Source organism: Camelina sativa, chromosome 20, assembly GCF_030686135.1.
Source record: "Camelina sativa cultivar CO46 ecotype springtype chromosome 20, ASM3068613v1".
NCBI lineage: Eukaryota > Viridiplantae > Streptophyta > Magnoliopsida > Brassicales > Brassicaceae > Camelina > Camelina sativa.
Genome location: NC_141899.1, coordinates 30,249,319 through 30,310,510, shown reverse-complemented (window position 1 = coordinate 30,310,510; position 61,192 = coordinate 30,249,319). Strand labels below are relative to the sequence as shown.

The 61,192-nt window shown below is 37.9% G+C and overlaps 5 protein-coding genes, 1 long non-coding RNA gene, 3 other non-coding genes and 3 pseudogenes across 13 annotated transcripts; 8 read left to right on the top strand and 4 right to left on the bottom strand.

Annotated features, from left to right (window-relative positions):
- Positions 1-3,691: 3,691 nt before the first annotated feature.
- LOC147919638 (uncharacterized) lies at positions 3,692-12,847 on the top strand (annotated as a pseudogene).
- A 1,170-nt stretch (positions 12,848-14,017) lies between these two features.
- Positions 14,018-15,063, top strand: LOC104771588 (dormancy-associated protein homolog 2-like). Its single transcript, XM_010496136.3, has 3 exons — positions 14,018-14,170; positions 14,412-14,601; positions 14,740-15,063. Exons 1-3 carry the CDS (start codon positions 14,053-14,055, stop codon positions 14,774-14,776), a joined length of 345 nt encoding a protein of 114 aa, XP_010494438.2. The 5' UTR covers positions 14,018-14,052; the 3' UTR covers positions 14,777-15,063.
- Positions 15,064-17,503: 2,440 nt separating this feature from the next.
- On the top strand, positions 17,504-21,255 carry LOC104771587 (putative serine/threonine-protein kinase At1g54610). Of its 2 annotated transcripts, none has more exons than XM_010496133.2 (8): positions 17,504-18,205; positions 18,329-18,866; positions 18,980-19,264; positions 19,356-19,673; positions 19,753-19,980; positions 20,079-20,294; positions 20,384-20,707; positions 20,806-21,255. In XM_010496133.2, exons 2-8 carry the CDS (start codon positions 18,435-18,437, stop codon positions 20,941-20,943), a joined length of 1,941 nt encoding a protein of 646 aa, XP_010494435.1. In that variant the 5' UTR covers positions 17,504-18,205; positions 18,329-18,434; the 3' UTR covers positions 20,944-21,255. The 2 variants fall into 2 exon arrangements, with proteins under 2 accessions (XP_010494435.1, XP_010494437.1); XM_010496135.3 differs by having other exon boundaries at positions 17,831-18,041.
- A 131-nt stretch (positions 21,256-21,386) lies between these two features.
- LOC147919637 (small nucleolar RNA snoR31/Z110/Z27) lies at positions 21,387-21,481 on the bottom strand. The gene has a single exon (XR_015594326.1). It is a non-coding gene; the product is annotated as a small nucleolar RNA snoR31/Z110/Z27 (small nucleolar RNA).
- A 113-nt stretch (positions 21,482-21,594) lies between these two features.
- On the bottom strand, positions 21,595-21,695 carry LOC147919636 (small nucleolar RNA R32/R81/Z41). The gene has a single exon (XR_015594333.1). It is a non-coding gene; the product is annotated as a small nucleolar RNA R32/R81/Z41 (small nucleolar RNA).
- A 356-nt stretch (positions 21,696-22,051) lies between these two features.
- TRNAK-UUU (transfer RNA lysine (anticodon UUU)) lies at positions 22,052-22,123 on the top strand. The gene has a single exon. It is a non-coding gene; the product is annotated as a tRNA-Lys (tRNA).
- Positions 22,124-22,367: 244 nt separating this feature from the next.
- LOC104771586 (putative E3 ubiquitin-protein ligase RING1a) lies at positions 22,368-26,100 on the top strand. 3 transcript variants are annotated; one of them, XM_010496131.3, is made up of 11 exons: positions 22,368-23,035; positions 23,158-23,203; positions 23,624-23,682; positions 23,989-24,070; positions 24,240-24,360; positions 24,446-24,487; positions 24,608-24,917; positions 25,011-25,159; positions 25,263-25,370; positions 25,513-25,722; positions 25,824-26,100. In XM_010496131.3, exons 1-11 carry the CDS (start codon positions 22,711-22,713, stop codon positions 25,854-25,856), a joined length of 1,485 nt encoding a protein of 494 aa, XP_010494433.1. In that variant the 5' UTR covers positions 22,368-22,710; the 3' UTR covers positions 25,857-26,100. The 3 variants fall into 3 exon arrangements, with proteins under 3 accessions (XP_010494433.1, XP_010494432.1, XP_087360914.1); XM_010496130.3 differs by having other exon boundaries at positions 24,608-25,159; XM_087504788.1 differs by lacking the exon at positions 22,368-23,035 and having other exon boundaries at positions 23,190-23,447; positions 24,608-25,159.
- On the bottom strand, positions 26,047-27,354 carry LOC147919635 (protein TPX2-like). Its single transcript, XM_087504789.1, has 5 exons — positions 27,199-27,354; positions 26,819-27,088; positions 26,626-26,734; positions 26,487-26,546; positions 26,047-26,380 (listed from the first exon to the last, which is right to left on the bottom strand). Exons 2-5 carry the CDS (start codon positions 26,902-26,904, stop codon positions 26,366-26,368), a joined length of 270 nt encoding a protein of 89 aa, XP_087360915.1. The 5' UTR covers positions 26,905-27,088; positions 27,199-27,354; the 3' UTR covers positions 26,047-26,365.
- Positions 27,355-48,603: 21,249 nt separating this feature from the next.
- LOC104771585 (non-specific lipid-transfer protein 13) lies at positions 48,604-49,542 on the top strand. The gene is made up of 2 exons (XM_010496129.2): positions 48,604-49,089; positions 49,271-49,542. The coding sequence occupies exon 1, from the start codon at positions 48,712-48,714 to the stop codon at positions 49,087-49,089; it is 378 nt and encodes a 125-aa protein (XP_010494431.1). The 5' UTR covers positions 48,604-48,711; the 3' UTR covers positions 49,271-49,542.
- A 1,596-nt stretch (positions 49,543-51,138) lies between these two features.
- LOC104771584 (zinc finger CCCH domain-containing protein 61 pseudogene) lies at positions 51,139-52,840 on the top strand (annotated as a pseudogene). Its single transcript, XR_015594030.1, has one exon. The product of XR_015594030.1 is annotated as a zinc finger CCCH domain-containing protein 61 pseudogene (transcript).
- Positions 52,841-54,063: 1,223 nt separating this feature from the next.
- On the bottom strand, positions 54,064-55,546 carry LOC104771582 (uncharacterized). Its single transcript, XR_764850.3, has 3 exons — positions 55,219-55,546; positions 54,877-54,945; positions 54,064-54,573 (listed from the first exon to the last, which is right to left on the bottom strand). It is a non-coding gene; the product is annotated as an uncharacterized LOC104771582 (long non-coding RNA).
- A 1,844-nt stretch (positions 55,547-57,390) lies between these two features.
- Positions 57,391-60,389, top strand: LOC147919634 (uncharacterized; annotated as a pseudogene).
- Positions 60,390-61,192: the final 803 nt, after the last annotated feature.

The window sequence follows — 61,192 nt, the reverse complement described above, 5'->3', positions numbered from 1 at the left end:
TAAACGAGCCTCAGACAATTGAATTCCTTGAACCTCAAAATGGCTACATTTCAGAGAATCAAGTTGTGACATTCACTATCCTTGAACACAAGTAAGAGAATATTCAAAACTTTCGATAATATTGAAAATATATTCTTTATTATTTAAAACAATTCTTGATTAACTTATACAAAATCAAATTATTTGTGAAAGTGGCCAAGAGATTGAATGTGTTGCTGTTGGTTTGGTTTGTACTGCATTTCTTGAGAAACGGGATGTTTCTTCCTCTACCTATGCTAATCAACCAATAATGTGTACTCTTCTGTTTTCGAGGATCTCTATATACGAAGGTACTGTTTAATAGTCTCATATACCATTCTAAACTATCATTTCCTTACTTAAATTCTTCTTTGCTAGGTATGCAATGTATGATGTCTCAGTTACGATGTTCAAAGGTCATTCTTGAAGATGAAGTGGCTGGATTTAATACTGCCGTTATGCTGTAATGTCATTAATTTAATAAATTGAAAAAATTCAGTATAAACAACATTATGGCGGAATTTTAATCCTGAATTATTCATTTTTTACAGACGCTGGCTAGACGTGGATTGCATTGATGAAGACAATGAAGATGAAGATTGAGACTGTGGTTGGAGAACTATAAATCCACTTCTCAATTTTTATTTTTATTTTGTTAACTTTACTACTGTTGTTTTAGACTTTACAATAATAATTTGATGAAACTTTGGACATGAATATTCGTGTTTAATTATGTTTGGAATTATCATTATTTTTGTCATTACAAGTTGAATCTAATATCACTATTTTACTAATATAAATATCTTAAAAAGTAGTATGAGTTTATCCTGATTAAACGTTATTATTCTTAATTTCGACAGAGAAGATCGAAGATTTTTCATGGGTAATCTAGATGGGCCTGACCTTAATAGACGCCAATATGAAAGCTTTCGCGGCTGTTAAAACTAATATTTAAGCATTCTACGTCTCTATAATAATATTGTGACCTTTTGTTTTCCCCTCTCAACAAAGAAAAAAAAAGGTTTATTATCATACATAACCTTGTGGTAAGATCTCAATCAATATTTACTTAATTTTTTTGTTTCCTGAATTCTTAGATTGGGAGTTAAAAGTTTTTCATATATATTTTCAGAATTTGAGATGGAAGGTGGAAGTTCAAGGAAACGCAAAGAGCTCATGTCCAATTTTGAATGGGAAGATGGAGCAATCAAGACGGTTAAACAAGCGTTCCGAAAATCGAGAGATGTGGTACTAAAGGAAACGACGAGACATTTCACTGCGATCCTTGATATGTTGAAAGAGTATATCAACAAAAAGGAAGAATTTGTTGGCCTATTCTGTCAACTTGAAACAATCGATGCTCAGATCTCGCAAATTAAAGATATCTTGGAGGGGCAAATCGACTTGGTTGCAGAGCGTAACAGGCTAGAAGATGTTAGGGTTGTTATTGAGAAAGATGTCAAAGAATGTGTTGTTCCTAATATTGATTGGGTAGGGTTAAAATGTTAAGAATTTTATCTTAAACATTTAAAGTTCTTAAGTATTTTTTATTTTCTGACGAAAAAATATAATCGGGGTATTTATTTTATTATTCTAAAACCTAAGAATTCGTTAAATCGATATTATAAAACTAGAGATATTGACATATCTACGATATCTAAATATAACTATACTTCAGTTTTTTAAAAATCAGAATAAACATAAATTAGTATTGGACTTTAATACTTTTCAGAATTATTCATGGTGATATAGTTTCTATATTCATTGAATGAAATATCTATAACAATATTTAAAACTTATTTAAATCGTAATTTTCTAAAAAAAAAATGGGAAATCTAATAATATATTTGGTGATTACTGAAAATGTACAAATACCATTTAAGTTTATCAAATGATAGAGTAATTTGGAGTTTTGAGAATATCGAAAAATGTAAAATTCCAAAAAAAATATATTGTATTATGTATATATATTCGTTTACAACTTTTTAAAGTCAAGATCGTAGGTTTCGTTTTACCCTAATTTTTTTTTCTTTTGAAAACATGGCAAACCTTCAATCCAATGCTATTAAAAAAATCTGGAAGAGAGACTATTTTTACGATGTGGACGATCTAAACCCCTTCATTTATAAGTGGAAAATTAACGTCAAAATACTGAGGAAGTTTGAGTTCCGTCATCCTCTTTTCAAATCAACAGACTTGATTGTAGTTGATGATAAAGTATATTTACAGTATACATCGCCTTTTGATATATTTCAAAATAAAATTATGTTTCTTAAATATTTTTAATGTAGGGTAAGAAAATTCATGTGATGATGCGTCCTCCTTATCGTGATATCTTTATAAATGATCTGGAAGAAGGTGAATGGATAACGTTATCAAGGCTCTCACTAACAATGGTTGATGGGATTTTTAAGCTAACTGATCATTGTTTTATGATACATTGGGGAAAAAGACATGGTTTAGAAAAATTCATCCTTTGTCTTCCAAGCAGTTTTATTCTTTTGTATCATTTAATGATATCAAAAAAGGATATTTAGACCCTGATCATTGTGTTGGTGAGAAAAAAAAAACTTATCATAAATTTTAAATATATCTGTTAGTTTATCTTCTAATGGAATTTTTATGAGCAGACATTATTGGAAGAGTATACACTGTTGGAAATCGTTTTGAAGAAGGTCCACCAAGTAAAGAATGGAATGAGTTGTTCGTTGTTTTAGAAAATATTGAGTAACTCGTTCTACTTTAAAACTTTTAATTTAATAATATAATCATACTTATTAATGTCTCTAATTCTAAACAAATTATAATTGTAAGTTTGATTCGGATTCCAACGATGAAAGTGATTCTGATAGCTCTTCTGATGGGAATTCATTCGAGATTAATGATAACAATACGACATCTAACATGTTTCTTGGGTTTCCTCCCATAAAAGCTAAGTTACTAAATAATGGTATTACTTGATGCATATCTAATTGTTTATATGATAGATTTGTAATTATGTATTTAACTAATACATATAAAAACTATTAATCAAATTTTTATGTAGGTTATTATGATGATGGAGATCCTTATTTTTTATGTGATAATTGTGGAGCATATATGTGGTATGGAGAACGGGTGAATAGACGGACTAAAAAGGCAAAGCCAAATTTTTCATTATGTTGCCATCGTGGCAAAGTAGTACTTCTTACGTTGAAGACTGCACCTAAAACAGTACTATCGTTGTTTTATAATCACGACGATAGGAGTAAAAACTTCTGTGATAACATACGAGCGTACAACATGATGTTTTCATTCACATCGTTAGGTGGAAAAATTAATCATTCCATAAATAATGGTAGAGGACCGTATCTATTTCAGATGTGCGGAGAAAACTATCATCGTATTGGTGATATTTTACCAGAACCTGGCAAGGAACCAATGTTTTTGCAATTATATATACATGACGTATGTAATGAAGTAGCTAACAGAATCTCTGCATTTAGGTAATTATTAATATTATTAAATATGTATATAAATATTTGTCATATCTCAAATATATGTTAAATATCTTTAATATTTGATATATTCTACTAATCATGATTATTATAAATTTATGTTTTTGGCGTTGATATAGAACATCTGGATCTTTGGGAGATTTAAGACATGAGATTGTTGAACTCTTAAAAAAAAGATGCTTGATAGTCATAACCCGCATGTTAAGGCATTTAGATCGGCAAGTGAAAGATTTAATATGGAGGACGGTAGCGAAGGTTTGCGATTAATGTTACCTTCGGAAAGAACGACTGATGCAAGAACTCATAATCTTCCTACCAGCAAAGAGGTTGTTGCTCTAATACCCGGAGATTTTATGGCTGGTGTGAATAAACATGACATTGTTATAGAAAGTCGTTCGGGTAATTTACAGAGGATAAGTGAGCTTCATCCCGCGTACTTGCCTTTACAATACCCATTGTTGTTCCTTTATGGTGAAGATGGTTACAGATTAGACATCGATATAGGGTTCGTGGATACCCGTGGACGTAAAAGGAAAACGGTCACCATGAGAGAATTTTATGCATAGAGAGTATTTGAAAGATATGAAGAATCCTCGATTATTGTTATGGCAGGCAAATTATTCCAGCAGTTTTTAGTTGATGCATTTACTACTATAGAATCAAACAGGTTGAACTATATTTGAATGAATCAAAGCAAGCTCCGAACTGAAAGAGTCGATAAGATAATTGAAGCTGCCAAAAAAGGACATGAAGATTTTTCACAACACGGAAAGAGGATATTTATTCCGTCATCGTTTACAGGCGGAAAGAGATATATGATGCAACATTATCTGGACGCCATGGCTACTTGCAAGTATTATGGATTTCCTGATCTGTTCATAACTTTTACGTGCAACCCAAAGTGGCCTGAAATAGATCGTTATCTTGAAAGGCATCGTCTTAGTAAAGAAGATAGACCTGATATATGTAGTCGGGTTTTCAAGATGAAACTTGATAGATTATTGGAGCAAGTGACAAAGGAAAAAACTTTTGGTATCGTATATTCTGGTATGTTTTATAATATTTATTATTATTTATATTAGTCTTCCAATCATGTCAATATATTAATGCTTATCTGTTTTCATATTTTCCAGCCATGTATACAATAAAATTTTAGAAGAGGGGTTTGCCTCATGCACACATGATTCTGTTTTTACATCCAGACAATAAGATGCGTACAATATATGAAACAACCCTTTTTTTTTTTTTTTTTTAATACCTTAACTTACTAGTGGTCCCATACCCACTAACATCCTAACAACAATCAATAACCGCGGAATAACCAAATAAAACAAATTCCATTAAACCAAAAGAATTCCAACAACAATAATCCAATAATTCAACAATGACATAGCAAGGTTCCAACATCCTACAATGCTCTATCAACTCAATACTAGCAACCTAACAATAGCTAGACCACAATCAATCAAGTCTCTAGAACATCCTCCTCTTCATCGCCTTTGATTCCACGATCACACTTTTCCTTTACCTGCACATCACAAACAACAATTGAGATGCGTAAGTATTATCATAAATACTTAGTGAGGCCGTCCTCCCATCTACTAAGTTATAAACACAAGCATATGAGACCCTCAAGTTATGCAAGCAAACAAAGCACAAGCAATACATCAAACCAGGAAAACAAGTCTCGGTTGAGACTAGTGTCGACCGATGCCACCAGAAAGTGTCGACCGATGCTAAACCAAAAGGTGTCGACTGATGCCACAAGAAAGTGTCGACCGATGCTGAACCAAAAGTGTCGACCGATGCTCGAATGGTGTCGATCGATGCCATATCTGCAGACGCGAACTGCGCGAACACGAACGACGAATCCCGATTCCAAACCATCCCGAATCCGTTCCAAACTCACCCAATTACCTCAGAAATCACTGGGAATCACAAAAGCAATGAACCCAAGCAACAAAACAACACAAACAGCAAAGCAAAACACACAAACAAGAGAGATCTCATGCTTAGATCAACCATGGTCAAGCACTCACCTCAAGAACAGGAAGATTGGATTGAGAAACGTGGAAAACAACACCTCCAGAAGCTCCCCCTTCGTTTCCAGCAACAACTAACCCTCCTACAGCCTCAGATCTCTCCAAAAACTCCAAGAACAAGCCCAGAAAGTCACAAAAACGTTTCTCTCCCTTTTCTCTCTTTCTTTCACTAAGCGGCGACCAAATAACTTCCCAAAAACCCTTAAACTCGTCCTTAGACGCTTATAACACGATTTAGGGATTTAATTGAACCAAACCGAACCAATTCGGCAATTAATCAAACCGGCCGAACCCAGAGATTAGTGGTGTCGATCGATGTCACTAGGGTGTCGATCGACACTCCTTTCAAAATCACAAAATCCGGTTCGCGGATGTTACAATATACGACATTGATAAATTCATAAGCACCGAAATTCCTGATAAAGAGGTGGATAAGTATTTATACGAAGTTGTTTCTGATGTGATGATTCATGGTCCGTGTGGTCCTATGAACAGAGATAGTGTCTGCATGAATAATGGACATTGCACTAAATTCTTTCCAAAACCATTCATTGATAATACTATTGTCGACGATGCTGGTTATCCAATATATAAATGAAGAATCGATGGGAGAGTTGTGGAAGAAAGGGGTTTTCAATACGATAATAGTTACGTTATTCCCTATAATCGTGATTTGTCTCTCCGTTTTGATGCACAAATAAATGTTGAGTGGTGCAATCAGACACGTTCGGTAAAGTATTTGTTCAAGTACATCACTAAAGGTCCGGACTATATTAGAGCCGAAGTAGGAGAAGGAGATCAGGAAAATGAAATTAAAAAGTTTTTCAATTGCAGGTAATAGTTTATTCAAATTGTCAAACATTCTCATATTTAATATTTTTTATTTTTTAAACGTATCTAACTAATTCAAGCTTTTTTTAGATACGTATCTGCATGTGAGGCTTCTTGGCGAATTTTTGCTTTCCCCATTTTTTATCGTACTATAGTCGTAGAAAAACTCCCGTTTCATCTTTCAGGACAAGAATTGGCTATTTACAACGAGGATGATCCAATAGAAGATGTTTTGCACCGTACAACAAATAGAATTTCTTAATTTTTGGGTTGGATGAAATGCAACAAGATTTATCCCCAAGCCAGAAAACTCACATATGCTGAATTTCCATCAATATTTGTGTGGAATATGAGAGAAAAACTTTGGAAGCCAAGGTCAGAGAAACAGAAAAGTTTTGCAATAGGCAGGATTACGTATGTACCGCCCTCTGTAGGACAAGCCTATTACTTGCAAGTTTTGCTTTATAAAATTTCAGGACCAACAAGCTTTGACTATTTATAAACAGTCAACGGTGTTCTTTATAGCAAATAGAATTTGCACCGTACAACAAATAGAATTTCTTAATTTTTGGGTTGGATGAAATGCAACAAGATTTATCCCCAAGCCAGAAAACTCACATATGCTGAATTTCCATCAATATTTGTGTGGAATAGGAGAGAAAAACTTTGGAAGCCAAGGTCAGAGAAACAGAAAAGTTTTGCAATAGGCAAGATTACGTATGAACCGCCCTCTGTAGGACAAGCCTATTACTTGCAAGTTTTGCTTAATAAAATTTCAGGACCAACAAGCTTTGACTATTTAAAAACAGTCAACGGTGTTCTTTATAAGGATTTTCAAGAAGCTTGCTATGCATTGGGATTACTTGATGACGATAAGGAATACATTGCGGCTATAAATGAAACAGATGAATGGTGTTTTGGGGAATTTCTAAGGAAGTTATTTGCGATCCTACTGCATACAAAGAGTTTAATTGTTCCTCTTGAAGTTTGGAATAAAACAAAAGACATCTTGTGTGAGGATATTTTGTTTAAAGAAAGGAGAGAAAGGAACGATCCAGGTGCATCAAAATGTTATTTTGTTAAGTGAAAAATATTTCAGTTTTTTTGCAAGACAATATTATAATTGAGTGTTTAACTTTACTTTGGTAGGTCTAATGTTGACACAGGCTCAGATAGAAAATATATGTTTAACTGAAATAGAGCTTATGTTGCGATCGAATGGTACGTCTCTTACGGCCTTCGAGAAAATGCCTAAACCAGATGATAGTATAATGAACACTAATGTTAATAGGCTTATTGCAGATGAGATAATATATAAGCCTCACAGACAACAGGAATTGTATGATAAGTTATTACCTATGCTAACTGATGAGCAGAGACGTGTTTATGAAGAAATCATTCACTCCATGAATCAGGACAAAGGTGGTATGTTTTTTGTCCATGGTTTTGGTGGTACCGGGAAAACTTTCATGTGGACTATTCTTGGTGCTGATATAAGGTCTAAAGGTAATATTGTTCTGAATGTTGCTTCAAGTGGTATAGCTGCTTTGCTTTTGGAAGGTGGTAGAACGGCTCATTCAAGATTTGGTATTCCAATCAATCTTAATGAATATTCTGTGTGTACGATCGATGCCAAATATGATCTTGCTGATTTAATTAAAGAAGCAAAGCTTATAATATGGGACGAGGCTCCAATGATGAACAAGCTTTGTTACGAAACTTTGGATAGGAGTTCGAAAGATATCATGAGATGTGACAAGATTTTTGGAGGTAAAGTTGTTGTGTTAGGAGGTGATTTTAGATAGATACTACATGTTATTATGGAAGGAGGAAGAGTAGTGACAGTTTTAGCATATATCAACTCATCTGTTCTTTGGAATAGTTGTAAAGTTCTTAAACTTACCCAAAATTTGAGACTTTGCAAGGCACGTATAGTATGGATGCGGGTGCTCTCGCTACTTTTTCAAAGTGGCTTCTTGATATCGGGGATGGAAAAATCAACGAGTCAGATAGTGGGGATGTGGAGATAGAAATTCTGGAAGATTTATTAATTAATACAAGTGGAAATTCTATTGAAACAATAGTTAAAGAAATCTACGGTGAGCATTTTGCAAGTAGGACTGATGCAAATTTCTTTAGTCAAAGAGCTATTCTAAGTCCAAGAAATGATGATGTTGATAAGATCAATCAATTTATGCTTACCAAGCTCCCATGTATGCAAATAAAATAGGATATGGAGATTTTTAAAAAAAATAGGATATGGAGATTTTTTTAAAAAAAAAATAATACTAATATTAAAAACATATCTAAAATTCTTAAATTTTCTTTTTTACAGGTAAGGAGAGGCGATATCTTAGCTCTGATAGTATTGAAACGTCGGATACAAGCGGAGGTGATGATATGATCTACACTCAGGAATTCCTAAACAGTATACAAGTTTCTGGACTGCCAAGCCATGTTTTGACGTTGAGAATAGGAGCACCTGTCATGTTGCTAAGGAATATAGATCCTAAGGGAGGTTTGTGTAATGGTACGAGGCTAATTATTACTCAGATGGCCAATCATGTGATCGAAGCAAGAATCGTGACTGGAAAAAAGGTTGGTGATAGAGTACTTATCCCTAGGATGTATGTTAGCCCACCTGATGCAAAGTTTCCTTTTCGTATGAGGCAACGACAGTTTCCTGTTACCGTGGCGTTTGCAATTATTATAAACAAGAGTCAAGGTCAGATGCTAGAACATGTTGGATTGTTTCTACCGAAACCGGTTTTCACACATGGTCAGCTTTATGTTGCATTCTCTCGAGTTACAACCAGAAAAAAACTGAAGGTGTTAATTACAGACAAAGATGGGAAATGCCAGAATAAAACACTTAATGTTGTTTTCAAAGAGGTATTTGAGACTGTCTAATTATGGTTTGTAATTGGATAATTGTTTTGGACATTTAGATTAAAACTTTATTTTCTATCTTTAAATAAAGAACTCTTTTAGATCTTTATAATTCAATATTTGCCATAATACTCATTATCAATTGTTGTGACATATCTCAAATGATAATATTGCTATGTAATCAGGATATAGATTTTCATGTTGAATAAGACCATTTTTGTTATTAGTATCAACAATGTAGTTTCAAAATATATAATTGTTAGTTGTATCATAAAGTCTATATATTAACTAACAAATCTTAAACACATTTAAATTCTAATTTTGCATCATACCTATTAACTACAAACTTTGTCTTCGATCTATTATAATATTTATAATTATAATATCTAATAGTCAAAAAAAAATGTGAGACACTAAAACGTTTAAGACGCAACGTTTTATCATGACTGTTTGTATTCTTATAAATCTGGAATCCCTTTTCTTCTTCGATAACAGAGAAGAATTAGAAAAAACCCTAATTTGATTAAATCATGAGAATCGATTATATTTCTGATCTTCATCGGGGAAGAACGAACTGGTGTATCCACGCCAAGGTCTTAAATTCTTGGTATGTCTGCGAATTCTTCACCAGACGTGTTCTTCTTCTTGTGGACAAGAAGGTTAGAGAAGTTAATCGAATGACAATTTTACTTATATTTGTTATTTTAACACTGCTTATATATTTGATTACTTACACAATTATTATCAAACTTTGAAGGGTGACACAATAGAAGTGGCCTTTGTTCCAACTACACTTAAAAAGCTCCGGAAGTATATTTATGAGGGTGAATGGTATGAAATTAGGTCTTTCAAAATCATCAATCCAACTCTCAAGGAGAAGAATACTCATCATCCTTTTCAGATCAAGTTTACGGATGATTCAACCATGACTCTGTTTGAATCAGCAAATTCGAAAAATTACTTTCGATTCAAAGATTTGGATGATATATATCGTTCAAGAATCAATCATCCCATCTCTTCGGTACGTTTTTAAAAATAGTTTTAAATAATTTGAATTATACCCCGTGAATATAGATAGTTGATATCTTTGTGTTGGTAAATCTTTAGACTTTTTAGGAATTTTGGAACTTTGTGTATTGGTCCCTCCCATATAAAAGTACAAATAGAACTTTTTACCAAAATAGTTATATGTGTATGATAGATTTGGATACATTCATTCATCACATTGCAAAAAAATAATGACTTTTTGGCACAATAAATGTTTGCGGATGTGTAGTAGCTGTGCAGGACAACAGAGATCAGTTTAATGAAGTTGTTTTCACGCTATTAAATGGCAGGTAAAAAACATATATTCCACCTATCATGTTACTAAGATTTATAAGTTTGACTCTTTCATAAAATGTTGTGACAATGTACATCTGTAGGAATGAAACTCTAAAGTGTCGTGCAATGAACAATTATGCTAGCCTTTTCATGACTTCATGGGAGTCATCTGGATGCCATCTCACATATCAAACTGAACTGGTGTTTTGTGTACTGTGTTTCTGGAAGGTTGGAGAGTACGAAGGTATGTACTATTAATAACACTTCCTAGATTGAACAAATGTTAAAGACTAGGTTGTATATTCATTTACTAATCTCTTATAACACTTTAAACATTCCTAGGTAAACCGTGTATTGTAAACACATTGGCCTCCTCCAAGATCTTTATAAAACCGGAGTTTGAAGGACTTGAGCATCAATGTTCATTAATATCAAGTAGTGTATCATGCTAGGGTTTAACTTATGAATGTGTTTTCTATATTTTTAGCTCGAAATTTTCTGGACGTTATTAAATAAAGCATATGATGCAGCATGAAGGGTAAACTTGAGGAGCTTAAGCTGAAGGCAGATTAATTAACAAGCTTTTTGTATATGCAAACTTTTTAATTATTTTGAATGTTTGTTTGACCAAGTACTAGAAACCTTTTTATGGGTTGCTTTCCAATTTTTCTCAAAGTCTAAACAAAATTAGAAATTATTTTGACCCAAATTCTACCGAATTTAAATTAACCACATAAAATGTATTGAGCTCATTAAATACTTGAAAATTTGCAAATGGGCTTCAAAATCTTAATTTAAAGTTTACACATATAGAAAACTATAATAAATATTTTATTAAATACTTTTATTCATTTGTCCATTTCAAAATGTGAAATTAATAGTATAAAATACAAAAATAATTACAATTTTGAACATTTTTAAAAAATAACAAAATTCTAATTTAAAAAAATAGAAGATTAATTTGTTTTTTTTTCTATTTAATTCTTGCCCGCACAAGCGTGCGGGTAACTCTCCTAGTCTAATTTAAAGAGAAGAAGAAGAAGAGAAAGAAAAAGAGGTAATTTAGATTACCTCAAATTGCTACGACAAAGGCATGATTCTCTGTGATAGACACCCCTACCCTACGACTGCCACTTCCGTCACTACGTCAGGCTAGTTCATTCCATGAGACTTTCTCAGGAGATCTGTGTCAAACCCGACGTAGATGAACTCAACTCGTCATGTCGTGCAGGTTCCACCAAGGTATTCTCGGGAGGCGAGAAGAGAAACAGTGTTTTCTTCCCCTTCGAGCGGGGGTACCAATATAGTTACTCGAACCCTTGTGAAACTATTTAATCATGCTGAGTCACCACCAGTTTTACTATTCGAGAATTGGTGACTTTATCTCTGTTCCTTTGATACTTAAAAGCTTTTGTTCTGGTTTGCTTAAAAGCTTTAATAGGCGAGAATTTTGAATATTTCATATAAACCCGCTCAACTCAATTCCCGATTTGCTAGGGTTCACGAACCATATATAAAACACGCTTATGCAATTGTAGTTGGTTAGGTCATGTACAAACACTTGGGTGTTTTGGTTCGGTTCATCTAACCATTGGTTTGTGAAAGAAGCAGTGAAAATGAAAATATTTACTTAATTTCAACTTAACCAAGGTTTGTTGTGATAGTTAACCATGGTTGGTTTAGGTTATTTCTTTAGTCTATAGCTATATATAAGGTCTAAGAGAGTTACAGAGGATTATCGAGTATTTTGTGAGGTCTTTTAGGGGGAGTGGAAGGAGCTCCATTAATAAAATCCTCAGTTCTTTTTGTAATTCTTCTATAATCTATCAAATTCATTTCTAGAACCAAATCCAAGGGTCACTTGACCTGGGTAAACTAATTAAATAGCTGTTTTTCCATGTAATTTCAAAATATTTCGGTAGCGCAGATGGTAAAATTTATAGTGTTGACCTGCCCATACCCGAGTTCGAACCACCAATATAACATTGAATGAAGCAGGTGGGGACAACTCCCCTCAAGTTGTTATAGTAGCATCAATTGGTAATGCAGTTCCTGTCTTTGTGCCACATCAACTTATGTCGTCAAGTTGTTATAGTAGCATCTAGCCCTAAGACGGATCCGGATATCCAGCTATTTTCAAGGTATCCGGATCCAGATCTGTATCCGGCGAATATCTGTGATAAGTATCCATATCAGGATCCGTGGTTACCGGATATCCGGAAGTCGGATATCCGCCCAAATTTTTAATACTTGCCGGATATCCAGATCCGTAATTGAACCCGAAAATTTCTTAAATTTTTAATTTAAAAAGCTTTTAGATTATAGATAATAAATCAAAAGAGTTGATCAAGCCCAGTGAAGCCCTGCAAAGCCCATTAGCCTGTGAATGAATTGTACAGCAAGTGGTAGATATTTATAAGAGAGTAAAATAACAAATATATTTGTTCAGAGCCGATGTGGGACAAATAATTTAATGAGAAGAGAGACTTGCAACATCCCACATCGCCCACTTGAGAGAAAACAACCTCTCACCTTCTACTATATATATCTCCTTCATCTCTCACTCCTCTTTCATTGATTAAATGCCAATTATTCATAGATACAATGAATAAATTTTTAATAAATATGAGTTGGATCCGGTTACGGATATCCGAGTCTTAAAATTTTTAATATCCGGATCCGGATCCGTTTTTCACGGATATCACATTTTGTTATCCGGATCCGTACTCCGTACCCGGTTCTCTGGATATCCGATTTTTCGGAGTAGATATGAGCGGATACCGGATTGGATAGCGGATACCGGATAATAAGTCCCAGGCTTAGCATCAATTGGTAATGCAGTTCCTGTCTTTGTGCCACATCAACTTATGTCGTTGCTACAACTCTTCTAGGTTTGAGAATGATCTAAAAAGAGAAAATGATGTGATCCTCAAAGTCTAAATCTTACTTTGTAGTTTAAGGAACTATGATTGAAGAAAGAAAGAGAATATGTGACTAACTGACTGTTAATACATGTTTCTTCATACCCAAGTAAAAATCCTTCAACTGCTAATCGGTTCTGTAAAACTCTGTTTCCACTGTTTTGCGCTATTAGGGACCATTTATTCTTTACAAGTTCAATTCTCATATGAATATTTCCTTCTTCTGTAAAGATGAACTGCTGTTTTAAAGAAGCTTGCGAGCTAGAAAGTTAAGAGAACATATATGTATATAAGAGATGATTATATAAAAATACCCACGCTTTAATTATTGTGTATACAAAAAAACTGTTTGTATATACTATAAGAAACTGAAAGTGAAAAAGAAAAAAAAAAACTAATTATGCAACTCTTGAAAGCTTCAAATTTATCTCCAAAGGACACGGACAAATTGTCGCAAGAGACCAGCTCCCACTGTCACGTATTTAAAGGAGAGACATGAAAAGAAGAATATCTCTAAGCAAAAGGAAAAAAATGGGAGTACTCGAGAACCTATGGGACGACGTTGTGGCTGGTCCTCGACCTGAAGCCGGTGGCCGTGGCCATCTCCGGCGAATCTCCACCGGCTTAATTAGCTTGAACAATACCACAGGTGAACCAAAATATTTAAGTAACATTAACATCTTGTCATCTTCTCAGGCCGGAACTAGTAGAAAAAGATGAATATATTAGGATACTAAAACCTAAAGGGATAACTTTCTTTCACTAATTTCTTCTTGAATATATAGTTGATGAGATGAATTAATAAAAATCTATATTATATTCTTCTTGTTGTACAACCCTTTAAATCTATATTGTTCTCTAAATGGAATGTTACATACGTGGGTGTTTAGAAGGAATGTCGGTGGCTGGATCGGTATCTCTTCCGGCGAGTCCATCGACTCCGGTGACACCAGGATCTGGTCGGAAAGTGGATGTGTGGAGGAGTGTGTTTCATCCGGCAAGTAATGTGACCACTAGGGAGATTGGTGCTAATGTCTTTGACAAACCCTCTCATCCTAATTCTCCCACAGTTTATGACTGGTATATGATTATATAAACTTTATATACTTGGATCTCAGTGATTTGAAATTCATATTAACTTATTATTATGTAAATTTCAATGTTGGTTTTAAGGGTTTACAAAAATTATAGTTTTAGTTGTTGCTTGCTGCATGACAGGATGTACAGCGACGAGACCAGAAGCAATCACCGTTGAAGCGTACCGTTATGGCGTTAAACGAACCGTCAAATTAATAAATCAAGAGTTCATAAAAATGAAGTCGTCAGTTTTGAAAATTCAAGATGATTAATAAACCAATGGAGTATGCCGTATAATGAATGTTTAAATAAATTTAAGGCACTTGAGTTTCTCAGTTGCTTTTTATCTCTTTTTTATTTCTTAAAATAAAAAACAAAATGTCAACGTAATTAAGAGTTGAGTAGCATACAAAAAGGAAATATGCAAATTTCTACTTTGAGTAAAAACAATCACCAATTGTGAAAGGCGAGGTCGCTGGCACCAATTTACGCAATGGAGTATCCCCAAAACCCATACTTCTTTTGGCATCACAATTGGTGATTGTTCCATGATAAAAACAATGTGTGTTCGACCCACCAGCTTTTCAACCTTTAGTTGACATTTCTCGTCATGTTTGTGTTTTCCAAGTTTTTTTTTTTAAAATATGAGTGTATAGTTGGCCCCAAAAAAAAAAGGGCTTGTGGCCTTAATATTTTCAAAGACGGCTATGTGCATGACCACATGCATGAACTATATGATGTCATGTAGTTAACACCATAAACATATAATATTTTTTTCAAAGACGGTTATGTGCATGACCACATGCGTTGACCAATATTGACCAAAAAAATTCATTTTTTTGAATAATATTAAAAAAAAAAAAAAATTTCTATATCAAATAGTTTATAGTTTTTTTTATTAAGACATATTTTATATTATATAACTAAATATTTTGTTTACAACTTTAATGTATTCATTCTTATAATTAGTAATTTTAATTTTGAAGCTAAACTAATAGTTAAATAAAAATTATTAATAATTATTTTGAATACATGTATATATATTAATTTTTCTACAGTCAATTTTTTGGATCTTTTATCTTCTATATATTATAAATGAATATTGTGTGTTTTTGTTGTTTATAATCAAATATATTGCTTTTATTAAATAATAAAAAGAAACATTGTATTTAAATAAGTCAAATAATACGTTGATGTTTTTAATTGCAATAGAATAGAAAAAAACTAACTATCATAAGACTGGATGAATTAACATATATACAATATATTTTTCTATTGCAAAACTTAATAAAAGTGAAATGAGAAATCATTAATAATTTTTTCAGATATTAAATTTTTTATTTTACCATGAGTATATAACATTTTTCAATAATTCTAATAATTTTGATATGTATTGGGCTTGGTTCTAAGTATTTTTGTTGTAGAAATATTTTTTGTGGTTGAGAATATTAAATAATATTAATTTTATATTTAGAGAAATTAATTAAGAAGTTGATGTTTTTAGATTAATAATGTTAAAATATGTAGTTTTCTTATGTGATTTATTACAACAAGATTATCTGGTTTGAATTTAAGTTTTAATATCTTATGAATGAATTTTATTTTAATTTCAGTTAAGTTTTGAAATAACAAAAAAGGTAACTATTATAAGACAAACTGAATGGAATTTATATATATAATATATCTTTATTTTGGATCCATATATGTTTTTAGTTATAAAACACCATAAATGATTCCTAAATAATTCAATTCGATTTTTTTAATTTTGGTTTCTAATATTAAAAACAAAACAATTGCATATTTTTATTAGTCAACATCGGTCAACGCCGGTCAATACTGGTCAACACCGGATGTTGATGAATGGTGTACCGGAATAAAATGTTTGTGATGTTGAGCACATGTCATCATATAGTTGGTATATGTGGCCATGCAATACATATACTTCGTGTAGTTGAGTATACGTTTCTAAAGTTGGCATGTGTGTACATATATTGTGATATATTTCGTGTAGCTGACTATCTTTTTTCCATAATTTTACCTTTAGTTTAGTTGTCTCAATTAAGAAAGCCTTTTTTTTTGTCATGTGTTTTTTTTATGTAGAAATCTAAAATTTTAGATAGAGTTTAGAATTTAGGGTTTGGAATAGTGGGTTAGTTTTTTTGTTAGAGCATTATATATATGACTAATGAAAATTACACACAGTCACAAACATATGATAAAATTTCACTATTGAGGTAAAAGTTTAATAAATAATCAAATAATCACTATTTTACTATAAAAAGTTTAATAAATGATAAAATTAGAACTTAAAAAAAAATTAATGTTGTTTTATCTTCATTTACTAAAAGATAATACTTTGTTTTGTCTTGTTACATTTACTTAAAAAATTTCACCATATATGGTCATCTATTGAATTGACTTTATAATGCAACTAACTTTTATATATTTAATATTACTATATAAATACTGAAAACAATTAATTTGGATCAAAGAAAAATTAAACAAAACAAGAAAAGTATTTTAACTCTCTTGATATGAGTGTCACATCATCATTCCAACATCTGCCACATGTCCATAATTAATATTAACTTTGAAACATATAGCCTCTTTTCGTCTTCTATTCCAAAGGTTAATGATTCATTCATCATTGTCCATATTTAGTTGTAAAAATCATCATTAACAAAAGTTGAACTTTTTGAACTTGTATATAGATGTTGTGATGAAGGGGAAGGATTGGGCTCTAAAGGAGAAGATCACACAAGATTGATGCAGATATGTAAAAAAATCAAATAAAATCAACATTGCTCAGTAAGCTAATTTTGTGGCAAATTGTTTTGTTTATGAGTTTTGTTTTATTAAGAGTTTCTGTCTCTATAAGATCTAAGAAAACTTCTCTCTTTTCCAGTAAAACAAAGTTATAAACGAATCTTATGATGTGCTTTTTGTGCGAGTGATATTGCCGAAAAGGTTGGTAGCTAGAAAAATATTTCAATATAAAAAAAATAGTTGTTCATAAGTTAATTTAATAATTTCAATTGCATTGCATTAGTGAATAATAAAAAACTAGAAATTACAATGATCAAATCATCCAAACATTGATATTTAAAATGATAAAAAGAATAAAAATAAAAGAAAATAAGTGATAGAGAAGAATCTCTCTCTCCGTTGACGTAGGCGCCTGTGTTAGCTGTGTTTTGCATATGTATAAATTAATGTATGTATACATTGTTTAGATACACATCTCTCTCTCTCTCTTTCTTTTTACACATCTCTGTGTCAATGCAGTGTTTCTTTGGTCAAATGATACCAATCTGAAAACAAAGAAAAATTAATAATCCAATCTGCTTTATAGTATATATTTTCTTGCGTACACCTCTCTCTCTCCATCTTCTCTTCCCCATAAAAGTCATCACTTGCTCTTGAATTGTCTCTCCCCCAAAAAGGTCACAAAAGTCATCACTTGCTCTCTTGATTTGAGTTCCCTCTTTCATGGGTTTTGCTTTCAGTTCTGTTTATTAAAGTCTTTGCAATCAAGATCGTTGTCTCTCCCCCAAAAGGTGTTGTCTTTGTTTGCTATATGGAGGAACAACTAGGGTTCTTCTACAGTGTATGAATTTGGATTCTTGAGCTTGTGGCTTCTGCTTAATCGGGTTCAATCTTGTCTCTTGATTGAGTTTGAATTTGACATCAAAGTTTTGTTTTTTTTGTTGCTTTGTGTGTGTGTGTTCAGGGATGGTGAAATTGAGTCTCGTTGAGCCGTTGAAGTTGTTGTCTTTGTTATGGATGATGAATTAGGGATTTAGATTCTGAGCTGTTGTTGTTGATTCTTCTCTATCATGGGTTGTATAATCTCTAAAAAGAAGTCTCCAAAGAAGAATCCACCATGGAAAGAACCATTAGAGAAGCGTTCTTCGAGGATCACTTCGTCTAGGATTGATGATTCTAGCCAGACTAAAGAGGAGCAAGATCGGTTGAATAAAGTTAGGTTGATTGAATCTGAGAAGTTTAGTTCAAGTAGGTTTTCTGAGAAACAGCATCTGGAGATTTCTGAGATTGGTGATACAGATGAAGATGAAGATGATGATCATCCTCCTACTGAGGAATTGAAGAGAGAGCCTAGTGTTGTGATTCGTCCCTGTGTTGAACCCGTTTCAAAGGAGGCTGCTGAATTGGCTGCAGGATGGCCAGCTTGGTTAGTCTCTGTTGCTGGTGAGGCACTTGTGAATTGGACTCCACGACGTGCAAGTACCTTTGAAAAACTGGAGAAAGTAAGCTGTTGTTTCTTTTTTTGCCTTTTCGATCTGTTCTGTTTTTATGAAATGAACTTGTTTCATTAATAATGTCTTGTTTCATTAATGTCTTGCTTCTTGTGTGGATGCAGATTGGACAAGGTACATATAGCAGTGTATACAAGGCTCGTGATCTTCTTAATAACAAGATTGTTGCGCTTAAAAGAGTTCGGTTTGATCTTAGCGATATAGAGAGTGTTAAGTTTATGGCGAGAGAGATCATTGTTATGCGAAGGCTTGATCATCCTAATGTACTTAAATTAGAAGGCTTGATCACTGCCTCTGTCTCATCTTCTCTTTACTTAGTTTTCGAGTATATGGATCATGATCTCGTCGGACTTGCTTCCATACCCGGTATTAAGTTTTCAGAGCCTCAGGTTACTACTCCTTTACTATGCTTTGCGTACTCTTATTCTCAGTATATCAACTTTTGTAGACGTCAAACAAACTTGTTCTTCTGCTGCCTAGGTTAAATGTTATATGCAACAACTTCTAAGCGGGCTTCATCATTGTCACAGTCGTGGTGTTCTGCATCGTGATATCAAGGGCTCAAATCTACTGATTGACAGTAATGGAGTCTTGAAGATTGCAGATTTCGGGTTAGCAACGTTTTTTGACCCACAAAACTGCGTTCCACTGACAAGCCGTGTTGTGACTCTTTGGTATCGACCCCCAGAGCTTCTGCTTGGAGCTTGTCATTATGGTGTTGGGGTTGATTTGTGGAGCACAGGCTGTATCTTAGGTGAATTATATTCTGGGAAACCGATCCTGGCTGGGAAAACAGAGGTACATATACTCTTCAAAACATCTAGAACTCATCCTTCTAGTAAGCTTAAAATCAGATTTATGATTAAATCTTTTCTAGGTAGAGCAACTGCATAAAATCTTCAAGCTATGTGGTTCACCAACAGAAGATTACTGGAGGAAACTGAAGCTACCACCTTCAGCTGCGTTTAGACCCGCACTTCCATATGGAAGACGTGTAGCAGAGATGTTCAAGGACTTGCCGATGAATGTTCTTTCGCTATTGGAGGCTTTGCTTTCCATAGATCCTGATAAGAGAGGCTCTGCAGCTAGAGCTCTTGAGAGTGAGGTGCGTGTGTTTAACTTATGGTTGATGTTATTTTGATTTTGTGATCAATGATATCATTCATGTATTTTAGTTGATAACACTAAGTTTTTGTGGAGCAGTACTTCAGAACAGAGCCCTTTGCTTGTGATCCATCTTCTCTACCAAAATATCCACCAAGCAAAGAGATTGATGCTAAACTCCGCGATGAAGCAAAAAGGCAAAGACCCACCCAGGAGAAGCATGAGAGACAAGATTCGCAGACAAGACGATCACACGAAAGAAAACTCATCCCACCGGTAAAAGCTAATAATCCATCACTTTCTGCGGCTGTGGAGGTAACAAAAAGGCTCGATCTGCTATGGTTCGGTGTTGCCTCTGATCCATCAGAATCTTTAACTTAACAAAAACTTCTTGGCCAATACAGAATCCATATCTAAGAAGCTGTGTACCGGGTAATTCGCAAAGACAAATGCAGATTACAAATGACATGGCGTGCAACAATCAAACGAGCGGAAGAATCGCTCACTCGGGTCCGATGATGAAAACTCGGAATCTCAGTCGGTTAACCAAGGACCATGCAGGCCCTAGAATACCTTCATACAGAGGTAACTCAGTAGGACAAGGAGGTTATGCTGGCTCAGATAAACAAATCATGGATCAGGAGAGGAAGGAAATGAGAGCTTTCAACAGAGCTGACACCATGGATAATAGTAAGAGGCAAATCAAAATCCCAAATGACCCTTCTTGGGTAAGTGATCTCACGAGATTCTGTTTTTTGTTTTTTTTTTTCTCATTCCAGTCTTTTGTCTTTCATTTACATTGCCCTTTATCCCTGTCTTTATTCAGTATGATTCTGGGGATAACAAGATGTACATGTCCGGTCCATTACTGGCTCAGCCAAGTAAAGTAGATCAAATGTTGGAAGAACACGACCGGCAACTCCAGGAATTCACCAGACAAAAAGCAAAACAGTCGAGAAACTAAAACCATGTGTCTGCTTATATTGCTGTGCTGGGAATCATTATCAGAGGACAAAAACAGAGAACCAGTCTTGTTGTATCAAGAAGAGTCTTTTATCTGGTTCGTGAATTTTTGAAAAAATTGTTTGTAATATAGAGATTAAAAAGATTGTTGGCTTATAAAAAAAAAACTAAGCTCTGTGATTATAGATTATTGTGTATAACATTGAAACAGACTCAACAATGAGTTTGGTCTTTTGTGTACATAAATGTATGTACACTTCTTCATATATTACAGAGATGTGTATATTACATAGTCATACACACCTATTTTTGATATGCAGTTCTTGCTTATGATTTTGTTACAAAACTTTTCATTACTCAGATTCAATATGTTTCCAGGCTAATAAAAAACATCTCAAGTTATTAAAACAGGGTTGATAAAAAGATTTGGAAGATAACATCATATAGAGAATCAGATTAACTAATCTTTCTCACACACAGTAAACTGTGTCAGAAGGTGTCCTAAGATATTTACTGATTATTATCATCATATTTCTCCAAGATGTTATCTTTCACGGATTTGATTACTCTAATAAACAAAAAACTGAATTTGAAGTAGTAACCAAGAATCCAAAAATCAAAAGATACGAAAACTGTTTTTGTATAAAAAGGATGAAGAATCAGAAAGAACGTAGCGAGTTGAAACTTTTTATCGATCAATTGAATCTATAAGAATCATCACACATAAATCGACAACTTTCATCATATTCTCCAGCCTAAACCGATTTTAAAACACAGTAATGAAAGGAAAATGGCGGACGAAGAAAACTGAAACTAAAAGAAGAAGAAGAAATCGAATGAATATAAAAGTGGCGGAAGATAAGCTATTTATAAGAGATTGAGAAGAAACCCTAAAAAATATCAGTTTGACTTAAAAAAAAAGACACAAAATCTTAAACTCTGTTTGGACACAAGTACAATTACAGTTCGGACTGATTTGGTTACAAAAAGTAAAAAGTAGTCCGTCAACAAAAAACGACTCTTTAGTTGAGCCTCATTGCTTAAACAATATTGCGGCCCATTTATGTAATAACATTTATATATTAAATAAAGAATGAAGTTAACAAATAGCCGTCTTAGCTCACTGGTAGAGCGCGTGGCTTTTAATCACGTGGCCGTGGGTTCGATCCCCACAGACGGCGTAGGTCTTTATTTTTATTTTAAATAGTACTATTTCCTTTTTAAATCATTCCACAACAAATGGGCTATGGCAAGTGGGTTTATTTAGTTAAAATTTTATTATAAGCGGTTAATTATCCTTTGACGCGCCCACTATTGTCGGTCAAATTAAAATTAAACCCATCATATTTAATTTCGATCAATTAGCACCCTAATTGTCCCCAAAAAATACAAAATCTTTCAGTCCAAATTTTGACAATTGCATATGATCCATATATATTCCAAAAAAAAAAGAAAAGGAAATTTGTTTTATGTGTCGAATTTTAAAATCCGATTAAATAGGATAATTAGGATAATTTGGGGAAAAAATTAACATAATTAAGAAAAATAAGAAGGGGCTAAAAATTCTCACTTTTTGCTTCGTTCTATATCGGCACCGAACCATTAAACCAAAGGAAAGCAAAAGAAGAAGAAGAAGAAGAGAGGAGAGAGATACGTAGTGAGAGAGAGAGAGAGAGAGAGAGAGAGAGAAAGAGAGAGAGAGAAAGGTTGAACCTTTTTTGCGTTTGTGTTGAAAAAGATCTTCACTGTGTGTGTGCGTCCCTTTACAATGCCTGTGAGTAATAGCTTCCCGTCCTCTGAGATTCCCGATGAGGGAGACCAACAAAGCGACCGATTTAACCCGGAAGCTCAACAGGATCTACAAGACAAGAAGGGTGATGTGAATAAAGACGAAGAAGAAGTGAAACGCGACGAAGCAGAGGAGGAAGAAGAAGTAGAAGAAGTGAAACCCAACGAAGCGGAGGAAGAAAAAGATAAGGAAGATGATGATGGTGATGAAGACGATGCTGAGAAGGAAGTAGAAGAAGAAGAGGTAGAAGAGGAAGAAGAAGAGGAAGAGGACGAGGAAGAGGAAGAAGAAGACGAAGAAGAAGGTAAAGGATGTGTTTTTTCCTTCTTTCTAGTTGTGTCTGTCTACTCTCGTGGAAACGTAAATCACGCTTAAACGTGGGAATGCGTGTTTCCTCACGATTTTGGTCTCTCTTGTTTGTTTCAGATTCTAAGGAAACAGGTCCATCTTCTCTACCAGGAGACCAATCAGAGTATGATTTTTTTACATTTCTCTGTCTTTCTTCTCTTCTCCACTCTCTTGTCCAGATGTGTGTTTTGCTTTGATGGGTTCTCTTCTACATTTCAGTTTCTTGGTTTAAGGCTTTAGCAAACAGTTTCTACTCAATTACATGTTATAATTCCTCTGCTTGATTTAGCAATCTGATGATTTCATCGTTCTTACTACTTGCATGTTGTGATTCCTGTCGTATTTGCAGCTCTTGTGGTTATATAAATGTAAAGTTTCTAGCTATGGTTTATTATAGTGAACATTGTGGAGGTTGATCTTAAGAATAACTCAACTTAACCTCTTTCAGTGTATAGCATCTAGAAGATCCTGCTATAGTTCTCTAATAAAGAAGCTAGGATGGATCTTTCTTGTTTAATTGAGTGTGGAATTTCATTTTATGCAGATATATGGAAATTGATCTCGGAGAAATCCGTAAAGACGTGCAGTGTCCAATATGCCTAGGTACTTTATTTTTGTCCTGTATGTTTCCAATTCAAGCTGGTCACTTTTGTTAATCTTACAGCATCCATGCCTCGTTGGGAACGGAACTTAGAGCCGTTACTTTCTTCATTCGGCATGAAATTCTTGCGGCTTTTGATGTCGTATTCTTGTAGATAACTTGCAGAGAAACTTGTCTCTTTTGAGGGAAACTTTTTTCCTAGCTTTCTCATTATTTTACTGCTGCAAGTCCTTCACAAAATGAAGTTCCATTAATACAGTATGCTGCTACATTTGGCTGATATGGGTTTCTTGCTATCCTGTCTCCAGGAATCATAAGGAAGACAAGGACTGTGATGGAATGCCTTCACCGCTTCTGCCAGGAATGTATTGATAAGTCAATGAGATTGGGGTATGGCTTCAAATTGTTCTGGTCATATCTAAGTTCTTTTTGTTTCTTTTCTTGCTTCTCAGTTCTATGCCACTTTCCAGTTACATGTTCATCATTCTCTTAGGAGCCATAAGTATTGGCTTTCTAAAGCTTTGTTCTGAGTTTCTATAAACTGAAATTGCTATTGCAGGAACAACGAATGTCCTGCTTGCAGAAAACATTGTGCAAGCCGGCGTTCTCTAAGAGACGACCCAAAATTTGATTCTCTTATTGCAGCTTTATTCACAAATATTGATAGTTATGAGGAAGAGGTAAGCATCAACATATATTATCTGCTTCTTTATTTTGGTGAGGTTGTTGCTGTTAAACGCTTTTTTTTTGTTTGTCTTGTGTCAGGAACTGGCTTTTCACGAAGATGAAAAGGCTCGTAATAAGCAGGTCTGATACCCGGGGCAATATGTGTCATATGAATATTGTTGTTATTTACCTTTTTCGACTGTTGCTGGAGCTATGCTCTTAAAATTTGTTTTTCTCTACCTTGTTATGGCTTTTGTGTAGATTCAAGCATCTATAGCTCAAATATCGCAACGACAGTCTGAGGCTCTTGTGAAAAGACGATCTCTTGGTAAAGAGGCAGCAGTCTTAATGAGATCACCGCGTATTGCTAGTGGCTCCAGAAGGAGAAGGAACTGTAGAAACATGGAACAACAAAATGCATCAGAAGCCCATGATGATGATAATAATGATGATATTAACAACAACGGAGGAGGCAAAGATTCGTCTTCAGATGAGCGTGGTACAGAAGTCCGACAGAAGAAACGTAGAAAACGGTCTACAAGTCGTTCAACACAACACCCTTCTTCTTCAGGTGCAAACAATAACAATGGTAACTGCGCAGATAATGACACTGAAGTTTATAGAGACAGTAAAGGAATATCACCCGGGCTTGTTTGGAATCCAGAGATACTGGCTTGGGGAAGAGGTGGTACAAGGAGTAACACAAGGCATGGGAATAATATATCAGGAGGCAGTAGTAAGACTGCGAGGAATGCTCGCGTGAACAAACTTGTTGAATATCTACGTAGCAGCATAGATGGACCAAATGTTGAGGTACCAAAGAAAAGAAACGATGATTCTCTTGTTCTTGATGACCTGTGTTTCAGATTGCTGTTTTCTTGGATTTCGATTGAACTTAATCTCTCTTTCTCTGCAGGTGGATATCCATCTGAAGCTTGTCTCCATGGATACTAACTGTATACCAGACTTACCGCAGCCATATCTCTGTTGCAAGCCCGCGTTGCTTGTAAAACAGCTCCGTGGAGTGAGTACTCATCTCTCTCTCTCTTAACATCATACTTGTCACAGTAGAAAGTGGTTGTTTTTACATATATAGACGGTTTGTTACATATATAGATGTGAAAGTTCTTCAATATGATATTTTGTGAACTTTCAATGGTGAACAGTTCGTAGCACTTCAGATGAATTTGAAGACTGAAGAGGTTGAATTGTTAATAACAAGAAGAGGAGCAGGAGAAGATGCGACAATAGAGAAACTTCCTGTAGTGACTTCAGCTTCAGCAGCAGCATCCAAAGATGAGATGCAAAGTCTCCAAGACAATGAAACATTGTCAAGGCTCAAAGTCGATTTCATATCAAGCCATGAACAACATTTGGTATCGTCAATAATTATAATTTGTTTCTATTTATCTTTCATTCTAATCTAAAGTATGATTCAACTCTCTGAGACGTTTTCCTTATTTGGATTGTGCCTTAGATCATAGCTTACCGGAAGAAGCAAACCGAGTGAAGAAACTTGGAGCCTAAGGACGTGCAGGGAACACTGTATTATATATAAACAGATGGATCAGGGCATGTTTGTCCGTTTGCTAGATTATATATCTCAGTTGGTTTTTAGTTTTAGGAAGTTTTTCATTTGTGACAAACTTTTTTTTTTTTGCGTGTTCATTGTAGACATTGCTTAGTATTTCCGGAGCAACTTTTATAAGGCAAACCTTTGTTTTTACTATATATATCAGCCAAATTACAGAACACAGGAAATTTTTACTACTGCCTCAGTTTATAATGGAGATTGGAGAAGAAGCGCAGTTGGTGATTTTGGTCTTGTCTTCCTTGTTCGACCTGTGTTTAATTGACATGGAGTTTTGTTTTTTTTACTCAGTTTAGGTAAAAAAAAACAAGAGAAGAAATCAACTCCTGATTTGGATCAGAATTTACTTTTGGGGTAAGAATAGGTTTGTAGAAGCTTGGCTCTGGTCTGGCATGACGAATCATTGTCGTTCTTAGTTGTTTTAGAGCTCATTCTTCCTCTACCTGACAAAAGTTGAGGTAAAATACACTTATTTGTAATTCTCTTTTCCTGGATACATATATATATTTGGCAGTAAATTTATAGAGATTCATTGTATTACTATTATACCAATTTTGTGGCTGCAGTCTCTTCGCGGTATCTCTTGTACATCATCTCTTTCTCTTTGATCTGGAACCAAAGATGGTAGAACTAGTTAGGAAACTGAAAAGTTCCTTTTTAACATGCTGATCGAGTTAGATAAGCTTACTTTATAGTCGAAGTCTTCCCTTTCGATAGCTCGATGGTGGATATGGAGATTAAACGCTTGAATTTCTATAAGAGGCCTTCTTACTTTCTCTGGAACAGGAATCTGATCTCTGATTCAGGTGAGAATTCACACAAATCATTGGCGAGCTCTTTGAATATGCTGATTAGGAAATAGCAAAAGAACAGTCTCTTACGCTGTGATCACTGGCTGTGCTCTGAAGAATCTTCTTTGAGCTTCTTCTCTCTCTATTTTAATCCTCTCATCCATTTCTTTCCGCATTTCCTCTTCGTGCCTAACTAGACTCTCTAACTGTAACGGGGACTTGTAGCAAATTTTGAGCTCAAAGAGGGCTTTTGTTCGTCATGTTATGTACTACTGTCCCTAAGAAGGAAAGGGATTGGTGTTTCTTTGTAGATGCTTTTCACGGCAAGAACCAGAGTTCAAAGATAGGTCATGAGAACTCCTGCAACATAAAGATTTATACCACGTATAAACAGTCTCACTCAGAAAATATTTTGGATCAGAGCGTTTGAATCTCTGCCAGATGAGAGTGATCTGATCAGTTTGATTTACCTGAAATTGTGGAGGATGTGGTGTACTTGTTTGTGGTGCGGGCCAAGCTGGAGCTGCCAAAATCTGTGTCAAACAAAGAGGAAGAGCATGACTAGTTTCAGTTTTCTCATTTGTGTGGAGCTCTGTTGTTTCTGAAGTTATTGAAGATAGAGAGACATAGAGGGAAGGCCATGCATTACTTTCTTATTTAAAGGTTGCTTTTAAGTCTCAGAAGACGAATTCGCTGAGATATCACAACCTCTGGTTCCTTCGGCCTTGTCTATATCATCGGCCGTAGATTGGTTCTGGACTAAGATTATCAGCATTGTCCTGAAATCTAATTGAAGAAAACTTCAAAGAAAAATTAAATCTAAATCTAATTGGGATGGACGAATGTTCTCTGTGTTATCACATCACAGCTATTACTAGTGTCTACTATAGTTGGAGTCCCTTCAGAATGATCATATGAAACAGTGTCGTCTACTATACTCATGATTTAGCTTAGCTTGTCGTTGCCTCTTCAAGGAGTTTTATTGGATTAATTAAATATTACTATTATTTAAATGGACTTGGAAATTAATACTTTTGTCTTATTTGATTATAAATTATAATTTTTTTAAAAACGTGATTAATTTTTTTAAACGTGATTTTTCTAGATCCTTTTAAAGTATTTTTGTGTAATTGATTATTTAAGACTGGTTAATATAGGCCTTTTTTTATTCTAATGTTTAATTCATTAATCGAAGCAAGGAACTATGTACAAAGTTTTATAACTAGAGTTGAGTGTAACAACCTGAAATCTAGTTATAAAACGTGGTCAGAAAGAGACGGGCACAGAGCATGAGACGAGTCATAAAACGTGGTCAGAAAGGGCCTAATGCTTTGGTTGGTGATTAAGGTCTAACCATAAAACCATAAACCACTTCTGCATCAGGTTATATAGGCTTTTGACAATAAAGAGTATTGATAAATAAATAAATAAAAAATTATTGGTAACAAAAGTTGTAGAAACTATTGTTTCTTTGTCAATAACATAAAATACACTGGATTTGAATATGTTATTACGGAGTCGTTCAAAATACTACGTTACATATAGTGGTAAAAACTAATTCTTTTTGACAAATGAAAACAATAATTTTAAACTATGATTTACATCAATTTGATTAGAATGTGATAAATTTGTTTACTCGTCAATAGTAGTTACATTGTTACAAAACCTTGAGAGAAATATCATCATCTTTATTAGACATACTAGATCAAAACTCGTGCTATAACATAGGTTGAACTTCATTTTATACCAAATTTTGTAAATTTTATATTTTTAAAGAAAATTTTGATATGTCGTATTAGTTTATGTATTGTGATATTATTTTTTATATATCTTATGCAATTTCAATAATGATAAATTTTGGTTTTATATTCAAGTTCGTGTAAGTTATATTTAAAAATATTATAATTTTGTATGGTAAAATATTATTATTTAAAATTTTATATTGGTATGACGATATTATATGTTTTAACACAAAAAAATTTCTCTATTATTTTGTGGATTAATCTGATTATAAAACTGCAAATTGTAAATTGTAAATTATGTTGAATGCAATTCCAAATATATTGTAGCAAATGATAATATTTTATAATAAAATTACAAACATTTACGGGTGGCAAACCTTATTTACACTATTTTATCATATAATCTTAATATTTTCATTTAGTTCACCGTTTATTATAAAGATCATAACTCATTCCATCATATAACTCATTATATTTAACCCATCGTTGCTATAACTATTTTAAATATATTTGGTTTAAACAAATCTAATCAGAGTATTTCTAATTTTTAAATTCTTTGATCAGTTATATATTTATTATATTATTTAAAAATTATCAAGTTAAATTATTTTTAAAGGTTTCAAATTATATAAAATTATTTCAAAAAAAAGAAATGTATGAAATTACTTATAAATATTCAAATTCTGATCTATTGCTTGGTCAAATTTTTGTTGAAAATATATTTGTTAAAAGAAATATAGTCGAGTTTTTGACCCGTTACAAATTTTATTTTATCAATCGAACAATTTATATTCTTTTAAAAAAGTTCAAGTCATGGCATATGCAGAAAAAAATATTTAGTATATAGATGATATGATGATTTATTTATTTTACGAAAATATAATCATATAAAGATGAGAAGTGTAACAGCCGCAAACAAAATTTTGGTATTTTGGTAAGGGTGTCGATCGACACCTCCTAGTGAGGCATCGATTGACACCAATTGTGGTCGGTTTGGTCGGTTCAATTTTAATTGTCCGGTTTGCGTGGTTGGTTTAGAGAATCCCTAAATCGAGTTTTAAAGGAAGAAAACGACCTAGGGTCGTGTTGTTTTGTCTTATGCGCCGTTTTTGAGAGAAAACACAAAGAGAGAGTGTTCTTGAGCTATTGGGAAGAGATTGAGAGATTCCTTGCTGTTCTTGGGAGATCCAAGGCTGGGAAGGTGCTAGAAGCTTGCTAGGAGTGAGGGAATTCGTTCTTGTTGGTCAGAATCTTCCTGCAAAGAGGTGAGTGCATGACCATGGCTTATCTAAGCTAAGATCTCTAGATTCTATGTGATTTGGTGCTTATGTGGTTGTTTCTTTGAGTTCTCTATGATATTTCGTTGCTGTCTGGGCTGGGTTTGGCTTCTGGGAGTGCAAGGAGCGGATTGGAGAAGCTTGGAGGCGAGATTCGGAGTTTCTGATCGAGGGAAATCGCTGTTCGGCATCGGTGTCGGTCGACACCAGTTGGGGTGTCGGTCGACACCAACGCGAGGACGGCTCGGGACTTTAGCGAGTGTCGAACGATGCCATGTGGAGGTGTCGGTCGACGCAAACTAGGGTTTTCGGGAGTGTCGGGCAGGGTGTCGGTCGACACCAGTTTGGTGTCGGTCGACACCAGGTAGTCAGTGTCGATCGACACCATCTGGTGTCGGTCGACACCCCTTGTTCAGTTACGATGGTCGTTGCATGCTATGTATATTGCCTGGTTTGTTTTATTGATTGTTGTTTGTGGCATGTAGAGATCTTATTGCTTGTGTGTATAGCCCAGTAGATGGGAGGATTGCCTCACTGAGTGTTTATCAAATACTCATGCATCTCAATTTGTGTTTGTGGTGCAGGTAAAGGCAAAGTGTGATCGTGGAATCAAAGGCAATGAAGAGGAGGATGTTCTAGGGACTTGATTGTATGGTTATCTGGCATTGTTAGGTTGCTAGAATTGAGTCTTAGAGCATTGTTAGGATTGCTGGTTGTTTGATTTATGCTGTTTGGGATTAATGCTGGATATTACTTATTTGGTTATTGGATATTGTTTTATTGGTTATTTATTGGTATGTGGTTCCGCTGTTGGATTGTGAATGTGGTTAGGTGGCTAGTGGGTATGGGACCACTAGTTGTGATTATTTAATTATATTATTATTTATTATTTATTTATTATAAAAAAAACGGGAAGGGTTGTTTCATTTTGGTATCAGAGCCCTTACGGTTCTAGGACTAGGGTTCATTGTGCTTTTGCTGTTGATGTTTAGGATTCCATGCTATGATTGATTGTGTGAGTCGGTCAATTGAGTGTGGCATGAAGTCCTAGAACATCCTCTTCGAGCCTGTGTTGTGATTCCACGGTAAGTTGTGTTTCTTGTGTATTAGAATTATTGTTTGCTTAGCCTTCTGTTCTTGGATGATACAGATGGTTAGGGGTGAGGATGCTGTTGGTCGCGGTCGTGGTCGTGGGCGTGGTCGTGGTCGGGGTCGGGGACGAGGTCAGGTTCTTGAGGCCAGTGTGAGTGTGACCCAGAGCATGGCCAGTGAGGAGGTGGCGGAGTCACAGGTTCATCCTAGTGTGTCTGGAGACCAGGCTGGTTTGGGTGACGGCAGGGAGGATGGGCCCGGTGTCGGTCACGGTGTTGCCCCGGGTGTGGGGGTTGCAGCGGGAGGTGCTCCAGGCAGGGAGGATGTCTTGATGGACTTGCTAGCTCAGGTTCTGCAGCGACTTCCAGCAGTTGTGCCGCCAGTGGTTGGTGGGCAGGATCCAGTAGTGCCGCCAGTGGTTGGTGGGCAGGATCCGGTAGTGCCGCCCGTGGGTGGTGGGCAGGGTCCAGCGGTGCAGCCTGTGGCGGGTTTGCAGGCAGGTGTGCAGCCGGGGGCCGAGGTTGTGGATGCTCAGTATGTGCGGATGATGGAGCAGCTGCGGCATGTGGGAGCAGGGTATTTCTCAGGAGGTACCGATCCGAGTGTAGCGGATGAGTGGAGAGAGCGGATGGAGGATATTTTCCTTTCGCTTAGGTGTCCCGACCGGTACAGGGTGGATCTGGCAGTGTTTTACTTGTCAGGAGATGCTCGTGTGTGGTGGAGGTCGGTGATAGCACGGAGGGTGCAGAGGGGTATGTCTTGGGGAGATTTTGTGGGGGAGTTTAACTCCAAGTATTTTCCTCAGGAGGCTCTTGATCGTATGGAGGCACGGTTCTTGGGTTTGACTCAGGGGGACCATACAGTGCGGGAGCTGGATGCAGAGTTCAGTCGGCTTGTGGGGTATGCTGGCAGGGCATGGGAGCCAGAGGCGGCTCAGGTGCGGAGGTTTTTGTTGGCTCTGCGGGATGATTTGAGGACTCGGTGCAGAGTGAGGAGCTATGCTAGGAGAGCAGAGCTCGTTGAGGTTGCAGCTGGGATAGAGGATGACTTGAGGTCACAGGTGGTTGTGGTCAGTTCTTCGGTGCAGCCACAACAGTCTCAGCCGCTTTCTGTTCCTAGCAAGGGCGGCAAGCCTGCGCAGGGGCAGAAGAGGAAGTTCGATGTTATGCAGAGATCGAGGCACGGGGGTGCGAAATGCTTTGGGTGTGGTAGTAGGGACCACAAGGTGTCTAGCTGTCCACAGAGAGGTGAGCAGCGGGCAGTGACAGAGCAGCGGGCGGTGACGGAGCCGCGGACAGATACTCGGGTGTGTTACTACTGCAGAGAGACGGGGCATATCAATCCTCGTTGTCCCAAGTTGCAGCAGAGGGCAGTAGCAGTGTTGCAGGCTGGAGCTCAGCCAGGGGTGCAGCAGGGTGTGCAGCACGGTGTGCAGCCGGTGGGTTGGATTGAGCAGACGACTCAGGTGTACTCGACTCAGGAGCCCGGTGGCACTAGTGCAGGAGCGATCACAGGTATAACTTCTGAGATTCGAACTTATTCAATTCAATAGTTCAGATTATATTTGTTTTTGTTTGTGGTCAAGTGTTAGGTTCTCAACACATGAGGTTTGTGTAGGGACCTTGTTGGTGGGCGGGTTTAAGTCCCATGTTATGTTTGATTCTGGAGCTTCTCATAGCTTCATTACTCCGGAGTGTGTCGTGAGTGCGGGGATCAGTGGGGATTCTGGAGAGCGTTCAGGAGTTGTCAGAGTTGCTGGAGGCAAGTTTCTGAGGGTTATTGGACGAGCTGGAGGAATTGATATTCAGATCGCAGGAGAGTCGTGGCCAGCGGATTTGCTTATCAGTCCAGTGGAGTTGTATGACGTCATTCTTGGTATGGATTGGTTGCATCGGTATAAGGTGCATTTGGATTGCTATCGGGGTAGAGTGGAGTTTGAGCGTCCAGGAGGGAAGTTGGTTTTTCAGGGTATTAGACCGACTTCGGGGAGTCTCGTGATCTTAGCCGTTCAGGCAGGGAAGATGATCGAGAAAGGCCGTGAGGCCTATCTGGTTACTATATCTATGCCAGAGTCAGTGGGGAAGTCTACGGTTAGCGGTATTCCGGTTGTGGAGGACTTTGAGGATGTGTTCCAGTCATTGCAGGGATTACCACCATCTCGGTCGGATCCTTTTACCATTGAGCTGGAACCGGGGACGATGCCGTTATCCAAGGCTCCTTACAGGATGGCTCCAGCAGAGATGGCAGAGCTGAAGAAGCAGCTGGAGGATTTGTTGGGCAAGGGTTTTATCCGTCCTAGTTGTTCACCGTGGGGAGCTCCGGTGTTGTTTGTTAAGAAGAAGGATGGGAGTTTTCGGTTGTGTATTGACTACCGGGGTTTGAACCGAGTTACTGTGAAGAACAAGTACCCTCTCCCGAGGATTGATGAGTTGTTGGATCAGTTGAGGGGTGCTACTTGGTTCTCCAAGATCGACTTGGCTTCAGGTTATCATCAGATCCCTATTCATGAGGCAGATGTGAGGAAGACAGCCTTCAGGACGATATATGGGCACTATGAGTTTGTGGTGATGCCGTTTGGGTTGACAAACGCGCCAGCTGCGTTTATGAGATTGATGAACAGCGTGTTCTAGGAGTTTCTGGACGTGTCAGTCATCATTTTCATCGACGACATCCTGGTATATTCCAAGAGTCTTGAGGAGCATGCAGTACATCTGAGAGCAGTGTTGGAGAAGCTGCGGGAGCAGAAGTTGTTTGCTAAGCTGAGTAAGTGCAGTTTCTGGCAGCGTGAGATGGGGTTCTTGGGTCATATTGTTTCAGCTGAGGGAGTTTCAGTGGATCCAGAGAAGATTCAGTCCATCAGGGAGTGGCCGAGGCCGCAGAGTGCCACTGAGATTCGGAGTTTCCTGGGGTTAGCAGGTTACTACAGGAGGTTTGTTCGGGGTTTTGCGAGTATGGCTCAGCCGATGACTAAGCTTACAGGGAAGGATGTCCCGTTTGTGTGGTCACCAGAGTGTGAGGCAAGTTTTGCAAGTCTCAAGCAGATGTTGACTACCACGCCGGTGTTAGCATTGCCTGAGCAGGACGAGCCTTATGTTGTGTATACAGATGCTTCTAGAGTGGGGTTGGGTTGTGTACTTATGCAGCAGGGGAAGGTTATAGCTTACGCTTCGCGGCAGTTGCGGAAGCATGAAGCTAATTATCCTACTCATGATTTGGAGATGGCAGCAGTGATCTTTGCTCTTAAGATTTGGAGATCCTATCTGTATGGTGGGAAGGTACAGGTATTTACAGATCACAAGAGTCTGAAGTACATTTTTACTCAGCCTGAGCTGAATTTGAGGCAGAGGCGTTGGATGGAGTTAGTAGCGGATTATGATTTGGACATAGCTTACCATCCTGGTAAAGCTAATCTGGTTGCAGATGCCTTGAGTCGGAAGCGGGTGGCTTCGGCTCAGGAGCAGGATATGGAGGTGTTGGTAGGTGAGATTAGTGCATTGAGTTTGTGTGCTATCTCACAAGAACCTTTGGGTTTGGAGGCAGTTGATAGAGCAGATTTGTTGAGCAGAGTGAGGTTAGCTCAGGAGAGTGATGAGGGGCTGGTGAATGCCTCTAAGGCTGCGGGTGCAGAGTATCAGGTTTCTGCTAATGGTACTATCCTTGTGCATGGTCGGATCTGTGTGCCCAAGGGTGAGGATTTGAGGCAGGAAATACTGAGAGAGGCTCATTCGAGCAAGTTCTCTATTCATCCAGGAGCGACCAAGATGTACCGTGACCTCAAGCGGTATTATTACTGGGTCGGGATGAAGAAGGACGTAGCTGACTGGGTGGCAAAGTGTGATACTTGCCAGCTGGTGAAGGCGGAACATCAGGTTCCTGGTGGTTTATTACAGAGTTTACCCATTCCAGAGTGGAAGTGGGATTTGATCACGATGGACTTCGTGGTAGGTTTGCCTGTGTCGAGGACGTTTGATGCTATTTGGGTCATTGTGGACCGTTTGACTAAGTCTGCGCATTTTCTGGCCATCAAGAAAACTGATGGAGCAGCGGTTTTGGCCAAGAAGTACGTGAGGGAGATAGTCAGATTGCACGGTGTGCCTGCTAGTATAGTGTCTGATAGAGATTCCAAGTTCACCTCGGTGTTCTGGAAGGCATTTCAGGCGGAGATGGGCACGAAGGTGCATATGAGTACAGCCTATCATCCTCAGACTGATGGTCAGTCAGAGAGGACGATCCAGATTTTGGAGGATTTATTGAGGATGTGTGTGCTGGATTAGGGTGGTCATTGGGCAGATCACTTGAGCTTGGTGGAGTTTGCTTATAACAACAGCTACCAGGCTAGTATTGGGATGGCTCCTTATGAGGCCCTGTATGGGAGGCCGTGTCGTACACCTTTATGTTGGACTCAGGTGGGGGAGAAGAGCATATTTGGTGCAGATTTTGTTCAGGAGACCTCGGAGAAGATTCGGGTTTTGAGGCTGAACATGAAGGAGGCTCAGGATCGGCAGAAGAGCTATGCTGATAAGAGGAGAAAGGATCTTGAGTTTCAGGTTGGTGATAGAGTGTACCTCAAGATGGCCATGTTACGGGGTCCGAACAGGTCATTGACAGAGACTAAGTTGAGTCCGAGGTACATGGGTCCGTTCAGAGTGGTTGAGCGGGTGGGACCAGTGGCATACCGGTTGGAGTTGCCTGAGGTTATGCGTGCGTTCCACAAGGTATTTCATGTGTCGATGCTGAGGAAGTGTCTTCACGAGGGTGATCAGTTGTTGGCTAAGATTCCTGAGGATCTTCAGCCTAACATGACTTTAGAGGCGAGACCAGTGAGGGTGCTCGAGAGGAGAGTCAAGGAACTTCGGAAGAAGAAGATTCCTTTAATGAGAGTCCTGTGGGACTGTGACGGAGTAGAGGAGCAGACTTGGGAGCCCGAGGCGAGGATGAAGGCAAGGTTTAAGAAGTGGTTTGAGAAGCAGACCGCGACTTGAGCTTGTCTAGCCGGGTCCGAGTTGTAGTCCGTGGCTGGAGCGGGTACGGAGTATTCCAGCCCATCTCTCTTGATATTTGGTCGCTTAGGGGTGGTTGGTTGTGCGACTAAGTATCAAGATGAGGTGGTGCTCGGGATGCGGGTTGTTTGCTCCGGTTGTTGTATTTTTGGTTTTTTCTGATGTAATTTCGTTGAGATTGTAACGATTATGACATTTTTTTTGAGATTAATAAGATGAGTATTTTTCTTTATGTTTGACTGTTGTTGTCATGGGAAAAGAGAAATAGCTCGGGTTTCTATTTTTGGAAAGTTTCCATAAATAGAAAGTTTCCACAAAAGGAAGGTTTCCATAAATAGAAAGTTTCTAAAATGGGAATGTTTTGTGGAAACGTGAGGTAGATCTAGCCGGGAGATACTCGTTGGCATCAGTGTTTGTTTTTGCTCAAGGCCGTGCGAGCCTAACTCACGTGATACCGATAGCTCGATGGACTTTGTGGCCAGAGAGTGGGAGTGGTATGTTGCTTCGGATGACGATCCGAGAGCGCGCTTGAGGGTGACGACCCAAGAGCGGGATATGTGAGGCTCCCTGGATACCATAGCTGTGAGCCACGGCTCGGCAGTGAGCCGGTATGTCTCGAGGGTTGCAACCCGAGAGCGGGGGGAGTGGGCGCGTGAGACTCCCTGGATACCGTAGCTGTAGGCTGTGGCCTGGCAGTGAGCCGGTATGACTCGAAGGTTGCGACCTGAGAGCGGGGGGAGTGTGTGTGTGAGTGACTTCCTGGATGCCGTAGCTTAAGGCGGTTGGCCTGATAGCGAGCCGGCATGATTCGATGGTTGCGACCACGGACGGGGGAAGCACTGAGTTGTGAGCAAATAATGTTTATGATGCGAGTATATTGGCTAGAGAGAGACCTCGAGGGTCAGTCGGAGGTGTGCGGGCTGTTGCGACAGTGGCACGGGAAACTTTGGCTGACGGTGTTTAGTTCGGTCTGGGGACGTGCGGGCCGTGCAGACGGTGGCACGGAGGTCCTTGGCAGATGGACGGTATTGCGGGATTCGGGGACGAATCCATATTGGTGGGGGAGAATTGTAACACCCGCAAACCAAATTTTGGTATTTTGGTAAGGGTGTCGATCGACACCTCCTAGTGAGGCATCGATCGACACCAATTGTGGTCGGTTTGGTCGGTTCAATTTTAATTGTCCGGTTTGCGTGGTTGGTTTAGGGAATCCCTAAATCGAGTTTTAAAGGAAGAAAACGACCTAGGGTCGTGTTGTTTTGTCTTATGCGCCGTTTTTGAGAGAAAACACAAAGAGAGAGTGTTCTTGAGCTATTGGGAAGAGATTGAGAGATTCCTTGCTGTTCTTGGGAGATCCAAGGCTGGGAAGGTGCTAGAAGCTTGCTAGGAGTGAGGGAATTCGTTCTTGTTGGTCAGAATCTTCCTGCAAAGAGGTGAGTGCATGACCATGGCTTATCTAAGCTAAGATCTCTAGATTCTATGTGATTTGGTGCTTATGTGGTTGTTTCTTTGAGTTCTCTATGATATTTCGTTGCTGTCTGGGCTGGGTTTGGCTTCTGGGAGTGCAAGGAGCGGATTGGAGAAGCTTGGAGGCGAGATTCGGAGTTTCTGATCGAGGGAAATCGCTGCTCGGCATCGGTGTCGGTCGACACCAGTTGGGGTGTCGGTCGACACCAACGCGAGGACGGCTCGGGACTTTAGCGAGTGTCGAACGATGCCATGTGGAGGTGTCGGTCGACGCAAACTAGGGTTTTCGGGAGTGTCGGGCAGGGTGTCGGTCGACACCAGTTTGGTGTCGGTCGACACCAGGTAGTCAGTGTCGATCGACACCATCTGGTGTCGGTCGACACCCCTTGTTCAGTTACGATGGTCGTTGCATGCTATGTATATTGCCTGGTTTGTTTTATTGATTGTTGTTTGTGGCATGTAGAGATCTTATTGCTTGTGTGTATAGCCCAGTAGATGGGAGGATTGCCTCACTGAGTGTTTATCAAATACTCATGCATCTCAATTTGTGTTTGTGGTGCAGGTAAAGGCAAAGTGTGATCGTGGAATCAAAGGCAATGAAGAGGAGGATGTTCTAGGGACTTGATTGTATGGTTATCTGGCATTGTTAGGTTGCTAGAATTGAGTCTTAGAGCATTGTTAGGATTGCTGGTTGTTTGATTTATGCTGTTTGGGATTAATGCTGGATATTACTTATTTGGTTATTGGATATTGTTTTATTGGTTATTTATTGGTATGTGGTTCCGCTGTTGGATTGTGAATGTGGTTAGGTGGCTAGTGGGTATGAGACCACTAGTTGTAATTATTTAATTATATTATTATTTATTATTTATTTATTAAAAAAAACGGGAAAGGTTGTTTCAAGAAGTAATTATAATGATTAATATAAAATTAATATGGTAATTTATATCTCAAATCATATATGTTCATTGAGATTGGTTATTCATTCTTTGGAAATTAGTTATAAATTTTCGTTTTTATAAACTAATTAAATTTTATAATTTAGTATTTGACATTTTTACCCATAGTAACTATAATTAGTTTATTCTTTTTTTTTTTTTTTTTTTTGTCACAAATTATTAGTTTATTCTTTGAAACTTATATTTCTAATGGAAGCTACCCTTTATAATGTTTATTATAAAATATACTTCCATAATATTAGTATGACGATGATTTAGAATTACCAAATAAGATGATGTTGTCTCTAAGAAAAAATTGATTAATTAATGCTCTCAAAGACAAAGCAGAAGAGCTACTAATCAAGATTTAAAAATCAAAAGCAGTCTTTGTTATAAGTATGTTATGAATTGAGCTTCCATATTGAAATTTTTTAGAGACGATTAGGTGTACCGTGTACTTCCAGCATCGAAAAGGGAATTGACTAGCAAAGTACTATAAAAAAACATCTTTTTAAAGCTATTTACAAGTTTTTGAGCCATCAAACAAATTTTCAAAATAGTTTAGATATGTACAAAAAATTCTAGAAAATATACAACAATACTTAAAAATCTTACCAAGTCAATAAAGTTGTTAGTATAGTAACGCATCTTTAGAAGACTCACCTATATTTTGTGGCTTTTTTTTTTTTTGAGGGAAAAAAGCTTAAAAATATCTCATCTATTTTTTATTTGGACGTTTAATACCTCGTCTTTTTTGGTTGGAAGAAAAATATATCATTTAATTAAAACATGCGATTTAATACCTAAACTAATAAATTTTGTTATTTTCATACCTACGATTTGTTGACAAAAATAAAATTCCGTTTTTACCCTTACTATATCAATTAATAATTAATTTTAAATGATATGACATTACTTTATAAGTTTATTTGAATTAAAATTATTTATTTTAATTACAATTTTGTTTTAAATATTTAAATAAAATTCTGTTTTTACCCTTACTATATCAATTAATAATTAATTTTAAATGATATGACATTAATTTATAAGTTTATTTGAATTAGAATTAATTTTATTTTAAAAATTTTATTTTAAATATTTAAATAAACTTCCATTTTTACCCTTACTATATCAATTAATAATTAATTTTAAATGATATGACATTAATTTATAAGTTTATTTGAATTAAAATTAATTTTATTTTAATTAATTTATAAGTGTATTTGAATTAAAATTAATTTTATTTTATGTTAAATGATATGACCAAGTCTGTGAAAGCGAGAGAGGAGAATAAACATGAATTAGAGTTTGATGAAGATGATTGTATTTTTTTTGTAAAACAAAATTGTAATTAAAATAAATAATAATTCAAATAAACTTATAAATTAATGTCATATTATTTAAAATTAATTATTATTTGATATAGTAAGGATAAAAACGAAATTATATTTTTGTCAAAAAAGCGTAGATATGAAACTAACAAAATTTATTAGTTTAGGTATTAAATCGTATCTTTTAATTAAATAATGTATTTTTCTTCCAACCAAAAAAGACAAGGTATTAAACGTCCAAATAAAAAATAGATGAGGTATTTTTAAGCTTTTTTCCCTTTTTTTTTTATCTGCACACAACAATGTAATCGATATTAGATAAAAAAATTAAATGTAACACCAAACTCAAGGCATCCCAATTCGATGTAAATATTAGCCTCATTTTATGTGAATCTAGCCTAACTGGCGTCTTATGCTAAAATTAAGAAGAAATCAAATCTGATATTTAGACTAACTTTTTCTTTTTTGAACGAAATATTGAGACTAAGTTTTTGTAATGTAAAAAAAAGCCTTTAAGAGACAAAAACACTCTCTTCTCTCTCCTAAAGAAAATCCTAGCCGCTTTTTTAGATCTGAGGGGGAGGACCCTTCCAACTGCCGTTTTCTCTCTGGCGTTGCGTTTTCCTCTCCCTCCATCCTAGTAGATTAGCTATATGGTCTTCATGTCAAGTGGTCGAGGTTAGCATCGAAGGTTCAATGGTTAGTAGGCTCTCTTCTCCGTCAGCGGCGGTGTGGTGTGTATCCATGCCGATGTAGCTGTGGATCTGGTAAGGCGGAAGAGGAGCTTTGAAGTCGAGCCCCGGTTTGAAGACGTCGGATTGTTAGCTTCAGAGTTCCTCACGGCTCAACCGTCCTCCTAGAATCTGCGGTTACGGCGGAAGTCTGTAAGGATATGGTGGGTTTTGCTGTGTGACGAGGTGGTTAACGGTAGGTCTCTTTTGGATCTTAGATGGCGGTCGTTGTAACGCCCCCAAACCGCTCTATGACCACAAAGGTCATCGGGCAGCCACGAGACGCCACTTGCGGAACTGCACCAAGGTGATCCGGCCGAGGGACGGAAGCTGCAGACTTCCCGACCGGTCCTCCCTAGCACAGTCCCACCCGCTACCGAGGTTACTTAGGCTTTTCAACCCTCGCGGCCTGGTGCGTTGTGTTGGCCCGGACAAGGCCGAGTATCATTTGCAACTTGCCATGCTTTCCTGAAAACCGAATATATCACTTTAATAAAATATTTCCTCGAAAATAAATCATCAAAGTAATATATATAGATAGTCGGAAAACTTTACTCTTAGTCGTTTAAGAAAATATAGGGTTTTACAAGAAACACAAGAAAACCCTATCCGGTACCCTAACGTTTGCTCCGGCTCTAGACTCACTTAGGCTTCCCTGCAAGGCGAAAACGAAGAGTCATGAGTAATCTAGGATTACTCAGTGAGTCTGGGTACCCCCTTCTATCCTAAACAGGATACTACTCTTCCCAAGCCGACTACCCCGGCAACCAAAGAAAGCTAGCAAGCCACAAAGCTAGCGATAACATCAAAGCAACACAGCTGGAAGCTTTAGCGGAAGCAAAACAAACCACAACCAAGCGAGGCAGATTCGATCACTACGAACCAACTCGGAAGATCTCGTCTCGCTACTCACCATGCAAGACGACTAAAGAACACTTTAGACTCTTACTTAGACCCACTTGCTAAGACGTCTTGTATACTTGAAATACCGTAGACTCTTAGACCACACGCAACACGCAACACACAACATGCAAAGACGACTAGACATAAACAAGGAACACTTGAATACTCTAGACTCTTTACACCTAGGGCCCTTCGATACTCTGTTCCATTCCAACACCTGCTCCATGCCGAGACCACACAGGTCACCAGCATGAGCCCACACACACTCAAGCCACATCGTCATGCAGCAGTCACGCCGGTAGCTAGCCAGCCGTGACAGTATCCCCGCGCGAGTGGTCTTCGGGAACTCACGCGTGACACTAATAATTGGAACAGCGGATCGATACCTTACTAGCTAAGACTCAAGAAACGAATTCAAGAGACTAAGCTACCACCACACACACATCATCCTCAATTCAAGCCGTGATATACCAAGCACACCAGCTTTATATCACGCAAGAAAAACTAACATAGAATAATCGACAAGAAGCAAGAAAGTAAATCAAGCAACTTTAAGATTATTCTACATGCATGCACCCTTCATGCATAAACCATTCAAACCCACTTCTCGCATGTAGATTCAGTCGCTTTAACCACTTACATCCCTTATATCCAACTCACGCATGCGATCAATCTCAACCAAATTTTTATGCATTAACATGCAATCCACTTTACTTACCAATTCATGCATGAACCCGATTTTAAGCAAAGCTTAATATTTTCAAATCCCTCTAGGTTCGATCATGCATGTAACTCTTAAACCACCTTTTAAGAGTTTAATTTACCCAATCTCTTCTTTAACCGCACGTCAAGTGAATCCCCCTTATTCACCGTGCAAATCAACTTATTCTCGCATGCATGCAATATCCTTTAACCACAACGAAAAAAGAAGCGACTCTACATGCTTACCACAGACTCACCTTTACGCGTCGATGATTTTTCCCTCGGACTTCACTGCACCTCACGATCAGACAGCTTCTCCTCTTGATCACCTCGATCCACAACCAACTCCTTGACACCAACGCCTCTCCTTCGATCTCTCTCTCAATTGCTCTCGACCTCTTTCTCAACAATCACTTCGACACAATGTCGATGATTTCTTTCTCTCTCGATGATCTCTTCTTATTTCTCTCTCGAAATAACTTAAGAGCTTTTGAGTGTTTTTGTGCTAAACACCCAAATGAAATCGTTTGCCTTGTATTTATAGGCAAAATTTCGAAGCTTCTTCCTTAATGCCCTTCGACAAGTGTCACCTACACCCCTTGCATGTGCTGCGTGAATCCCACCTCCAATGGGAGCTCGCCATTAATCCACTAATCCCCCTTGTATTAGTGCATGAAAACTCCTCCATTAGTGCATGTAAAACTTCTTATTAGTGCATGTCACTTAATCAAGGCTTAATCTTAGCTCTCAGCCAATAGGACTCCGTCATATCCTCTTAATCAGCTTGATTAAGTTAATCCTCCCACTATCTCCTTAATCTCCTTAATTTTTTAATCCTTCCACTAACTCCACCTTAAATAAAATAATCTTCCCACTTTCCTTACTTCTCATTGGTCAGAATCTTGAGAGAAAGAATTTTCTCCCCAAATACTCGATCCTTCGTCCGGCACCTTCGACTACGCGTCTCGGACATCTCGACACTCTTTCTCGGGTCATCGGCAAAATTTCTCGGGCTCTCGACAATTTTCTCGAGTACTCGGCAACTCTTTCGATCCTCGACAAATTTTCTCGAGTACTCGACAATTCTTTCGATCCTCGACAAATTTTCTCGAGTACTCGACAACTCTTTCGATCCTCGACAAATTTTCTCGAGTACTCGGCAACTCTTTCGATCCTCGACAAATTTTCTCGAGTACTCGGTAACTCTTTCGATCCTCGACAAATTTTCTCGAGTACTCGGCAACTCTTTCGATCCTCGACAAATTTTCTTGACCAACTTTTCTCGACCTTCTCGGCAAATTTTCTCGACCAACTTTCCTCGACCTTCTCGGCCCATTCTTCTGACTCCTGATCGGTCTTAGGGTCTCGGTCGTACATCCGGTTACTCCGGTCTTTGGCTTGGCCATTGTCCAACTTACGAATATTTTCCCAGGCTTCTCTCGACCATTCCCTTTTGTTTTCCTTCTTCTTCTTTCTTACGTCTTTTCCGGGCCATTTCTCCGATCTTTCATTTTAAGATTTCTACTCCTGGTCAGGGTCACTACAGTCGTGGGCTCCGTGTTCAGAAGTTTTGTCTGAGCCATCAATCTTCTGTCTCGCCGCGATTAGCTTCCACCCGTCCGGATTGAAGGGTTTCTGCTCTGGAAAATTGGGGAGTCTGGATCTGGAAGAGAAGGGTTAGATGTCAGTATGTCAGGTTGCTAGGTGGGGATCTGACATCGTCGATCTGGTTTGTCGGAGGGATTAACTTTCCGGGAGGTTTGTAGCTCAAGTGGTCCACCGGAGGAAAGAGGTCGATGGTGGAAACCGGGTTTCTTCCGCCGTCGATCTTCGATTCTTCGGTGGGGTCGCTAGGCCGTGGACCTTGAACTCCGCCGGATTTAAGGTTTGATCTCTCTGCTTTCCGTGAGATCACACAGGATCCGAGCTTCATGACCGGATCCGGCAACCTCCTCTTTTTCCGTTTTGTAATTAGATCAGAAATGTGTAAGGCCTCGGCCCAGCCCGTTAGGGTTTTTAAATGAATATTAATTAATTAAATATATATATATATATATATATATTGAGACTAACTTTGGAGTTATAAAATCTTTTTTTTTTTTTTTTTTAAATATATTATATTAAATTTAATGGGCCTTCCCAAATGAGCTTGGCCTTGGATTACATACAGAAAACCCAACAGATACAAAAAGAAGGAAAAACGACGTCGAAGAGCCTTCGCCGGAAAGGAGGATCGGATCCTGCTGATCAACCTGAGACAGCTGTTCGAACTGTAACGCCGGTGGTTGCAAGATCGACGGCGTTGTGGCGGATTCACCAGATCGAATCCCTTGACGGAAGCAACCCAGATCCGTCAGGTCTCTTTCTCCGGTGAACCCACCTGACCTGCTACAAATCTTCCGGCCAGTTCAGACAACCAATAACAGGCTCCGCGAAGTCAAGTCCCGTTCCTAGCAACCTGCTCACTCAGATCGAACACCCCCCTTCCAACTCCGGCGACCACCGCTTCCTTCAGGTAACAACTCTTCAATCCGGTCCGGTGGAAGCAAGAATCGTGGCGGTTTGCAGACGGTGGTGGTTCAGTTCACCATCCACATCCTGGAAACCCACGAGAGCCTAGAAGCTGCCAAACTCCACAGTTAACCACCGTGACAAATGCAACTCATCCATCCTGACTCCCAGCCGACTTCCGCCGCAAACCGCAGCTTCAAATGGACGGCTGAACCCTGAGAAAAAACTCCACCGCGAGCCACCGCGACTTGATCAGGAGCTTCCCGAACCGCCAAAAAAGAAGCCACAGTCACATCGGCTGGGAGACCAAACCACACCTCTGTTGCCGGAGAAGAGATCTACCCACCTCTGTCTTCCTCCTGCAGATCCAAAGCCTGAAGATGAAGAGCCGCCCTCCTTACCTGACAAACAAGCCAAACCACCAAGCAAAGCACCACCTCGGCTGGAGTGAGAATAAACCTCACTGCTCATCTAAAGCCAACGAACCGCCGGAGAGGAAGATCGACAGACGAAGAAACCACACCCGAACCGCTAGATCTGGTACCGGATTTGATGCCGTCCTCAAGCATCATCTCCAGACTTTCACCAGCGGTTACCACCACCAGAATCTTCGCTTCACGCGCCGAGCATAATCACCGGAACCACCAACCCGAGAGACCAGACCAAGACGGGGGACTACCTTACTGATGAGAAGGGCAAAGTCAGAAGGAAGAGAGAAAGCTACGGGAGGAAAGAGAGCCCTCTCCGGCACCGGAAGGGCACACCGGAGAGGCGAAAACCTAGATCTGAAAGCTACCTTTTTAGAGAAAAGAGAGAGAGAAAAGAGAGAAGTTCCCTTATCCGAAAACCTAGATGAGTTATAAAATCATTGTATGGGAAGTTTTTTAAGTCACTACAAAACCCGTTTTCCTTGTTTGACAATCGCCTAATTAATTGATTGTAATACTAACCAAATCTAAATCCAAACTTAAATCAAACCTTCTATCAAAAACAGTTCGTCGTAGTGTCACATAATTATCGAAAATACCATTGATCAATCATGGAAAAAAAACAGTAAATGATACAATTGTAAAAAATAATTTTTTGATACTAAAAAAAATGATATTTTCGATGATTTTCTATTTTATGTTTGCATGAACTATTTTTTAATGATTCATAGGCGAGGAAAAAAACGTTATAGAATAATCAAAATGCTCATGACCGACTATAATAGTATCTCCAAAAAAATGGATGGAAAAGCACTTTTATGCACTAGAAATGCAACAAGCAAATGCTACATCATTATAATTTTTTGTAGGTTTGATGAGTTAATTGAATCATGAGATGAGAAGAATAAAATAACTTTAGCGTGATCTATGATAATTTTGCATAAACTTGTTGATGGAGTCATGGAGATCAAGAATGAGCTTCAGAAACTTGTTTAAGTAAGGTTTATTTTGGTTGTAAATGTTCATCAAAACGTCTAATCTTGATACATTGATTAGAATCTAAAGGAAAAGAGGACAAAAAGTTCGCCCTAATATTTTTTCTCTCTCAGACACTATTCTCGAGGCGCCGCTACCAACTCTTCTCCCCGACGCCGGTAGAGCTCCGGCTCACCGGCGTCGGGTTCTACCTCTTCTGGCAAGCTCTACAATCCTCTACTGCATCGTTTTCTCCTTTGTTTCTTGGTCTCTTGTTTTCCCCGGAGTTCCCTCGAGATTCTGGATCTCAACTCCGAGCATGCTTCAGCTTCGTTCTCCCCTCCCCCTGCCTCAATTTCTGGTGAATCGTCTCGATGTGCCTGCGCCTTCGTGGTCCCAGCCACGAGATGTTCCCTCTGAGTCCCCTGAACGCCCCAATTGCCTTGATTCCCGCCGATCTTATCGCCTCTTAAAACTGTCAACCGCAACAACTCTCCGCTCCTTGGAAGTTTTTCCCCTCACCAAGTGGTTTGCTTGGCTGCAGCTGGACGGGAGCTCTGTTTTGACACTGGAGCCGATGAAGACTTTGACGGTGAATCTACATCCTTGGCGCTCCCTAGCATAACATTGATTCCGCTCTCCAGGTTCGATTTTCACTCTTTACCCAATTTCCCGGCCTCTAGGATATCTTGGTTAGTTGCGTTGCCCCTGAACTGGAATATGCGTAGATCCGCTAAAGCTGTTTTGAACCCAACCCGTCTAGACCTCTGTGTCACATGGTTGCTTGGTTGTACTCGACAAGAAGGTTCTGAATGTAAAGTCTGCATCCTCAGAACCGGTTGTGATAAATTTACTTCAAGCTCAAAATCTTTAGAATCGAGTTTCTCTACTTGGTCAAGTCGGGGTCCCCTCGGTAGTAGAGTCTCGGTTTCTTTTGATTGGCTTGACATCTATTTGTGTCGAGGAAAGTTGATTACTTTGGTATGGAGGACTGCATTGCAGAGCTATGTTCTTAACCCTGAACCATCTCTCTGGCGACTTATGCTGCTTGCATCCGTTGATCCTATTTGCCGCATATCACCAAACCCTCAACTCCTTCAGCCTCAGTGTATAACTAGGCTTAAACTCGGCACTATGGTTCCACCTCTGCGGAGTGGGGATTACCGCTGTTTAGCCAGTTTGTTCTCTCCATTATTTTCTTGTTCCAAGCTCTCCAATTTGCATACCATCTACTTGTTGAAGTTCCCTCATTTAGGTTTGAAGAATAGGGGCATTATGATCACCATTCCAAGGAGTAGTGGTTACCCCAACCTCTTCAAGCTTCCCCCTCTCAACCTTAAAACCGCAACCACTTTTACAGTGATCGGTAATCAGAGCATTCACAACCCTGCTCACACCTTAGACAAAGCACTACTTCGTGTAGACTTTCTCATTTCGATGAGATCCTCAGCTTTGACTGCTTCATCGCCACCCAGTCTTCGAATCAAGACAGTGGCCACCTTCTCTTCCAATGACTTGTTCATGGAAGCTGCATGGATATTTCTTGACCTCATATGCTCCAGCTTGCTATTCAGCATTTGGTCCATAGCTCTCAAGATCCTTATATCTTTGTTATTATCTATCCTTGTACTATCGTTGTCTTTAAATTTGGAGTATGCCCTCTACTGTTGTTTAAGCTATTTCTACCTGCTTTGTATGTTACTTTCTAGTTAATGGAACTAGAAAGGAAGTATATGGTTGTTCAACAAAAAAAAAAAACACGTCTAATCTTGATATGGATGTGGACATCGTGCTATAATAAAAATTAATAATAAAAGAATGAACACATAGAAAGCATGTCATTTACATAAACTTGTAATTTATGTTCTTAGAAGTTGATCTAGTTCTTATTACTCATGTGTTATCGGAATGTTCGTATGAATGTTCGTTTTATCTTTTTGTTTTTTTTCAATTTCATCGTCTTTTTATTTGAACATAATAAATATAAATAGTTGACAAAAAAAGAAAAAAAAAACACAATAAAAATAAATAAATAAAAAACCATAGTGTAAACCATTAATTGTTCTAATCTAATCCATTGCTTGTATTAAAAAAATAATAATCATCCTATATTTTTTATAACATCTAAAATCAAATCATCATCAACATAAATTTAATCTAATTACAAAATTATGAGAAAAAAAGTTCTACCATAAAACTAACTCTTAAACGACAAGAAAATATACATTTAATAATGGTAGCTAGGAAAAAAAAGTTGCTTCTCCCAAAATTAAATAAAATTTGACATGAACATATAAAGAATAACGAGTATAAAATATCATTTGCATTATTTATGGCCAAAACTATTATACGATTTTACTTTATCCATGTTTTCATGACAATTACTCTCTACTTACAAATATAGTGAAAAGTGTGTATACAGATCGCGCCGGCTAATCCCAAAATTGCGTATGAGTTATCAAAAAAAAAAAAAAAAAAGATTAAAATTAAAATGTATGTTGAATTGTTAGATACAGAAGAAAGAGAATGATATGTGGCGTAAAAAAGGAAAAATGAGAATATTAAATTTGTGAATCAATTATCTTCACAAATTTTAGTAAAAGAAGAAAGCTAGGAGTTTGTCAAAAAAAAAGAAGAAAGCTAGGTTCATTCGGTTTGTATTTTTTTCATTGGTATATACGTATACGATGACCCCAACCATCAAGTACAAAACCAAAAACTCATGAAATAAACATGACTAATACTAAATACTATATACAATCCTCCTCATATATCAGAAACAGTCTAAGAGCTCATTTTCATTAAATCGAAAGTTTAGAAATGGACACATGACTAAGTTAGTCTAAGAGGTTGTCTCTCATTGTGTCATCAAATCGAAGTCTAGAAATGGATACACACACGAGTAAATTAGTCGTGATATCACTACTACTACTTCTCGTGATCTCCGATCACACTAGGCTACTGATTCAGGTCCACTCATACGTACCATTTTGTGCATACACATATGATTATTTTGCTTATTGTCTCGACTTTCTCACGGGATATTACTACAAACCCGATAAAAAATGTTGTGCCCATATCGGAAAACTCAACGTAATTGCGAAACACAAAAAAGAGAATCCGAGGCTTCTGTGTAATTGTATTGAGATAATGACGAGAGGTTATACGCCTCCAATCTTGGCTGATAAGATCCAACAGCTTCCTCTTCTTTGCAACACACATCTCAGCTTCCCTATCTCCTCTAGCATGGATTGCTCCACGTAAGTATGTAAACATTAGTTTTTATTTTTTAAGTGGAAAAATATTTGAATTATCTTTGTAGGTCTTGAGATTAGTTTAGTTTGGGTTCAACTCAATATGATCCTCGTTATATAATAAAAATTACAAAAATATATAGTCAAAACCATTATTAATGATATCGTGTGATTGGTAATCTTTTATGCAGGGTTTAAGTCTTGATGGGTTGTTATGTGGCCAATTTTTTAAAGGGGGTAACAAAAATGGATCTCTGTATTCAATTTTGGTTTTGTTTAAATTTATTATCGTACAACCTTTTCAGCTTTAGAATATTTTGCTTCAGAGAATGTGGCAGCCAAATTGAAAGAAAAAATTGAGTCTGCTTGTCATTTTAATTTTGGTTTCGAATTCAGTTTTCTTACAAAAGTGCTGAAGAGCCAAATCGAGTGAAATGCTTCTTCAATATTAATTTTCTTGATCTTTCTCGTTTAAATTAAGAAAACATTTGAATTGACTTAAGTTTAGTTTAAATATGTCGTCGACAATATTTTTTGCTTCATAAAAAGTATACAAATAAAAAAATCATATGCGTATTTGTTTTGGGAAAATTTTGTATTGAAGTTATAATTTCGATTTGTTTGTCCGTAACAAAAAAAATGTAAGTTTTAAAACTTGCACATAGAATCAATTGTTTTTGAGAAGAAACTACCGGTTGGAAGAAAAAAAACAAAGGTTCTTTGTTTCCATGCGAGCTAGCCACGTAACAATTATAGAAATCGAGAAAGCTTGTTAACATATCAAACCTGTTAACAACATTATTAATACTATTATATTATATACTGTATAACATTAAAGTTGCATGTATAGATATTATATGGTTATGTTTAATAGTGTTTTATACTTTTATTATCATGTACGTGCCTTTCTGTGTTGCAAAGTTTCCTCCAGAACTATCCATAAGTCATGACTCCTGACCATTAACTACTTTAATTTTTAGATCGAGAATATAAGATAACACATGCATGTAATGTAAATATGCCTATCTAAAAAAATATATCAAATTGTATATTCAGAAACAGTGACTCGATATCCGTAAGAGAACGCCAGCTCCTACTCAGTTGCATGAACCTATCTTTATGTTCTCTCGCCACGAACTCTTCCCTTTTGTCCCCTTCTTTACTCTACACCTCATCATCCTTCTTCCTTTTGTAAAATAACTTACTCCCTCTGTTTCACAAAGAGTGTCATTCTAGAGAAAATTTTTTGTTTCATAAAGAATGTCATTTTACATTTCCAATAAGTGTTTTAATGCTAAATTTTCTTTTTTACCCTTAAACCCAAAGCTATTTTCATTGAATTTTGATCATTAATCACTTAATAAATAGGGGCAAATAAGTATAATTCAAACTTTTCTTAATTTATGTGAAATGTGTCAAAATGATACTCTTTATGAAATAGAGGGAGTATAAATTACTTATCATCTACCCAACAATAACACTAACATATATACTACTAAACATTTCAGTTTAGAATGTTAACAAATGTTTCAGACTATATTTATTGATTAAAAAGAGAATGTAAATATATGAACTAAACTAATTAATGAGGTGCATTGAATTATAAAGATGTAAAATTAATAATCATCATGTTTTAAATATATGAACTAAAACTAATTAATGAGGTGCATTGAATTATAAAGATATAAAATTAATAGTCATTATGTTTTCTTTTCTTATGAATTTAAAAGAGAAGAATTGTTTTTTTTTTACTTTATAAAATGTGTTACAAAATTTTAGGCAGATTTTAATGTTATTGATATTTTTGAATCTTTAAATTATGAAGTCTTTTTTTATTGGTTGGATTTTCTTTTAGTTAATTATTAATAATACTTTATTTTTTATATTAGGTATGTCATATATAAAACATCTTGATATTTATATCTATTAAAAATATTTGTGTATATTTAAATTTCTAATTTTTTTAATTTTACCACAGATTAATTATTTTCATTAAAAATTAAATATTTAATAGTTTTTTAATCATTGTGTTAGTAAGCAAAATATCCTATAAAGCCGAATAAAACCACGTCCAAGGTCTTGATATTTGTTTGTCAACAACTAATATAAAACGCCTTAACTTTTCTTGGCCTCATCTCTTTTCTCTAATAAGTAATAACCACTCCATATCTCGTATATATATATAGACAATTAGGCATCTTTCATTTTATCCCACACTTATCTCTCTCTCTCTTTCAAAACCCAAAACTAGTACACAAACGAAGTGTATATACACAAAAAATTCTCTCAATCTCTCATCTTTCGCCACGTAGACATGGACGTCGGCCACATCAATAGACCAACGGTGGATATCCCGCCGAGAAAGCTTCTCTCCTCCGCCAAGTCTCCGTCGTCGGTTTCAAGTCCCCTTCGCGACTATAAAGACCAAAGAGACTATTCTTACGACTCTGACTCGGAAGATCCTTACGCCGGGGACCATTTTAGGATGTACGAATTCAAGATCCGACGGTGCACACGTAGCCGTAGCCATGATTGGACTGACTGTCCTTTCTCTCATCCTGGTGAAAAGGCTCGTCGTCGTGACCCTCGCCGGTTTCACTACATCGGCGAAGTATGCCCTGAGTATAGTCGCCAAGGCGGCGGTGATTGTAGCCGTGGTGACCAATGCGGCTTTGCGCATGGTGTTTTTGAGTGTTGGCTTCACCCTAGTCGTTACCGTACGGAAGCTTGCAAAGACGGTAAGCATTGTAAGAGAAAAGTATGTTTCTTTGCTCATTCTCCACGTCAGCTTAGAATTCTTCTGCCGTCGTCGCCGGAGAATTATATCTCCGGTGGTTGCGGTGGATCGGCGTCGTCATCTCCCGCGTCGGTGTTAAGTAATAAAAATAACCGGTGTTGCTTGTTTTGTTCACACTCTCCGACGAGCACCCTTTTGGGGTTGTCAAGATCACCGTCTTCGTCTCCACCGTTGTCACCGGCTGATAAAGCCGCTGCGTTTTCACGGCTGAGCCGCCGTCGCACCGCCGTGCTAAACGAGTTGATTAGTTCTTTAGATTCCTTCAGTCTCACGGAAGCACTCGCGGCTTCCTCGTCGTCTCCGGTTACCATGCCAGTTTCCACGGCGGCGATGATCGCCTCAGCGAATCTAAGCAACCACCACCAGCACCGTATTCCGCCGTGGCTTGATGTCGGAGAGAGAGATCTCCAATTGCAGCAAGGCAGTCCTTTACAATTTGCTCTTTCACCTTCTTCTACTCCAAGTTACCTCCATAGCCAGCCGTCATCGAGCTTCTTCAGCGATGGATTAACACCACACGGTGGTCGTTTAAGCGATCTCACGGCGGCTTCAGCTGCGGCGGCCGAAGCTAAGGGTAAGAATAGCTTTGAAGTTGGTTCTAGTGGCGATCTTGATCTCGGATGGGTGAACGATCTTTTGACATGAACAATGTGACGTCAAGGCTGAACCATCGGGGATCTTTCCCGACGGCAAGAATTATACGGCGGCGGAGTTCCGTCGTGGTACATTGTTTATGAAATATTTGTTAACTTTTACGATTTTTTCCATGAGAGCTAATTAAGAGTCTGTACTATGTCGTGCTTTAAAAATATTACTTTCTTCTGAGTTATTATTTGTTAAATAGTAACTTCTATTGCCATAATTGATCTCTTGGAACTTGTATTTCTTCTATATTTTGGATCGAACTCCTATGTAATGTTTACTTCAAAATATTCTGTTTAATAAAAAACTTTGTAATTATATATGTCTAATGCTTTTCATAAAATGTCCACAAACATTGTTATAAGAAAATTTACTCTTTACATATATGGAGCTCTATATCAAAGGTATTAAGCAAGTATATCACTAACATTGTTAGGTTTCGTTGGTTAATTGTGGAGCAAATATACTATTCCCATCATTCACTGCAAAAATCTTAAATGTTTTGACACTAGAGTATAAAAATGATGATATATTTCCCCCACTCCGAGAGCACTTTGTTTCCTAGGAGACATACTTATCTGAACGACAGCTGTACATGCGTAGAGGTGTTCATTACTCATATAGATACGATATAATACACAATATATACATACTTATACATGTGATCATGTGCATCATGTATATACATAAATAGATAAGCATAGTAGCAAATGTACAAAAGTTAAGTGTGTCGGGGTGTGTAGGTGTCACTTGGACCGCATGACCCACCAATACTTAGTTCCCATTCTCATCTCCATGGGTCGGTAAGTCCTTTAGATGTCTCCTTGGAGACATATTCACTATCATACATTAGATGATCATTTACATATGTTTTTGGAGAAAGGACTGTGGGCCAATAACACCATAAAATGGACCCTAATAAGTTTGGATTTAAATATTATGATACATAGAACTCTAACCATTTTAATTCTTGTTGAAGAGTTTGGTGCATGCATGTACTTAACTTCCCATCTTTTTCTTGATTTTTCTTTTGGAGTGTTCACTCTTTAAGATGTGAGAGTGAGGACCACGGTAGATGAATAATACAATGCGAAGAGAGAGAAAATGCTAATGCTAAGAGCAAGTTTATTGGGGGTTCATATAAGGGGAGTTCTTAATTTTTTTATGAATTAATTGTGTACTGTTTGGAATATAAGAACTTATGATCTCTTAGATAAAATTTTCTCTTTCATTGGTAGGTTCTTATTTTGGGTCTCTTATTTTTGAAAAAATTGTTTTTTTTTTAAATTTAAAAATTTTAAATAGAATAGAAGTGGTATAAATGTGTAAACATTTAAGATTTTATAAAATTAGAAAATATTGCATTTTAATTAATTTTCAAACATACAAAACATAATAAAAACATTAATACATATTACAATAGAAGTACAATTCATAAATAGAGAAAATGATAATTTTAATACTGATTTGAAAATATTGCATTTAATTAATTTTTAAACCTACAAAACATAAAAGAATAATAAAAATAGAAATACAAATCATAAATGGAGAAAAGATTAATTGTAATTTTGATAGAATTGTGCCAAAATTTTGCCAAATCAGTGTATAACTTATTCAATTTTCATATATTGTCATATGTTGAAACCTGAATTATGGCCAGCATCCACGTTTCTGGCTGTAAGAACAACAGTCAATCCATGACCTGCAAGCTGCCTTGCAATCTCAAGTACAATTCCAACCGGTCACCACTGCTACATTTTCACAAGACCACCACCTATATAGCAATACCTGCTGATATAGTTATATCGGTATTGCTATATCGTAATTACCACTTTCCTACCATTACTCTTGGACACAAGAAGAGGGCCAAGAAGTGGGTAACTCAGGTTATAATTTTCTCAACATACTAGAGAAAAGTGCTAACTACTGTCTGAAATTAGAGATGCGAATTAGTAAAACGACCCTATCCTTAACTTTTATGCACGAGCCTATCCATCTCTTGTTACCACACCAACTGAACTGTTGTCTGTCTTAGCTTTCACGCCTCAACGGTTCCTGCATGTCAATGTTGTTCACCATATCTTTGTAAGAAAAATGAACTTTACAAGAAATCAACCATTACTTTGATGAGTAGTTTCTTGTACAAGTATCAAAAGGATCAAAACTGCAGAGTCACAGTAATTACCGATCAGATATTATAACCAATTCATGGGGTAAAAGAGGAAAAGGAACAAGTATAAGAGATAATGAGCTAAACTCATATCACTCAGAAACCATTGATAAACATCTAATCAAAACCATATATGCAAATCTCAAACAACACCATGGATGGAAAAGATTCAGAGAAAGACTCTTTACTGGTTCATTCTGAAGTTGGTTGTTCAGTCCTATATCCTCCTCTGTTGGGCTTGGGGAGAGAATCATCACCTGAAATCACACAAATACTAGCTAGATCCATGCTACAAAAACACTAAGCCAAGACATTGCCACAAACTCTTTGAGATAAACTTTTTGTGATTAGTTTCAATAAAAGAAGGAACTCAGAGGATTAACGTGGGATGAGGTCGTTAATATTTTGAAAGCAAAGGAAATTGCAGATAAACCTAGAGACTAGAGAGGATCGAACACAAGTAACAAAAAAAAATAACTTAACATGCTTATATGTTACTAAGCAGCCGGGAAGCTTGGTTCAAGAATTACCTGAGAAAGCAGCAACCATATCTTTAGCTTCTTGACTCCAACCATAATAATTTCGTTGACAATTCAAAAGGAGATTACACAGAGTTGCAAAATCAATCTCGTCTAAGTTCACCTCCGCTGATTCAATGTCCTCCAACTCACATCTCCTCAGATCCGAATCTCCTCTGATTCGAGAGACAGAGAGAAGGAGAGGAAGAGGAAGAAAAACAATTAATCGACCATCAAAAGTTTTTATCTTCTTGCCCAACCATTTGATGACACGTAGAGTCTCTTATATGCAAATTGAGTCTACTATATAAGAGGATCTCTTATTCTTTTTCCTCTTTCTTATTTATTTTTTTCCTTCTTTTCACTAAAACCCCCCTTAAAACTCTCTAAAACCCCCCGATAAACATGGCCTTAAGTTAACTAAAAAGAAAAATTGCTTTGCTGACGTGGCTGGCGAAAAAAAAACGATTAAGGTTTTTGGCTTTTTACTTACGCATGTCCTCGGCGGTGGCCTCTCCAAGCTGTACGACGGTGATTCCGGCGCTGGATGGGGAATTCTTTCCTCCTCTAGGATCGGGGGTGTCTCTTAGTGATGGGGAGAAAACATCCTCACAAGAAAGTTTGGTGATATCTAAAGGACGGATCGAGGGAGAGGGGACTCTTGCTACTAATACCGCGGTGATTGAGAGAGACAGGATCAATCTGTGTCGCCCCAAGGCGTGGTTGACAAAAAGTTTCAGCGTCCTTGGGTGAATGTCGTTCAAAAACATGTGTTCACAAAACAAAAGTTTGTGATATCGGAGGTTGAGGGTCAAGCTAAGGTTGTTCCTAGGGAGGTTTTTGAGGGAGCGAAACCGCTCTGGAAAAATTTTGTCATTGGGAAGTTTCTTAATGAGAAGGCCCCTCATGTAGGGAAAATTCACATGATTGTCAATAAGATCTGGCGTCTTGGGGATAAATCCTCGCTGATTGATGTGTTTGTTGTTAATGATTCCACGGTTAAATTTCGCATTTGGAATGAGGGTATTCGGCATAGGATTTGTGGAACATTATGAACATTCCTATGATTGTGTCCAAGTGGACGCATTTTGCAGAGGAAGCACAACCGACCATGAAGTCTATACCTTTATGGGTCACTCTTCAGGGGGTTCCTCCCTCTATGTTCACGGATAAAGGGCTTGAATTCCTTGTCAGTGCTGTGGGAAAACCTGTTCGACTGCACCCTCATACTGACTTTTGTGTTAGTTTCGATGTTGCAAAAATTTTAGTAGAGGCTTATCTTACCAAAGAACTCCCAACAGAGTATTCTTTCACTGGAGAGGAAGAGGGAGAGCTGGATACTGTTATTAATTATTCGTATCCATGGCTTCCTCCGCGTTGTAGCGGTTGTATGAAGTGGGGTCATCTGCGTGCAACGTGTCTTTCCGTGGCTCCGGAAAGCTTGACTGGTGATGTTTCTCAATCAGGGGTGACATCTGCAGACCCTCGTGTGGACCAAGGCGGTCCTAACACCTCTCAGCTTTTGCCACCTACGGGTATCCCTATTCTTGTGGATCCTCCTGTTTCAGAATCAGCTACCGCTACTGCTACGGCGGCACTTCCTGTTTTTCAGGATGAGGATTCCTCGCATGACGTTTCACTAAAGGAGGATCAAAAGGAGGGCTGGACCTCTCCTAAGTCTACTCGTAGTCCGGGCTCTCGTCTACCAGCTTCACAGCCACCAGACGTATCTTTGCTGTCGAACTCTTACTCAGTGTTGGGAGAGGCAAATGATGATGGTGATCGGCGAACGGAGAGTAATACCAGTTTAGCCGGCACAACATAGATTCATCCATCAAACGCTGGATCCCACCTGCTATAGTGGATGGAACTGCTGCTTCTACTGCTACTGCTGCAGGTCGAGTTAAGGGAAGGGGTGCAAAGCCCGACACGGCTATACGCCAATCACTGACCCGCGAATCTAAAACCGCTCATAAGGTGGTTCAGAATCTTCATGCTCCAACGAAAGTTCAGAGTACGAAGCCTCCCCTAAAGCAACAATAAAATGTCTTGTTTCTTTTGGAATGTTCGCGGTTTAAACAAATCTTCAAAACATTCCATTATTAAGCAGTGGGTGGAGGATCCGTGTTTTCAGTTTGGTTGTTTGATAGAAACTCGGGTTAGAGAAAAAAAGCAGAGAGGTTGATGGGACGGTTGTTTGGGGAGTGGTCAGTGTTGTCGAATTATGAGTTTCATAGGAATGGTCGCATATGGGTTGTATGGAGGAATACCGTGCGACTCACTCTTTTTTATAAGAGTGAGCAGGTTATTACTTCCTCTGTTAAGTTGCCTGATCGGGCTGATGAGTTCTTCTGTTCATTTGTCTATGCTGCAAATACAATGGAGGAGCGTAAGGTATTGTGGCAGGAATTGAGGGATCACCATACCTCACCTATTCTCAGGGATAAGCCATGGTTAGTGCTTGGAGATTTTAATGTCACATTGGATATGTCAGAACATTCAAATGTGGATGTAAACCCTATGATCTCTTCAGGAATGAGGGATTTTTAGGATTTGGTAAATGATTGTTTCTTGGTTGACATGGCAAAGCAATGTCCGCTTTTTACCTGGTGTAATAAGCGTGACAATGATCCCATTTTAAAGAAGTTGGACTATGTTCTGGTGAATCCTGCTTGGAGGTGGGACTACATGGGCTCCTATAGTGTTTTTGAAGCGGGGGGAATTTCAGATCACTTGTGATGCCGTATTGTGCTCTCTGGTGGTGACAATCGTGGTTGTGGAGGACGGAGAGCTTTTAAATTTATTAACGCTCTCGTCGACATAGAGGATTTTCAACCTTTGGTCGAGGAATATTGGCAGGCTACAGAGCCGTTGTTCCTTTCCACGTCCTCGATGTTCAGGTTCTGTAAGAAATTAAAGGGGTTGAAACCTTCTCTGCGACGCCTTGCAAAGGAACGTATGAGCCACCTTGTTAAGCGTACGAAGGAGGCTTATGAAATTTTGTGTAAACTGCACAGGGAGACCTTGTTGCATCCAACACCACATAAGATTGAGGAGGAGAAGTTAGCTTTCAAAAAATGGGAGTTTCTGGCCTCACTTGAGGAGAAATTTCTAAAGCAAAAATCCAAGTTTCATTGGTTACAAGTTGGAGACAAAAATAATCGGATTTTCCATCTGGTTGTGGCTGCTAGACAAGCCAAAAACACCATAAAGGAAGTGCAGACTCAGGCGGGTCAAGTTGTAGGAGCTGTGGAGGAAATAAAAGCAGAGGTGGAGAGACACTTTAGGGAGTTCTTACAACATATCCCCAGCGATTTTGAGGGTCCTACGATTGACGGTCTGCAGGAGCTTCTGTCTTTCCGTTGCTCTGAGGCAGATAAAGGTCAGTTAACTCGACTGGTCACGGGTGAGGAGATAAAACAAGTCTTGTTCTCCATGCCTAACAATAAGTCCCCTGGTCATGATGGGTTTACATCGGAATTTTACAAGGCTACTTGGGAAATCATTGGGAGTGAGTTTATTTTGGCAGTTCAATCCTTTTTTGCAAAAGGTTTCCTCCCTAAGGGTCTCAACTCTACTATTCTGGCGCTCATACCAAAGAAAACAGGCACTTGTTCTATGAAGGACTATCGCCCCATTTCTTGCTGCAATATCATTTACAAAGTCATCCATGAGAGCAAAATCAAGAAGCTCGTCATGGGAGCTGCATCAGATCATCATTATACAGAGTATGTATAGGAAATCTGCGAAAACTTTAAATTTCACCGAAACGTTCACTCGTATTGACTTGCTGAAAATGGCAGGAAGATGTTCGAACTCAAATCCAGAAAAGCAAAGTATGTGTACCAACACGCGCCTAGCTCATGCGAGGTTATGTTTATGTGTGATGGACATCTCATCTACAGGTCCTAGACTGCGCGTCTTTGCCATTTGCAGGTCGGTTGGATCTAATACGTTCAGTTTTATGCAGCATTTGTAACTTTTGGCTTGGCGCCTTCCGTCTCCCGTCAGAATGCATCAGAGAACTCGATAAGCTCTGTTCTGCTTTCTTATGGTCGGGTCCAGATTTGAACACGCATAAGGCCAGGCTATCATGGGATAAGGTCTGTAAACCGAAGCAAGAAGGGGGGTTGGGGCTTCGTTCTTTGCAAGAGGCAAATAAGGTGAGCTCTTTGAAGTTAATCTGGAGAATTGTATCGCGTAGTCCCTCATTATGGGTGAAGTGGCTTACTTCAACTTTTCTTCAAAAAGAATATTTCTGGTCTATTAAGGACAATACAACAAAGGGGTCTTGGATATGGCGTAAACTACTTAAATACAGAAATGTTGCAAAAGGTTTCTATAAGATTGAGGTAGGGAACGGGGAGCACACCTCTTTTTGGTTTGACAATTGGTCTGTCTTCGGTCCGTTAGCTGATGTTACAGACGGCACTGGTGTCAATGCTTTGGGTATCAGCCGTGGTAGTTCTTTAGCTGAAGTTTGAAGACGCCCTAGGCGTCGTCTCCAGCGCTCTGCAATTTACCTACAGATAGAGGAGGCCATTCGGGCACAAAGGCAATCTAGAACGGCTGCTGCAGATAAATTCTTATGGAAGGGAAAAAATGGTGTTTACACTGATCGGTTCTCCACAAAAGATACTTGGAATAATATCAGAACCACGGCGAGTACAGTTTCTTGGCACAGAGGCGTTTGGTTTCCGCATGCTACGCCCAAGTTCTCCTTTTGCGTCTGGTTGGCAGTCCATGATCAGCTTCCTACGGGCACGCGAATAGCCAAATGGAATAGCACCGTCCTTGGGTTATGTGGGTTTTGTCAAGTTCATTCTGAAACTCGAGACCACCTGTTCTTCTCCTGCAACTACGCCTCAGAAGTGTGGGAGGCTCTGGCCCAAGGTCTTCTTACAACGCGATACACCACCGGTTGGTCATCTATTCTCGCAATAATGGCGCAATCACATAAGGATCGTATCTCCATGTTTCTTGTGAGGTACGTTTTTCAAACAACAATCTACACACTGTGGCGAGAACGTTACAGTCGTGGACATGGCGACTCTCCGACCTCTGTTCCTAGGCTCATATCATGGCTCGATCGACATATTTGTGACCAGCTTCTGGCCATTCAGAAACAGGGGGACCGCAGATACGATGCCGCTCTCCAACTCTGGTTGCAAACTCGCATTTAGTCTCCATCACTTTGCTTTTGAGACCAACTCTTAGCCTTACACTAGTTTCTTCAATTTTTCTGCTTTAAGTCATTTCACAAAGTTGCACTAGTTGTACAAACGAATATTTTTCTTTTGAATATAATTTAACATTAAATTCAAAAAAAAAAATGCAAAGAGAGAAAGAGAGTAAGAATCTAACAAATATTAGACCATCTCCAATGGTAACAAACTCTTATGGATTCTTACTACAAATTTATAAGTAAAATTTTGCAAATTCAAAAGTTTATAAACTCAAGAGGGTTCTTAATTTTTACTTTCTCCAGTGGTAACACAATGTATGTATTGAGGTTCTTAAAAATCAATTTTTTGAAAACTATAAAATGTAAATGTATGTACACAAACAAGTTGGTTCACTAAGTTAGCGTACATAAAAACAGTCATACGACTCATACCCAAGCATTGTTGGATCAAGAATCCATGGTGTCCATGAGTTATGTTATCAAAGATGTTGCTATTGTCTTTGGATTGGCCGCAGTAGCTGCTTGCTTCATTGCTACCATGATTTGAGAACAGAGGTCGTGTCTCCCGGTAATTTCTCAGCTCTTCTCTTCTTTAGTATCTCCTCTCTTATGTTTACTATCTTCTTCTTGTAACCCTTTTCACCAAAACAAAGGTTCTACAATTTTAGATCATGGACCTCTCGCTCTCATTGAGAGCCTCTCAGTAGAAACCAAAGGACCAAAACCCAACACATCTAAGCTACCATCAAACATTTTAGCATCACTCTTTACTTTTTCATCTTCATCATCCGACATTGTTGC

Bases quoted from the DNA above. Each gene is read 5' to 3' on its own strand.
- LOC104771588 (XM_010496136.3), top strand. From the start codon at position 14,053: ATGGGAGTACTCGAGAACCTATGGGACGACGTTGTGGCTGGTCCTCGA. The intron at 14,171-14,411 runs GTGAACCAAAAT...GTGGGTGTTTAG, and splicing joins TAGCTTGAACAATACCACAG to AAGGAATGTCGGTGGCTGGA. The intron at 14,602-14,739 runs GTATATGATTAT...GCTGCATGACAG, and splicing joins TCTCCCACAGTTTATGACTG to GATGTACAGCGACGAGACCA.
- LOC147919635 (XM_087504789.1), bottom strand. From the start codon at position 26,904: ATGCGGAAAGAAATGGATGAGAGGATTAAAATAGAGAGAGAAGAAGCT. The intron at 26,735-26,818 runs GTAAGAGACTGT...CACCTGAATCAG, and splicing joins GCACAGCCAGTGATCACAGC to AGATCAGATTCCTGTTCCAG. The intron at 26,547-26,625 runs GTAAGCTTATCT...CTTTGGTTCCAG, and splicing joins GGGAAGACTTCGACTATAAA to ATCAAAGAGAAAGAGATGAT.
- LOC104771585 (XM_010496129.2), top strand. From the start codon at position 48,712: ATGGATACACACACGAGTAAATTAGTCGTGATATCACTACTACTACTT.
- LOC104771586 (XM_010496130.3), top strand. From the start codon at position 22,711: ATGCCTGTGAGTAATAGCTTCCCGTCCTCTGAGATTCCCGATGAGGGA. The intron at 23,036-23,157 runs GTAAAGGATGTG...TGTTTGTTTCAG, and splicing joins AGAAGAAGACGAAGAAGAAG to ATTCTAAGGAAACAGGTCCA. The intron at 25,160-25,262 runs GTACCAAAGAAA...CTTTCTCTGCAG, and splicing joins TAGATGGACCAAATGTTGAG to GTGGATATCCATCTGAAGCT.
- LOC104771587 (XM_010496133.2), top strand. From the start codon at position 18,435: ATGGGTTGTATAATCTCTAAAAAGAAGTCTCCAAAGAAGAATCCACCA. The intron at 18,867-18,979 runs GTAAGCTGTTGT...GTGTGGATGCAG, and splicing joins CCTTTGAAAAACTGGAGAAA to ATTGGACAAGGTACATATAG. The intron at 20,295-20,383 runs GTAACAAAAAGG...TGGCCAATACAG, and splicing joins CACTTTCTGCGGCTGTGGAG to AATCCATATCTAAGAAGCTG.